General features: G+C 39.5%; 1 long non-coding RNA gene across 1 annotated transcript; it reads right to left on the minus strand.

Annotated features, from left to right (window-relative positions):
* Positions 1-28,240: 28,240 nt before the first annotated feature.
* On the minus strand, positions 28,241-55,348 carry LOC105492499 (uncharacterized). Its single transcript, XR_011609514.1, has 4 exons — positions 55,260-55,348; positions 40,266-40,432; positions 30,296-30,382; positions 28,241-28,351 (listed from the first exon to the last, which is right to left on the minus strand). It is a non-coding gene; the product is annotated as an uncharacterized lncRNA (long non-coding RNA).
* Between the last annotated feature and the right edge of the window lie 16,741 nt (positions 55,349-72,089).

Genomic DNA, 72,089 nt, shown 5'->3' on the forward strand with positions numbered 1-72,089 from the left:
GCAGGGGTGGTTATTTTGTTATTCCCCATCCTCAGTTGGAGGCAGGGCTTGGTTCCTTGAGACTTGCTTTTTTATCATTCCTTGAAATAGGATCTTAAAAAAGTGAAATGATTCAAGTAAAAATCCACACAGAGACTGAGCATGGTGGCTCATGCCTGTAATCGCAGCATTTTGGGAGGCCGAGGCAGGAGAATCACTTGAGCTCAGGAGTTCAAGACCAGCCAGGGCAATATAGCGAGACTCCTTGTCTACAAAAAAATTTTAAAAATTAGCCTAGCATGGGGGTGCATGCCTGTGGTCCCAACTACTTGGGAGGCTGAGGTGGGAGGATCACTTGAGCCCTAAAGATTAAGGCTGCAGTGAGTTACGATGGTCCACTGTACTCCAGCCTAGGAGGCAGAGTGAGACCCCAACTCAAAATAAATACATAAATAAAATTTTTTAAAAATCAACACATAAAAATTCACACCCTCATTGCATTATTTTGAAAAAAACAAGGTCACTTCTGCCTTTTGCCAAAACATTCTCAGGTCCACACTTCTGAGTGAAGAAGGAGAGGTAGGGCATATACAGTGACCACTCAGTGTACAGCATCTCAATTCCCAGCACAACTAAATGAAGTTATCCCATGTTAAAGATGAAAACACTGAGGCTCAGAGGTGGGGAGAAAGTTATATCAGGCCACTCACTTCAGCAGCAAAGCTGGACTGCCTAAACTTAAAGCCCATGTCATTTCCATCAGAAAAGAATAACCCCAAAAAGTAACACATATCGAATTCCCAAACCATAAATACTTGTAACATTTACCAGAGAGTTAACATTTGGGGTAAGAAATGTCATAACCCAAAAAGCAAATATCTACTTCCTTGCAGCGAGGAATACTCGGAAAGATATATATTTTTTCAATCCTGGGAAACTTGAGACCTTCCGGTCCAGCACTCACAAACTTATTGTTCATCATATTTCCCACTCCTGTTTCTTCATATTAGTTCCTTAATTAACTATATTTAAGGTCCAGGGACCATTATGTTTAAATAAAGGGTAAGATGTGACTGGGGCTAGAAGGGGGAGGAGGTTACTTGTGCCAAGGTTCAGGGCTGGAGCTGTCATCACTCACCAGCATGTTTTCTTCTGAAGTCAATACGTTGTTCCATTTCAAACATGCTTAAAGAAAACACAAATTGATTTCTTTGCAATTCTGAACTACTTATCAAATGGTAACGATCACTGTGTGGTAAATCTCAGACTGAAAATATGCTATGCAATGCTTAGTCATTCTGTTGATGGAACTAATAATTCTCCCCTATTCTCTCATTTTACTCTCTCTCTCTCTATCTGTCCCTCTCTGTCTCTTTTTATGTCTTTCTATAATTCTGCCTGATAAGAATTAGGAACCCTGAAGGGCTCAGTGTTAGTGTGGTCAGTTCTGAAGACTCCAAAGAAAGCACACATCTACCCAGCACCTCCCTTTCATTCATTAACCCACCAGGGGCCAAGACTAATTAGATCAGCCTGCTCATTTTGAGCTGATAATTGATTTAAATAGATTGCTCATTTAAAAGAGAAGAAAACCCTGCTAAACATTTGGTGCTTGACTTTTTTTTCTTCTTTCCCCGCAACTTTCAATTGCTTGTGCAATGTAGCATAAAATGTAGAGGTCTCCCTTTTCTTTTCTCTCTCTTTTTTAAAGGGGCCATAAAATTAATTACAATAAGTAGGCAATGGGCAGGGGCAGGGGGTTAACTGATGGCTCTAATGAGCAGCCCAGCTTTGGGAAAGCTGAGCCACTCATGCTGTTTGTTGGCTGCAAGGGGGCTGTGACTTCCAAGAGGAGCACAGCCTGAAACCCTGAAACAGTCCATCGTACTGATTCTGTCTTCATAGCAACCGAAGTAGCTTTGCTAAGCTTCAAACAAAAGGAGGCTTCCTTTCCTAATGTGGGGACATTTTGGAATTGTCACCTTCCCATTAAACAAGACAAGAGGCCATTCCTCGGTGCTCGCCTCACCCCATAGTCCCTGTTTTTCATACAGTTTGGGAGGGAGAAAGTTAGGGAAAGACTTGGATCCGTTCTGTATTCTAAAGACCTTTCCCTTCTCAAAGGGTCTTTCACGATCCATCCTGCACCATATTGATTTATTTCAAGTGTGGATCAAAAAAGTTTAGACTAGGCTCCTCTTTGGAAACTAAATCGTCCTGCTAGTTTATACTGTTCGCCTGACCGTATCCCTTTGACACAATGAAAAGAGCTTTTGTCTGCAGCCTGGAGGGCAAGAAGTGGAAGCAACACTTGTAATTTGCTCCGGAAAATTTTCTTGCAGTGTTTCCTGTTGCTGAGAGAAGAGATTGCAGGACCTGGTAAAGGAAGCTGAGGAATGTTGCAAAATCTTTGAAGGTAAATACAATTATTGGAAACAGAAAGTTACCCACCAAAACTGCATATGCTGTTTTAGAAGTTCATAGTTTCCAACCCTACAAAATAGCATGATCCCCATGGGAAAAACATGGGCTCTGGAGTTAGGCAAACCTTAACACCCTGATTCAGTCACTTCCTACTTCTGTGTAAGTCATTTGCTTTCTCTATAACTCAATTTCTTTGCCTGTATTATGGAGACACTAATGTCTATTTGGAGGCATAAGGGAGGCATAGGGGTTAGAGACAATGTAATAGCCTAGCCTTGGCTCTAATAAGTGCTCAAGAAATAGCACCTATAATGCAAAATTTGGTTCCCTAATAGCCAAGAGAGGTCATTCATCCCTGTTTTGTCACCTGTTTGAGGCTGGGCAGTTAGGGAGAAGGTAACAGTGTATTGCATTCAGGGCCAGCTTCAACCTAACCTGTGCAGTAGCACAGAGCTCCACATTCAGACAGAAAGGCCCTGCTGTTGCTGTCTTGAAATACTTAATTTTTGAACAGGGGGTACTGAGAGGTGCTCTACATTTCCACATTTTGATTTTGCACTGGCCCTGCACATTCCGTAGCCCCTCCTGATTACATATTCCCTTCTGCCTGGGCTATTCCTGGCATCTTGAAGAGCCACTTATGTGGGGTCATGTCTGAGTTGGTGGCACAATACTTTCACACTTACAAATCACATTCTTTCTGCCTCTTCAACAAATTAGAACCAGAAGTCTAGCCTCTCAGTTCCTGTGGGCCCAGGGCCCGATTGCCATGAAAAGCTATTCAAGAGCACATGCTAGTGGCCAAAGGTCAGAATCGCACCTCTGCAGTTCCATCCACGGGCCCACTAAGAAAATCCATGCCTTTTGAGTAGATGATGGGCCCCTACCCAAGAGATGACAAACAAGCACGAAGCATCCCTCTGTTAATTCAGCGTTCATGTGGCAGATTGTTTGCACCATTAATGACATATGAATTTAGTCGCAGGTAATTTTTTTTCAAAGCAACCAGTTGTGAAATATATTGAGAAAACACTGCCAATTTCCAATCCTAATGACAGACACACTGAAGGTAAATAAGATGAATATTTATGGGATACCTGATTGCCTAAATGAGTTCCCTAAAGTATGAATAATTGAATGTGCATATGCTAATTAATTGGGAAAAGCCAGTAGGTAACTCCTTTTTATTTACATTAGCCTCATTTTATTTCATTTCTTACAACTATTACCGTTCCCAGTTATTTTCTATGCTTCAGTTAAATTGAGTGTCATTGAGAGAATTTTTAACAGATCTCATGATTCTTCATTTCAATGGATGCATAAGCCAAGGTAGAATATGTAGTGGTTTCTCAGAGCAGAGTTACTCGGTTTTGCCTAACGATAAAAGTGATTGTTCATTCATGCCTACTGATCACCAATCTTTTTACATACATTTACTCTATTTAATAATCGTCACACCAAAACTTTTGAAGTTTGATCTTGCAGAAATTATGCCCATTTTACAGATGACAAAACTGAGACTCACAACAGTTGTGTGAGCTGCTCATGCTCATGTAACTATAAGGATTAGGGCCCAGATTCAAATTTAGCCTACCCAAAAGTCATCTTTCCAGAAACGGAATGCAATCTTTTACCTCGACTAAAGTGTTTTAAAACACTGTCCTTTGCTAGTCATGTCCCAAACAGGGTCCACTAGAATTTCAACAAAGTGTCTAATCATTCTCACATAGACACCCAAGTCAAAACCTAGTCAGAACAACCACCTATACTTTTTTGCGTCTATTTTTTAAATCAGTTTTGTCAGAGCAGTTTTAAGTTTACAGAAAAATTACACAGAAAGTAGAGTTTTCATATGCTCCCTCTTCCTCCACACTCAATCTCCCCTATTATTAACATCTTGCATTAGTGCGATACATTGTTTTCTAATTGATGAACCAATATTGATACATTATTATTAACTAAAATCCATAGTTTACATTAGAGTTCACTCTTTGCATTACGTAGTTCCCTGGGTTTTGACAAATGTATAATATGTATCCATTATTATCATATCATACAGAATGGTTTCACTGCTCAGAAAATGCCCTGTGCCAAACCTTTTTATCACTCCATCCACCTGCCTTTACTATCCAAAACCCTGACAACCACTGATCTTTTTTACTACCTTTTCCAGAATGTTATATAGTTAGAATCATACAGTATACAGCCTTTTTAGGTTGGCTTCTTTCACTTAGCAGTATGCATTTAAATTTCCTCCTTTTTTTTTTTTTTTTTTGTGTGTGACTCCTGTCTTTTTATTGCTGAATAATATTCCATTAGATGGATGTACCAGAGTTTGTTTATCCATTCATCTACTGAAGGGCATCTTGGCTGCTTCCAAGCTTTGCCAATTATGAATAAAGTTACTATAAATATCCATGTTCTGAATTTTTGTGTGAACACAAGTTTTCACTTTGCTTAAATACTAAAAAACATGATTGCTAGATGAAATGGTAAGAATATGTTTAGCTTTGTGAGAAACTACCAGATCTGTCTTTCAAAGTGGCTGTATCTATTTTGTATTCCATCAGCAACGAATGAGAGTTCCTTGCTCTACCTTTTCACCAGCATTTGGTGGTGCTGGTATTTTAGATTTTCACCATTCTAATAGCTCTACAGTAGTATCTTATTGTTGTTTTAATTGACTGTGTTTCATGTACAACTGAGAGTGAGCAGTGGTCTCCAAAGTAAGACAGGTAAATCCCACAGTGTGGACAAGGCAGCCCACTGAAATACACAAAGAAAAACTAGCAACCACTACTTTTATTTATTCATTACATTATAATTTTAATTTTATTCTTTATGTATATTCTTTTGTTTTGGATGCTTTCTGGGTTTTACCACATATTTCAATGTTAAAAGTTAAATTATTTTTTGCATGCAAGTAGTGTGAATCATTTTTCCCACATGGGAACACTGATTAGAAAAAGATGACATCCCACATGGACTAAGTGTCTTTTTTAATTGAAAAGCTAACCAATTGTCCAGTTACGTTTATCCCAAAAAACCACAAACTGGGTAGTAACTGAGTCTCTAGGCAATATATTTAAAGCTAAGAGGATTAAAAATGAAATTAACAAAAAAGAAAACAAGTCCTCAGGTGTGATGAAGGGAGCCCTACTACATACAGGCTAATCAATACAGTGGTACTCCTTGACTGCAGGAGGCTGGAGGATATCCAAGTAACCCCATTCAGAACATTTACTTCAAGAATACTTTTTTCCAGTTTCCAATTCATGAATAAAGATCATATTTCGTTAATTCTATTCCAGAAAACTTTTTTGCAAGTTGTTTTATTTACAATGCCAACTTTTAAAAAGTCACTAAAGTTAACTGGACAATAAGCTAGGCAGACATTGTTTTACAAAAACAATATACTTATCGTAGGAATTCCTATTCTTAGTGTATATTCTTAATGTACATATTATTATCATAGAAAGGGTGTATATTTTATAAATAAAAATATTTTGTGGAGATTCATACACCCTGCCATTTTTTTGATTAAAGGAAGCATTCAATCAAAAGAAGACTGACTACCATAGAGAACCCTATGTCTGTCAAGACACCAAAACCAGAGACCCATTTCCTCCGAAAATTAAAGCTTGATTTTCATTCAATACTGAGTTTAAGTTTCAAAATGTCTGAATTATGCTTAAGCTGATGTCTAAGTACACTATTTTGAACTGAATATATCTACTAGTGTGATGAAGTCACTATTCCTGAGAGCAACAGTTATCTGAATTCATCTACATACATGTGGTGTGTTTAGAATATTGTTGGAGTAGTCTTACTTTTCAAAACACCTTCACTTGCACCATTTAACTTCACACAATAACACAATGACTACTGCTGTTTTAGATTCAATTTCAAAGCCAATTTTTGGCGATGGCAGTCAGGCCCAATGTCCATCTGACACCCCTATGAAGTTGTCTATTTGTATCTTCGATTTACAGATAAGAAAACTGAAGCTTAGAAATTTCGGATAATTTACCCAATGGTCTTTCAGTTAATAATTGGCAGAACCATGATTCACACAGGTTCAGATGCCAGAGCCTGAGTCTTACCCCTTAGAGTATCCTGCATAAGTACCCTTGTGCTTTACGAGGAGGCCTACGTGGCTTACAGAAAAAAACTGGCCAGGTTAGCAAAAGGAAAACCAAACTGTGGGGAGCAGCATTAATGTACACCTAAGCTTTAAAATGCAAATGTATTTATTTTTTCCAAAGCAATTGATCTACATGACAGACACTGGCAAAAATTCCAATTGGCACATATTCTCTACATTTGATGGGAGATGCTAAATAGTCTCTTATACACAGAGAAGACCCTAACCAAAAAGATCATGTCTATAAAAATACCACTTTTCATGTCATGGAGGCAGTGTGAAAGCCTGTTTAAAAAAAAAAAAATCAGATAACAAGTTGATACAACTGGTAGGAGAAGAAATGTCATTTTGGAGACTATTAATGGGCCTGATTCTTTAAAATGAAATCTTGGAAAATACTGCCTTCAGTGTGACAACTGGCACTCCAGAACACTTTAACAACAAGATTAAACACCTTGGGATTTTTCCCTCCCCTTTTTCTTACTTTCCACCCACTTTTTCTCTTTCTCTCTACTTCCCTTTTTTTTTTCTAAAATAAGAGAGGTTGTTAAGGGTTGTATCAATAAGATAGCCAATTCTAGAAACATTGACCAAGAATAACAGCTCTGAAGAAAGTCAAGGAGAAAGGTACTTTAACGAATTATAAGAGAACCTTTTTCCTGAGATATGTAGTTAATACCTGAGCTGGTCAGAATTTTAGATTTGAACCTACTCTAGAAAATTTGGTGAAGTATGATGATGTATCCGTCAGCTTTCCAGATGACCTCCAGTGGTCCTCATCTTCTAGTATGTTCTCTATTGTGAAGTCATCTTGAAGGCCTGCCAAGTGTCCAATAGAATATAGGGGAAGTGATGGAGGAAGCTTGATTGCCCAGGCTAGATCACAACAAGTATTGCAGTTTCTTCCTTGATCTCTTAGATCTTTTGCTCTGAGAGAAGCCAATTACCACACTGTCAAGAGACTCAGTAAACTTTATGGAAAGACTCACATGGAGGGCATCTGAGATCTTCCACCAACAATTAGCACTAAATGGTCAGTCATGTGAGTGAGCCATCTTGGAAATGGATTCTGCAGCCTGGTCAAACCTTCAGATGACTGCAGCCCCAGCTGACATCTCACTGTAACCTCATGAGAGATCCCAAGTCAGAACAGCCTAGCCATGCTGTTCCAAATTTCTAGCCCACAGAAACTATGACAGATAATAAATGACTATTGTTGTTTCAAATTACTAAGTATTAGGGTGATTTATTTTGCAGCATTAGATAATTAAGTAAGCTTGGAAGTTTGGTTGAAAAATACAAAGGATCTAAAGCCAACACTGAGCTCACAGTGTCCAGGTTACTTAGCAAAGGGCTATTTGGTGGGGGATTTAAGATATGTGGAACTCTGACCTTACAGCAAATAAATGAAGTTAAAGTAGTTCCGAATACTGTAAATGAAACCTTCTATGTTAAAATCACATTGCCAGGCATAGTGGTTCACGCCTATAATCTCAGCATTTTGGGTCAAGGTGGGTGGATCACTTGAGGCCAGGAGTTTGAGACCAACCTGGCCAACATGGTGAAACCCATCTGTACTAAAATACAAAAATTAGCCAGGCATGGTGGCACATGCCCGTAGTCCCAGCTACCTGGGTGGCTGAGGCCTGAGAATCACTTGAAACCAGGAGGCGGAGGTTGCAGTGAGATGAAATTGCACCACTGCACTCCAGTCTGGGTGATAGAGTGAGACCCTGTCAAAAAAAAAAAAAAGTACGTCACCACAAACTGACCACTTGAAATATGTACTAAGAAACAACTAAATTAATATAAAGCAAACTGGAAAATAGGTTGTTTTTTAGATACTCCTTGGAACATGGCAAGTTATCAGGTTAGTGAAAAGAGAAAAAAAAAGGAAGAAAGGTAAGAAACATGGAACATCTCTAGGAGCATTTTAGTTCTAACAATCAAGTATTTCTTCAAGTCTACGTTGTTCAGACAATAATAATAAAGCCATTCTATTGCTCCAAAGAGCAAAATTTTCTGAGATAGTGGGGAGTCGTGGTTCACCGATGGGGTCAGAATGAAATAAATACATCTATTGAGTGTAGGATACAGACTTGTGATGTTACTACTTCCTCTGTGGGAGAGAGATGGGTCCCAAAGATAGTTTACCAGCATGAAGGCACCAGGACCTAAAACAAGGCCTGATGGCTCCTGGGTGTGACCAGAGGGATGCTAGATGAAGTCAATTGACCAAATAATAACAGCAGCAACAACAATAACAATAATAATTATACTCATTTAATTATTATTATGTAGATATGCACTGCTCCAATTCCTTTACAAGTTTAAACTCATGTTATCATTGAATTAATTAACTAAACACCTATCAGATTGCCATTTTAGCCTCCTTTCTTTGAGCTCTGAGAAAATATCAATATCTAAGAGACTTCTCTTAGAAGGGGATTCCTCTAATTACCACCATTTGCATGCCTACTCTGTGCTAGGAATTGTGCTTCATGTTTTCCATATGGACCAAATATCACACTGTAATATCCTTCATCTTCCCCAAAATCTATGTCAGAATTATTATCTTCATTTCACAGAACAGCAAACCTTGGCTCAGAAAGGTGAAGTCACTTACCTGGGCCTCTAGCTTATAAAAAACAGATAATTTAATACCCAGACTTGTGTATACCCAAATGTATGCTATTTCCTCCCTAGCGTGTAGAAGTTAATGAAAGAAAGACATGGTATCTAAGGAGTCTCGTTTTAAACAGGGGCTAATTTGTCAGTTACACAGAAGAAAATTGCTTGTAACCTAAATTACTGATTAAAATCAATTAAATACTTGTCTCAGATAAGTAGCGTGGCTATGCTATATAACTGCTTCCTCCCCCTCCCCCACAAAAAAACATCATAATGACTTAAAACAACAACAGCAACAATAATTTTGTTTGCTTATGATTCCACAATTTGGTCAGGGCACAGCAGAAGGCTACTATCTGGTGTTAGCTGGGCTCAGCTGGGTGGCTCTTTGCTCACCCAGGATAGTGAGTGTTATGCATGTGACTGCATTTAGCTGAGGCTCAGCTGGGGTGTCTTGGTGCTCCTGTATACAGTGTGTGTCTCCAGGCAGTCTATCACAATCCAGTGACTTACCCTAAGATTTTTTTCATGATGACTGAATTAGAAGCTAAAAGTGGAAGTTGTAAGACCTTCTAAGACCTTTGCGTAGTAGTCCAAGATAATCATTTGAACAGCACTCTATTTGTCCAAGTAAATTATAAGGCCATCTTGGATCAATGGAAGGGGAAATACACTCTGTCTCTCAATGGAAGAAGGGGTACGCATGCACAAGAGAGAGAATTTCTTGTTGGTCATCTTTGAAAATAGTCTACCATAAGATATCCCCTGGCAGCAACATTTCATATCTCTCCCACTTGCAAAATACATGCACTCCTCAAGTCTCATTTCATTGTGGCAACAGCTCAAAATTCAAATCTCATCATCTGTATCAAGTTTGAAAGTATATGAGACTCCTTGATGCAACATTTTTAATGTAGATATCTGTAAACTAAAAAGACAAGTTTTTTTCCCCTAAAACACCACATACAGTGGTGTGACATGGATTGGATAACTTCATTAGATGCTCTCATTTAAAAAGCGGTAAAATGTAGTGATGGCAGCAAAATGGTATATAGAAAAGTTCTGAGTCTCTGTTCCCCCATGGAAACTTCAGAAAACAACTAGAAACTAGCTGAACTAATCTTATAGGAGGTCTGGAATAAAGGAAAAGTCTAAAGCAACCAAGCAAATACTCAATACAAAAAAAAAAAGCCACATTCAAATTTGTAGGACATTTCATGGCATTTTTATTCACTTCTGCCCCAGCCCCTCTCTGGTATGGTATGGTCTTGGTCATGAGGAGACTATAGCCCAATTGCACCAGAGAGCAGAGCAGACCATCCTTTCCAAGCTCTAACCTTTCTGGGGACTGCCTGAAGAACCAGTCTGTGTCTGGCCTAACTTAGATCTCAGGTGGGAAAAAGCAGCAGCCACTGCTTGTGAAAGCCACAGGATGACTATTAACCCACAGATACCTGAGGCAAGAGATTATGGGTGGAGACAAACAATAGACCGTCTAAGGCCCCAAGGAGAATGAAAGGTGAAACTCTTTGGGAAATTAAGATATTCAAAAGCAGCCGTGTTTATAGGGGAATTGAGAAAGCCAGACATAAACCCAGGCAAAACACATTCTCAGAAAAGACCTGAGAAGACTCCAAGGTCTCACCTTAGGCTGATCCCTAGGCTCAGAGCATAATGACTTCTTCTGTCTGCAGATATTACAAGGAGTGGCTGTTTTTTCAAATGCCTAATTTCCATCAAAAATATCACAAGGTATATACAAAAAATAAATAAATAACTAAAATATGGCATATGTAAAGGAACAAAACTCTCAGAAAGAGAAGGTAGAAAGGGGCAGAGAGATTATTTGAAGAAGTAATGGCCAAAAATTCCTAAATTTGATTAACTGTGTTAATCTATGAATCCAAGAAATTCAACAAGCTGCAAGTAAGATAAATTCAAATTGGCAGAAACAATTTCATTTCAAGCACAACACTGAACTTTAAACCAGTTCAATGTCTTAAATATGCTCAAAGAGCTGATGGAAAATACAGACAAATAACTAAATAAAATTAGTAAAAGAATATGAGAAATAAGAACATCAACAAGAGATACAGATTATTAAAAGAAAAATATCTGGAGCTGAAAAAAGCAATAACTAAATTGTAGTAACCACTACAGGAATTCAGCAGATTTAGCAGGCAGAAAAATCGGTGAACATATAGACAGGAAAATTGAAATAATCTAATCTGAGAGGCTAAAAGGAAAAAGAATAGGGAAAAGTGAACAGACCTTAAGAGATATGTGAGGCACTATCAAGCAGATCAATATACACATTATAGGAGTCTCGGAAGGATAAGACAGAAAGAAGCAGAGAGATTATTTGAAGACACAATCGTGAAAAACTTTCTAAATTTGCAAATGTATTCATCTACAAGTACAAGAAGCTCAACAAGCTACAAGCAGGGTAAATTCAAAATAACCTATACTGAGACACCTTATAATAAAACTGCTGGAAAACAAAGAGAGACAAAGAAAGAATCTTAAAAGCAGCAAGAGAGAATTGGTTTGTCAGATACAAGGGATCCTCTAATACTATCAGCCAATTTGTCAACAGAAACCTTGCTGGCCAGAAGGCAGTGGGATGATGTATTTAAAGTGCTGAAAGAAAAAAATTGTTAATCAAAAATTTTACATCTAACAAAACTGTTCCTCAAAAATGATGAAGAAATTAAGACATTTCTAGATACACAAAAGCTGAATGTGTTCATTACCACTCAATCTGTCCTATAAGAAATGCTAAAGGAAGTCCATTTTGAAATAAAAAGATACTAGGCAGTAATTCAAAGTCACATGAAGATATGAGGAAGATCTTTACTTGAGGTAAATACATGGGCAAATATAAAAACCAATATTATTGTAATTTTAGTTCTAACATCACTTTTTATATTCTACAGAATTTAAAAGACAAATTCCAAAAAAAAAAGGTAAGTCTCTGTTAGTGGATACACAATATATGAAGTATGTTAGCTGGTTTGCGTTCCCATAAAGGAATATCTAGGCTGGATAATTTATAAAGAAAAGAACTTGGCTAACAGTTCTGCAGGTTGTGCAAGCACGGCACAACATCTGCTCAGCTTTTGGTGAGGCCTCAGGAAGCTTTTACTCATGGTAGAATGTGGAGGGGGAGCAGACATGTCACATGGCAAGAGAGGGGGCGAGAGAGATGCCAGGCTCTTTTAAACAACCAGCTCTTGTATGAACTAATGGAGCAAGAACTCACTTATTACCATGGGGAGGGCACCAAGCCATTCGTGAGGGATCCATCTCCATGACCCAAACACTTTCCACTAGGCCCTACCTCCAGCATTGGGATCAAATTTCAACATGAGATTTGAAGGGGACAAAAATCCAAACTGTATTATAGAGTTACAATTTGTGATATCAATTATATAATGGAGAGAGGAGCTTCACAGAAGTAGAGGTTTCATATGCAACTGAAGTTAAGTTGGTATCAATTTAAATTAGGTTGTTATAATTTTAGAACGTTATATGTGATCACTGTCATAACTACAAAGATAATATCTATAGGATATATACAAGTGAAAATGAGAAGATAATCAAAATGTGAAACTACAAAAATGAACTAAACACAAAAGAATGCAGTATTGGAGGGAATGGGAGATGAAAAAGCTATAAAACGCCAAAACAAATAATAAAAGGACAAAAGTAAATACTTCATTCTCAGTAATTACTCCAAACACAAATGGATTAAACTCTCAAATTAAAATAATATATTGGCAGAATGAATTTTAAAAACATGATCCAACTAGATAACCTCTATAAGAGATTCACTTTAATTCTAAAGACATAAATAGATTGAAAGTGAAAGGATGGAAAAAGATATTCTATGCATACAGTAACAAAAAGAGAACTGGGGTGGCTATACTAATATTAGATAATTAAACTTCAAGTCAAAAAATGTTAAATAGACAAAAATCATGTTATATATTGAGAAAAAGGTCAACACACCACAAAATAACAATTATAAACATATATGCAGCAAGCATCAGAGCTTCAAAATATATGAAGCAGACATTGGCAGAAATGAAAGGAGAAAAAGATGGTTCTATGATAATAGTTGGAGTCTTCAATATTACACTTTCTATAATGGATAGAATAACCGAAGATCAATAAGAAAATGGAGGATGCAATAACACTATCAGTCAATTGGATCTATCAGATATGTATGGAACACTCCACTCAACAACAGCAGAATATACATTTTCTCAAGTGTACATTGAATGTTTTCCAGGATAGACAGTATATTATACCACAAAGCAAGTCTTACTAAAGTTTAAAAGGTTTTAACAATACAAAGTACTTATGATCACATTAGAATAAAACTAGAAATGAATGAGAGGGGAAAATTTACAAATATGTGGACATTAAGCAACACACTCTTTTTTTTTTTTTTTTTTTTTTTTTGAGATGGAGTCTCATTTTATCGCCCAGGATGGAGTGCAGTGGCACAATCTCAGCTCACTGCAACCTCCGCCTACAGGGTTCAATCAATTCTGCCGCAACCGCCTGAGTACCTGGCGTTACAGGCGCGTGCCACCATGTCCAGCTACTTTTTGTATTTTTAGTAGAGATGGGGTTTCACCATGTTGGTCAGGCTAGTCTCAAAATCCTGACCTCGTGATCTGCCCACCTCGGCCTCCCAAAGTGCTAGGATTACAGGCGTGAGCCACTGTGCCTGGCCAAGCAACACACTCTTAAACGGCCAGTGGATACAAGAAGAAATAGCAAGAAAAATTAGAAAATATCTAAGATAAATGAAAACAAAACCCAAACATAAGAGAACTTACGGAATGCAGCAAAAGCCATGCTAAAGGGAAAATTTATAGCTCTAAATACATTAAAATGAAGAAAGATCTGAAATCAACGACTCAAATTTACACATTAAGGGAAGAGAAAATGAAGAGTGAGCAAAACGGAAAACTAGCAGATGAAGGAAATAATAAAGATTAGAGCAAAGATTAAAAAAACAAAGAATAGAAGAAGAATAAAGAACATCAGCAAACCAACTATAGTTTCTTTGAAAAGATCACCAAAATTGACAAAATCTTAGCTAGGTTGACCAAAAAAAAAAGGAGAGGCCGGGCGCGGTGGCTCAAGCCTGTAATCCCAGCACTTTGAGAGGCCGAGGCAGGTGGATCACCTGAGGTCAGGAGATCGAGACCAGCCCAACCAATATGGTGGAACCCTGTCTCTACTAAAAATACCAAAAATTAGCGGGGTGTGGTGGTGTGCACCTGTAGTCCCAGCTACTCAGGAGGCTGAGATAGGAGAATTACTTAAACCCAGGAGGTGGAGGTTGCAACGAGCTGAGATCATGCCACTGCACTCCAGCCTGTGTGACAGAGCAAGACTCCATTTCAAAAAAAAAAAAAAAAAATGAAAAGGAGAGAACACTTTCTAACTTATTTTATGAGGCCAGCCTTACCCTGATACCCAAAGTCAAACAAAGAATTGAGTTCAGCAGCATAGTAAAAGTGTTATATACCGTGACTAAGTGGGATTTATTCCTTGATTGTAAGCATGGTTCAACATATAAAAACCAATGAATATAATACACCACATTAGCAGAATAAAGAAAAAAAATACGTGATCTTTTCAATTGATGCAAAAAAAGTATTTGACAAGATTCAACACCCTCTCAGAATAAAAACACTGCACAAACTAGGAGAAAACTACCTTAACCTAACAAAGGCTGTATATGAAAAGTACATAGCAAATATATGCAATGGTGAAAGGCTGAAAGCTTTTCCCAGAAGATTAGGAACACAATAAGGATGCCCACACTCACCACTTTTATTCAATATCATATTGGAAATTATAGTCAGAGCAAGAAGGCAAGAGAAATAAATAAAAGACACCCAAATTAGAAAGGAAAAATTAAAATTATCTCTTTTTGCAGATGACATGATCTTATATGTAGGAAACTCAAACAGTCCACACAAAATTTCTCAGAATGAATAAATTCATCAAAGTTGCAGGATATAAAATTAATACACAAAATCAATTGTGTACACTAATATAAAACAATGCAAAAGAGGAAATTTGGAAACCAATTACATTTACAGTAGCATCAAAAAGAATAAAATACTTAGGTATGAACTTAACTAAGGAGATGAAATACCTGTACACTGAATACTGAAAAAAGAATGTCTGAAAGAAATAAAAGAAGACCTAACTAAATGGAAAAGTATCCTATGTTTTACAGTGCAATCTTGAAAAAGAACAAAGTTGGCTCCAACTCACACTTCCTCATTTCAAAACTTAATACAAAGTTACAATAATCAAAACAATGTGGTACTGGCAGAAAGACAGACATATAAACTAATAAGATAGAAAAGAAAGACAAGATATAAATTCTTCCATATATACTCAAATGATTTTTGACAAGGGTGCCATTACCATCCAATGGGGAAAGACAGGTTTTTTGTGGGTTTTTTTGGTTATTTTTTCAAGAAATTATGTTGAGAAAACTGAATATCCACATGAATAACAATAAAGTTGTAGCCTTACTTTATACCACATATAAAAATTAACTCAAAATGGATCAAAGATGGAAATGTAAGAGTCAAAACTATAAAACACTTAGAAGAAAATGTAGGGGAAAAAATTCTTAGCTTTGCATTTGACAATAACTTTTTGGACATGATACCAAAAGCATAGGTAATAAAAGAAAAAAGACATAAATTTGACACATAAAAATACACTATCCACAGAGTGAAAGAGAACCCACAGAGCCAGAAAAACACATTTTTAAATTATATATCTAATAAAAGATTAATATTCAAACTATATAAAGAACTATTACAATTCAACAACAACAAAAACAACAACCCAGCCAATTAAAAATGGGCAAAGGACTTCAATAAACAGTTTTCCAAAGAAGATCTACAAATAACCATTAAGCATATAAGAAGATCTTCAGCATCACTCATCATTAGGGAAACGCCAACCAAAAGCACAATGAGATACTACTTCATTAGGATGGCTATTATTAAAACAAAAACAGACATAGAAAACAAGTGTTGGTGAGAAAGTAGAGAAATTGAAATCTTTGTGCGTTGCTGGTGGGAATGTAAAATTTTGCAGCTGCTGTGGAAAATAGTACGGCAGTTTCTCAACAAACTTAACTTGAAATTAACATATGATTCACCAATTCCACTTCTAGATATATAACCAAAATAATTGTAAAACAAGAACTCAAACAAATATGTATACACCAATGTTTATAAAATCATTATTCAACATCCAGAAGTGGAAATAACCAAAATGCCCAATAATAGACCAAAGAATAAACAAAACACAATATGTACATACAATGGAATAATATCCAACATTAAAAAGGAATAAATTCTGTTACATGTAGCAAGACGAATGGACCTTCACAACATCACACTAAGACACAAAAGGACAAATATAGTATGATTCCAGTTATATGAGGTACCTAGAACAGTCAAGTTCATAGAGACAGAAAGTAGAATCATGGTTATGAGGGGTTGGGGGAAAGGGTACAGGGAGAGTTATCATTAAGTGGGTGCAGAGTTTCAACTTTGGGGTAAGAAAGCTCTGGAGATGAATAGTGATGATGGTTGCACAACAATGTGAACATACTTAATGCCACTGAACTGTACAGTTAAAAATTGCTAAATGGTAAATTTTATATGTATTTTACCACAATTATATACATGAAGGGCACATAGCAGTTTCTGCCTACTAATTTTGAAATTCACTGGGAATATGTCAGTTCCCCAACTCAAAGCAGGGTATATCCTTTGATTAGTACCAGTTCTGTTCCCTGTGATCAGTTCCCTAATTACTCTGGGCTTAGCTGGCTCCTTATAAGAAATGGCCCAGGCCGGGCGCTGTGGCTGAAGCCTGTAATCCCAGCACTTTGGGAGGCTGAGATGGGCGGATCACGAGGACAGGAGATCGAGACCATCCTGGCTAACACGGTGAAACCCCGTCTCTACTAAAAAATACAAAAAACTAGCCGGGCGAGGTGGCGGGCGCCTGTAGTCCCAGCTACTCCGGAGGCTGAGGCAGGAGAATGGCGTGAACCCAGGAGGCGGAGCTTGCAGTGAGCTGAGATCCGGCCACTGCGCTCCAGCCTGGGCGACAGAGCGAGACTCCATCTCAAAAAAAAAAAAGAAAAGAAAAAAAAAAGAAATGGCCCATATTTAATAGCTCTTTTAGCCTGCTTCTTTTTATTATAAATTTCTCTGTCCCCTTGAGCCTATGCTGGTGATATTTTTACTAATACGATCCTCTTAAAGACTCTGTGGATTCTCTATGAATCTGATTGAGTTTATCCCATGCCTCAAAGCCACTTCCAAATTCATTATGACACTTATGTTTCTGCTGAGAGAATTTACCTTAAGATTCTTAAAAGCGGCCGGGCGCGGTGGCTCAAGCCTGTAATCCCAGCACTTTGGGAGGCCGAGACCGGCGGATCACGAGGTCAGGAGATCGAGACCATCCTGGCTAACCCAGTGAAACCCCGTCTCTACTAAAAAATACAAAAAACTAGCCGGGCGAGGTGGCGGGCGCCTGTAGTCCCAGCTACTCGGGAGGCTGAGGCAGGAGAATGGCGTGAACCCGGGAGGCGGAGCTTGCAGTGAGCTGAGATCCGGCCACTGCACTCCAGCCTGGGCGACAGACCGAGACTCCGTCTCAAAAAAAAAAAAAAAAAAAAAAAAAAAGATTCTTAAAAGCTTTTTTTGTTTAGATGAACGGTCCACCAAGTATCACTTTAAATCTTTCTGAGGTCTAAACAATGAGTCTTTCAGCCACACTCATTTCATTTTAACCCTGAGGCTACTTTTACTGACATTACTGTAGATGTTATTTTCCATGAGATTATTTATTCTTAGGATTTTTTTTTTTCTGCCATCTGGAAAAACTGGGCTGAATTCTCTATATTTCTTCTAAATTCTGCTTAAAAACTAAACGGTTCATTTTAAGCTCAATTTTCTCTTGCAACACTTCATTATATGCTTCTAAAAGAAGCTTGATAATATTTTTAGCAGTTTGCTTGGAAGTATTCTTAGCCAGATCCACAAGTTTACTGGGTAATTTTTCTTTTTCCCAGTTACCCCAGATGGCAGTCTTGCTAATTATTCTGACACTACATAACACTGTCCACTCTTTTTTCCAGTGCTCAATAGCAGTCCCCGCACTAAATGTTCACCATTTTTTCTAGCATTTATAAACTGCTTTTTTTTTGCTCTTTTTCCACCATCTCCTTGCTGCCTTCGTAGCCCCCTCCTGACATTCAGTCCCAAAGCCAATACCACAGGTTTGAGATTTTTGTGATGACAACACATCCTTTTAGGACAAATCCCTGTTTTAATTATGTATTGTTGCACAAAGTACCTTTAAAATTTAGTTTCTTGAAACAATAATGTTTTAGCATTGCTCATAATTCTGTGGGTTGGCTAGGCTCACCTGGGTGGTTCTGCTCTACCTGGTGTGAGCTGAGGTTACCCTTACAGCTGCATTCAACTTGGCTCAACAACAAATTAGGCCTCTCTCTCATGTCTGGCATTTGATGCTGGCAATCACCTGGGTGCCTCATTCCTCTCCTATGTGGCCTCTCTTTTCCAGTAGTCTAAATTAGCATTTTTATAACATGGTATCTGCATTCCAAAAGAGAAAAAGTAAGAAGCTTCCAGATTTGTTTTTGTTTTTTTTTTTTGTTTGTTTCTTTTTATTTTGAGATGGAGTCTCGCTCTGTGGCCCAGTCTGGAGTGCAATGGGGTGATCTCGGCTCACTGCAACCTCCACCTCCCAGGTTCAAGTGATTCTCCTGTCTCAGCCTCCTGAGGAGCTGGGATTACAGGCATGTGCCACCATGCCTGGCTAATTTTTTGTATTTTTAGTAGAGGTGTGGTTTCACCATGTTTGTCAGGCTGGTCTTGAACTCCTGACCTTGTGATCTGCCCACCTCAGCCTCCCAAAGTGCTGGGATTACAGGTGTGAGCCACCGTGCCTGGCTGCTTCTAGGTCTTTAAGAACTAGAACTGAAATCAGCATTTCTTCCACATTCTATCTGTCAAAGCTAGTCCCAAAGCCAGTCAAGTTTCAGTGAAAGGATAAACCACAACCTAATAAAAAAATCATGTCTATTATATCAAATATAGGATATAACTTTATTTATATACAATGATGACACAATTTTTATCACTTATTGTTGTTTATTTTATAAGCTTATTGGAAGAGATCTTTTAGACATAACTAGCCAGATTTGTTATCAACTATCACTATTTTACAAACAGAAAAAAGTGTAATAAATTATTCAAGGCATTTTCAAAGTTTCTTCATAGTCACAGTCTGATTTCAGAGTCAACATTTATGTTTATCTCACAATATCATCCTCTGTACCATCAAGTGCATTGATGAGGCAGCATTTTTTTTTTTAGACGGAGTTTTGCTCCTGTTGCCCAGGCTGGAGTGTAATGGCGTGATCTTGGCTCACTGCAACCTCTGCCTCCCAGGTTCAAGAGATTCTCCTGCTTCAGCCTCCCAAGTAGCTGGTATTACAGGCACCCAACACCACACCCGGCTAATTTTTGTATTTTCAGTAGAGACCGGTTTCACCACATTGGCCAGGTTGGTCTTGAACTCCTGACCTCAGATGATCCACCTGCCTTGGCCTCCCAAAGTGCTGGGATTACAGACATGAGCCACCACACCCGGCAGCATTTCTTAAAAGAGAATTCCACTATTCTATCTGGAATTTTTCTTCATGCTGCTAACACGCGTTCTTCAAGTTTTCATGCTGATATTTTCTTGGTTGAATGAGAGGCAGCTTGAACCAGTCGCATCATTCCTTTGTTGCATTAAATTCCCTTTGGAGAGACGTGGCAATCCCTCTTACCTTGGGTTGCACTGCTTGGCCTATTTTTGACAATCTTTTTGCAAATATCTCAGAGGCAGAATTTTCCACAATTTCATGTTTGGGGATCCCTTCCTTTCTGAGGACCGAGTAGTTGGTCTTTATTTCGCAAGAAAGTGTGGAATTATGGCAATTTCACAGTTATGAATATTTGCTCTACAGATAACAATTTTGTGCCACTACTTTGTTTCTGTGCCTTCTGCCTTTACTGTAACTTTTTGCATCAATGTCAAGTCAGAGTGTAATTTTTAAAAATATATTCAAAATGACAATTAAACTCAACGAATATATGAGTAGTAATAACGAAGTTCATGCCTGCGCAGTCAATGGCAACTATGCCTTGAATGTTGCCTGGCTCTCAGTGTTAAATACCATAGATTGTAATTTGAATCTCAATTTTAGAGATGTTAAAATGTAAAAATATATATGTAATATTCACTGAGTTTCTTCTGGGTATCCAGTGGTGAGCTAGGGGCTGTCTGATGGATATATTTTAAAGATCTAAAGTAGTGCTTGTTCTCAGGGGATGTAACAAGAAAAGTTCCCCAAATGAAATAGACAACCATGATAAATGGCACAGAATACATTTTAAAGTAAATGACACAATTAGTAACACCTTAGAAATGACAGGCAATGTCAGAACTGAAAGGGATGTGAATGGCAGAGTCCATTCATAATGACTTTATATTGTGTTGACTCTTTATATCTTTTCCTGATTTTCTGTTTTTTGCACTTTTCTTATTCATATATAAAAACTTTCATATATTCAAGATACTGATACTTTGTGGGTTATAAGTCCTTGAAATACCTTGTTCTTGTTGGTAGCATGTTTTAAAAATTTGTTTAGAAGTCTTTGACCATATAGCAGTTTGAATCCACATGGTAATAAAAATGTATCCATGTTTCCCTCTATGATGTATAGTTTTTATTTTTGAAATACTTTACTGCTGGATATTTTTTCATATCTTCTAATTTTTAAATTGTGGCTTTTCATATTTATCTTTTTGATATACCTGGGATTTATTTTTGTGTATGGTGTGAGATAGGAATTTAATTTTTTCTTATGAAATGATCTCAGGATAGTTTACCAAAAAGTCTACCCTTCCTCACAACATCCCTGATTTGTAGGTGCCTTCGGTTAGAGTACTTAAAACTCTGACTTCTTGGAAAATAGAATTCTCCCTTGAGAACATAAAATAGTAATCAAATTATATTATGCAAGGGCTGAAATAGAAGAGAGATATACTTTGATATGTACTTTCTTTACCTTTTGATGTTAGAGATAAATTCTGATTAAAGCTATGGGCCTCTCTCTAAAAGGGAAAAAAAAAAGCACAAATACATTAAAAATGTCGCATGGCATTTCAAGCTTTCCCAGATCACTTGAAGCCTATACATAAACCCCTCCTCAATTTAGAGTGGGGAAAGTGGGAGGATGGTGGCATATTACCCCAAAACTCAGATACTGTATGACAGAGCCTGAAGGAAAATCCAGGAATCCTATGTCTCTTCCCTGTATCATTCCACATGTATATGTACAGTAGATCATTAATGCAGAATGGAGAAATATCACAAATTTGTGATCATGCACTGAAAAGAATCAAATAATTGATGCCAAAATATCCAAAATAGCAGCATGAGTTTCATTTTGGATCTGAATCTAACGATTAATTGTAGATAAAAGATGGAATTCTGTAGTTGTAAAGAAAAGGTTGAATTTGAGAGAAGGAATTTAATTTGTTAAGTTCTGTTCCCCACTTAGCCAGAAGGCCTCTTACAGCAGATTATTTCTCAGTTGATTTATGGCTTTGGCACCCTATAAATAATCATTGGAAGACCTAATTTGTTTGTTATATGCAAATTACCTAGGTGAGCTTATTAAAGATAACGTAGGACTGGTATCAAATGTAATTCAAGACAAGAAGGATTAAGGTGTTTTGTGATTGATTGAGCAGGAAGTTGAAAGTCAGCAACAAGATAGATTGATGTGTTCAGCAGGACATTTTGAATCAAGAGTTATAACACATAATATAGAAAACTCAGTTAATAAACTAACCAAGAAAAGAATGATTTCACTTTGGAGGGACAAAATAATAGGAACTTGGTCAAGGAAATTAGAGAAATTTGGGATTAACGGTAATTTTCCTTTCAAAATAGTAAAAGTTAAAGGCTAAGGAAATGAACCCAGTTAGTCAGTGATTAAAGTTCAATGATTATGACAAACTTGCTGGTGGTTTTGGTGATAGTGATGCAGATATTTCTTTAGCCTTATCACTCTGGGGAAAAAACTCAAAACTCTCAGTTCTTGACTGAGCCCAAGTTGTCAAACCTGTGAAGCTCTAGCTCCCATCCAAGCTGGTTTGCTGTGAGACTGTATTCTAAGAAAGCTCTTGGCCTCCATGACCCCGAAGCAGTTCCTAATTGCTCCAGTGAACCTGAGTAACTGAAAACAATGATGCTACATCTCCAGGGAGGTAGTTTTGTGGAGCTGACAACCTGGCTTCTCTGAACTAGTCATGAGGCTTGCTCTTGGGCAAGCAGCCTCTGCATATTTTATAAAACTGGTAGGCTTACATGACTTTTCCTCTCATGGAAATAAACTACATTACACCATCTTTGTGGTTTGTTGTCCTGTTTAATTTGTTTGTTATTCCTAGCATTCTACGCAACCAGGAAGTGAATTTCAGTCCCACTTTCTTCTCCTCCCTCTATCTTCTTTCCCCTCCAACTGTACGCCTTTCACTTTTCTCCTGCCTTTTCAGAAATTCTTTCCTCTACCTACTTTTCCCACCATCACTTTAGAGTCTTCTTGCTCCACAGACTCACTGAAAAATTCTGCTCCATTGTTTTACCTTGAGGCCTTCATTACACATTGGTGGTCATAGCAATGCTACTAATGGCAGTAGTAAAAGTGGCCATGGTGATGTAGTAATAATAGCCGTAGTAGTTGTTATTTTTGTAGAGGCGCAGCAGAAATAACATCATGCTCTTATGTCAAGTTTTTAGCAAACCTTCCCATTGCTATCTCTTCCATCCTCCCAAAAATTAGTCTCACAAATCTTTGGAATTTTGGCCATCAATTAACAAAGTACCATTTATTGAGAACTAAGTCACAGAAATGTAAACTATGGCTGCTAACCTTAAAGATCTTGCAGAGCTAATTGAAAAGTCACTTGACTATAAGCCAAATAAGTGAACAGACTTTAGTGCTGTAAAATTTTAGAGAAAATAGAGACATTGCCCTGGGGTGGTCAGGGGAGGCTTCTAGAAGGTGACAGAGCTTGGCTAGGCATTGGAAATGGGAGTGGGCATTCCTGATAAGAGGGACGCAGAGAAAGGGCATGAATGTGGGGAAAGGGGCCAGAGAAAATGAAGCAGAAAAATAAAATGAAGATCCAGTCCCATCATCAGAGGAAATGATAAAAGGTATGATATGAAAGTGAATTCTTTTATAATGAAGCCAGTATCTTACACAAAGAAAAAACTATATATGTATACACATATGTCACTTTAGTCAACAACTCACTTGTGCAGGAAATGCTATTTGAGACTCAGAATAATTTTTCAACTCAGGGACTCAAGTGTTTCTATATTTCTGGAAAAATTACACAACTCACTGCAATCACTTTGTTTTATCTTCCTAGAATTCCGATTGTATCTTTTAACTTCTCTTTTCTACTTTGCATCATTTTAGTTCTTTGTGCTGTTCCTTAAGTAATTTGTTGGATCTGGCTTCAAATTCACACAGAGAGAGAGAGAGAAAGAGAGTGTGTGTGTGTAAAAATATATATGTATACATACATATAGAGTCTATTCTTCATCCATTGAGACTTTTTAAATTTAAATTATTTTTTATTTCTAGAATTTCTATCTAGTTTTTTGTTCAACTATGCCTGTTTTTTTTTCATGAAATCCCACTATGAATGCTACTAATTTAATCCTTTCTTTACTTTTTCAATATTTTAAACATATTAATTTCAAAGGCCCTTTCTTCTTTCTCTATTGCCTATTAGTTTGGGTTATGTTCTTTTTTTTTTTTTTTTTCTCATTCACCAAATGTACAAGAAGTCATACACTGGCTTTCCCTGTGGGCATTGTAATTCTCACCCATCAGTTCATCTTCAACAGGAATTATCTTCTAGGAGAACCCAGGCTCATGCTGACAGATTACAGGATTATTTCAATTTTGGTTTTCTCAGATAACTAAAGATTTACCACTTGGCCAGTTTTTATGTTTGTTTCTCAGTTCAGGGGCTTTTGAAACATTCAGTTAAGCTGAAAATTAGATCCCCATATTCCTATGAATGTATGCATGAGACTTGAAGTTTTTAAGAGTTACTGTGGCTAAACAGACCCCAGAATTGGGGAATAAATTTCAGGCAATGTTCACAAGGCCAATGGGTAGAATTATTCTAACGAGATTGCCTTTTCCATCTTTCCTTCTTCATTCTATCCCTGCATGGTTCTTATTTTCAGTCATCATATTGGTGTGCCTTAAAACGACCACCACTATGAATCACCTTTCATGAATCTGTGGGTTGACTGGGCTTAGCTGGGTGGTTTTTCTGTTCTAACTAGTATCAGTTAGGGCTGCAGTCATCTGGAGACTTGATGGGTTAGTACTTCTGTAAGGACTCACTCATCTGATGCTTTGGGTGGTATCATCTGGAAGTCTGGGCTCAGCTATGTGATTCTTTGGTTTGATGTGGTATTGGCAAGGGCTGCAGTTATCTGGAGGATTGACTGGGTTGGAACATTCTAGAAGGTTCACTTATTTGGCTGAAAGTCAGTGCTGTCTATCAGCTGAGAGTATAGTTGAATCTGTGGATCGGAGTGTCTCAGTTTTTCTCTGTGTGATCTCACCCTGTGGTTTGGACTTCTCACAACATGGCAGTTGGGTTCCAAGAAGAGGTGCTATCAGTGGCAAAGGTGGAAACTGCAGACCCCTTAAAGCCCAGATCCAGAAGATGCACTGTAGAACTGTTATCACATTCTTTTGGTCCAAACAGGCCAGAAGACTAGCCCAGATTTAAAGATAAGGGAAACAAATTCTACCTCTCTATGGCAAAAGTGGAAAAGAATTTGTAGTCATCTTTAAGATACCTCAGTCAACATAATAAAGACTCTCAAAATAGTTTCTTAAAGAAGATAGGTTTGTTTTTCACTCTTAAATGATAAGTCCAAGGATGTGTTATCCAGATCTTGATTGCAGCTTTATAATGTAATTAGCAACTCAGACACCTTTTTAATGTCATTAGCAACCCAGCCACAGGGTGGCTGCAAAAACTCCAGCCATTACAACCAAGTTTCAGGCAGAAACACATGGATAGAACAGACAAGCAAAAGGGATCTACCAACTAAGTCAGTCCTTGGAAGAACTTTTCTTGAAGCTTCCCATGGCTACTGTTTACATCTCATTGGCCTCTCCTTCTACAAGAGAACCAACGATAGTAACACCAAAAAGAAAGCATACCATCACGTCGGAGATGTTTTTAAATGTTTCCTTGTTTAACAGGTGGTGGATATGAGCTCAATGAATCACTCAATGAGCAGTGAATCCCAAACAAATCTATTTCATTCCCTTTCCTTTCCATCCCCACCATCTTGTTTGCACTTGGCAAGGACTCTCACTGTGGCACTGTGAGAGTGTTTTTGTGGTAGACTAATTTCGGTATTCTATTGAGACAGATGCATACAGCATCATGAGAATAAGGGACATGCTTTAGCCTGCAGGCTGCTGACACAATGGTTGCAGGGTACTATTTAGAGAAGAATTTTAGTGCTCCTTATTAATAAAGGTCCATTTGTAAGCCTAATTACACCCTTGCCAAATAATAGAGTTGACTTTTGCGGCACTTCCTCTTCTGTTTAAACTGGAGATATTCTTTATCAGCAGGTTTCAGTTGTCAGCCAAGTTTGTGCTCAGGGCCCCTGCTGCACACTTTTATAGAGTCCCTTCTTTTTAGGTCTGTTCTCCTGTCTCACCTCCTTGTCCTAGGTTCAGTGACTACAGAGAATTAAGAATCCCTCTGAATAGAGAAACTCTTTCCCATATAGGTAGTGCTCACTAATAACAGCTTTATCTTCCAGCCCTCTTGTAGGAATGTGCTCTTTAGAAGAGGACTGGTCAAAGCCATGCTTCACATCCCTGAAGGTCATTCTTCCCTGGTAATATTGGAGGCACAACACCTAGCCTGTGATGCAGAGGGCATCTTAGGGGTCCTTCTCACAGTCTATATGTTCACAAAGTCCCCTCTACCTATATGCAAGGCCAGCCCCAGGCCCGTAGGACACAGTGACTGTGTGGCATATTTAAAGAGGGGACTCCACACCTGCTCACTCTGCATTTTCTCTGTAGCAGGAGTCAGCAAACTACAGCCTAGGGGCCACCCTGTTTTTGTAAATGAAGTTTTAACAGAATGTGGTAGTGCTCACTTGTTTATATATTGTCTATGACTTCTTTCATGCTTTACAGTGGCAGAGTTGTATTGTTTCAATGGGGACCAAGTAGCCCACAAAGTCTATTTGCTATTGACTATGTAAAAAATTTGCTGTTTACGGATTGCTGCTCTATGGTGTCCAAGACAGAATTGATTCTCTCTGAGGCTGTGGTTCTTAGCAGAGGGTAGGGCAATGACTGGAGACATATGGCAATGACTGGAACATTTTCGGTTGCCATGATTGTGGGGAGGAGGGTTCTGCTACTGGCATCTAGTGGGTAGCGGTCAGGGATGCTGTTAAATATCCTATAATGCATAAGCCAGATGCTAACAACAAAAAATTACCCAGTCCAAAATGCCAAAGTTGAGAAACCTTGCTACATGGAAATGGATGTCCTATAAGACTATTATTGTTTTTCATTCATTTATTCTACAAAAACATATTGAATGTGTATTATGTACCAGTCATAGTTATGAGATGGGCAGATTGTACGCAGATAGATAGATGATAGATAGATAGGTAGGTAGGTAGGTAGGTAGGTAGATAGATAGATAGATAGATAGATAGATAGATAGATAGATAACAGATAGATATATAGAGTCATTTAACACACACAACAGATTACAAACTTAGTACTATTATTATTTCTATTTTACAGGTGAAAAATCTGAAGCTTAAGGAGGTTAATTCACCTAAAATCATCGAATCAGTAGTAAAATGGGATTTTTACCTACTGCTTGCCAAGTACTCTTTACTTTAAAAAACAAGGGTTTTAATGGAGGAAAAAGTTGCATTCTGAAGCTAGACAGATCTGCATTCAAATGCCAGTTTTCCACTTACATGCATGTGAAATGGAGACAGTAAAACCTACTCTGAAGGAGGCAAGCTTGAATGAGACAGTGTGCTGAAAGCACTCTGTGACAGAGCTTGTAATAGTGGGTGCAACAAAAATGCTAGTTTCTATTATTTTATTTTCGGTCCTTAATACAAATGTCCTCAGACATCTGGAAACCAACTCATCCAGCCACATTCTAGAATTATGAGTGCCAAAATAGTACAGAAAACATATGCCATTTTCTCTACCAAAACATGAACTGATTTTCTCCGTTATTTCAGCCTCACAGAGAAGGTGGCAGCTTCCACAAATGGCAGGACCCGTTCTTTAATACAGGCTCTGGAGAGAGAGCGTTTCCCATTCTGTCCAGCTCAGTTTCTCCCTGCAGAGCTGCTGGAGCTGGGATGACCCCCGGGAGTGACAGTCTGTCAGCTAGCAACGCAGGGCCTAATCGCCACGCCTGCACAGCCCTGCTGCAAACACTCCTGTGGAGCACTTGCAACTGTCAGGAAGGTTTCTCCTGACGGGAGAACACAATTTCCCGTTTTCAGAGTTAAGGAATAAACACATAAGGCAGCTGGAGATGGGGAGCCAACTGCACTCAGAGTGGACTTCACAGCCCATCAACAAACGGGACCCTCTCTGTCTTTAACCAGCGGGCTTTGTCTTTTTTATTTCTCCTTTTGCCCAAAGGCTTGACACTTTACAAAGTTAAGTCTATTGCATTGGCCATGTCATTTCTAGACAAATAAAATAGTTTTAGCTCTGAGGTAATTAGAGAATTATAGTATCACAACCTGGGCCTCAAGGAAGAACTCACCAGGTTCTTCTCCATTCAGCTCAGCATTGCACCCAAGTCTTCTCTCTCCTCCTCCGGTCCCTTCTTTCCTCAGCCACTCCATAATTGCCCAGTCTTCTTGTACCCTCCCTCCTGGTACACTTCCTGAAATTCAGTTTGGCATCAGCATCATTGGCAGACAGAAATAAAGATGAAAATGTTAGTCTCTAACCTTGGGAGATCCAGGTCCAAAGGGAGAGTCCAGGCTGTGGAGAGACCATACAGTACTCTTTCTCTGTGCACACAGATGTTAAAAGATAACTAATCATATTGCCTCCAGTTCTGTTGTTTTCTGACTACAGCTGAGAGCAAAGGTATAAAGCTCCCCACCTTGTAAAGAGAGAAGCCACACTACCTGTGAAGAACTTGCTGAAGGGCGGTCCCCCAAAATGTCCATCAAGTCCTGCCTCACAATTCATCCCTAGGGAAGGTACAGCATTGATGAGGGAAAACTGGACAGAAGGATTTCTTAGTGAAATCAGAGTGATTCCCACACATTCTATACACAACTATGCCTAAAGCATAGTTTTTTATCCACATCCCAATGGGCAGAGACACTGGCATCAGTAGAATTTACTCCCTACATAAACTGAAGCGCCTTCTAGACATGGAAACATACCTGAGCCAAGCCAGAACCTCAAGGGTGGATGTTGGCATTGCAAATAAGGCTATCTTATTTTGGCATTTCAAAAGGGGCAAGATCTGCTCCCATCCCAAGAGCCCCAATGTAAAGCCTGCTATGGACCAGCCACCCATATACCAAAGCTTCCAAGTAGCCATCTCATTTGGAAGTGAACAAAGCATCTCAGAGAAACAGACCTGCATGACAGCAGAGGAAATGCATACCAACCATTCATACAACATGCCTTGTGCTTAATTCACAAATCCAAAAGACAACGAAGGATAAGGAGATGTGTAAGGAAATCAGCAGTTCAGAAGAAAATGTCTGTTTTGTGTTGCTCTGAAGGAACACCTGAGGCTGATTAATTTATAAAGGAAAAGAGTTCACAATTTTGATGGCTGGAAAGTTCAAGATTGGGCATCTGCATCTGATGAGGGCCTCAGGCTGCTTCCACTCATGGTGGAAAGCAAAGGGAAGCCAGCTGTGGAAAGACCACATGGCAAGAGAGGAAGGCAAAAAGAGAGCAGGGGAGTTTCCAGGCTATTTTTAATAACTAACTCTCCTGGGATCTAATAGAGTGAGTACTCACTCAGCCCTGAGGAAGGCCATCAATCCATTCAAGAGGGATCTGCTTCCATGACACAAATACCTTCCATTAGGTCCCACCTCCCACACTGGAGTTCAAATTTCAACATGAGGTTTGGAGGAAGCAATCATCCAAGCTATAACAGAGAAGAGCCAGACAATACTTGACTTCAGAGGAAAGGGAGATTTTAAGATCAATAATGAAAATACGCTCAGAGAAATTTAGGACAATATATATAAAAAACAAGAATAAGTTACCACCAAAACAAGAATAATAAGTTGATTTTAAAAATAAGTATTAGGGCCAGGTGTGGTGGCTCATGCATATAATCCCAGCACCTTGGAAGGCCAAGGTGGAGGATCACTTGAAGCCAGGTTAGAGATCTGCCTGGGCAACATAGCAAGACTCTATCCCTATTTTTAAAAAGGTATGCATTAGAAATTAAAAATATAATAGTCTAAATTAAAACAAATCCAATGTGTTAAAAAGAACTTATTAGGGAAATCTTCTAAAATGTTCAGCAAAATAACAAAGAATTAGAAATACGAGATTTTTTTTAAAAGGAAGTAAGAAATATAGAGGATAAACCAGCAGATCAATAACTAGCTAATAGAAGTTCCAGGTAAAAAGGAAAAGCAAACATGAAGAGGAGAAAATAGTCAATGAAAAATGGAAGAAATTTTTCCAGAGCTTGGCAGATTGACAGGGCTTAACCACAACCTAGCAGGATATTTAAAACTTTTTTAAAGGCCTTAATTGAATGCTCGTGAATTTAAGAACACCAATGATAAAAATAATATCCTAGAAGCTGTCAGAGAAAAACAAAAAGCAGGTCACCTACCAAAGAAAATTTCAGATCCAATTGGCAGCAGTCTTCTCAGCAACAACACTGGATGCTGGAAGGCAATGGTGCAATGCCTTCGATGTTCTGAAGGAAAATGATACAGAAACTTGAATTTTATACTTAGAAAAGCTACAGAGAGTGAAAATAAATATTCTCATTATATACAAACAAGGCCATAATATATATATGCAAGGTCATAAAGTTTACCTAACACACTATGAAAAAAATTATTAAAGGATGTAGTACTTCTGTAAATAAAAATGGAATCTAGAAATAAGAAGTCGACCAGGCATGGTGGCTCACACCTATAATCCTAGTACTTTGGGAAGCTGAGGCAGGAGGATCACCTGAGGTCAGGAGTTCGAGACCAGTCAGGCCAACATGGCAAAACCTTGTTTCTACTAAAAAAAAAAAAAAAAAAAAAAATTTAGCCAGGCATGGTGGCACATGCTCATAATCCCAGCTATTTGGGAGACTGAGGCAGGAGAATCCCTTGAACCAAGGAGGCAGAGGTTGCAGGGAGACGAGATTGTGCCACTGCCCTCCAGTCTTGGTGACAGAGGGAGACTCTGTCTCAAAAAAAAAAAAGAAAGAAAGAAAGAAAGAAAGAAAGAAAGAAAGAAAGAAAGAAAGAAAGAAAGAAAGAAAGAAAGAAAGAAAGAAAGAAAGAAAATAAGAAGTCATGGACTCTTAAGAAACAAGGAGACTACTACAGAATGCAATAAAGAAAAATACCAACTTGACATAAATTAGAACCAGCAGCTGCAGTGTTCCGAAGAAAGTTTCTTCAAAGCAAATACATCTTACTCAACAACTACTATGATCTAAGGAAAAGTTGAAAGATCTAAGTACTTTGCTAAAAATGGTACAACTTCTTTTCTCAAAAAGAAAACTAAGAAATGGAATTATAAGTCCCCTTAACAAGAAAGTCGTGAATCAAAAGCAAAGCACACTAAAATATGCAGTAATTTAAGTAATTTATGGCATATTAAAAAAACAAAATCCCATTGGCATTGGCACTTGGCACATTCTCTTACAAGCAGCACAAGTTTAATAACATAAAATTATATGTATTTTCTCCATAGGCTTAATCACACTATTTAGTTCTGTTGTAAATAATATTTATATATTGTAATGATATAACTTGTATTTATTAATTTCTAGTATTTTGAATAAGCCTATGGACAACACACTTATATAATTACATTACTTAATATCAGTGTCAAAACTTGGATAATATAAAAATAATTATAAAGCTGATGCCCAATTTACGAATCAGAGAAGTGAGAGAAAAAAATGTCAAGTAATATAGAGGTTTAAATTTATTTCTAAATAATGATGAATTAAGAGATGATCTCTAAAACAGATGGAACCAAAAGTAGAGGTTTCGGCATATTATTTAAAGTTATAAAAATCATCCATAAATCCCAAAATAATAATTTAGCCAGTAAGTTCAAGGGAGACATAGATAGAAAGGTAAAATTAGTATGCGTGGGTGAGTTAAATGGAAATTTCCCAAACAAGGGTGTCTATAAGAGCTATTATTTAGAATTAGGTGGTAACCAAAGGAAAACTAAAAAACTTGTAAGAAATGAGAGTGGGGATAAGAGGACTTTTTTTGTTGTTTTTTGTTTTTGTTTTTTGAGATGGAGTCTTGCTCTATTGCCCATGCTGGAGTGCAGTGGTGTGATCTCGGTTCACTGCAACCTCCTCCTTTCACGTTCAAGCGATTCTCCTACCTCAGCCTCCCAAGTAGCTGGGACTTCAGGCACCTACCACCACGCCCAGCTTATTTTTGTATTTTTAGTAGAGATGGGGTTTCACCATATTGGCCAGGCTGATCCCGAACCCCTGACCACAGGTGATCTGCCCGCCTCGGCCTCCCAAAGTGCTGAGATTACAGGCATGAGCCACTGTGCCTGACCCAAGAGGACTGTTATTTTTTAAACCATTGTACCCTGTAGTATTTCAATTACTCTTTTTCCTAGATGTATTATTTTTATAATTTATAAAATAGGGAGTGACAACAAAACAGGTATACTTCCTAAGAAACAAATTTGGAGACATTATGGATTAGTGCAAGAGTCAGGTTGCCTAGCATAGCTTTTACCCACATATTTAACATTCAATACATATTTAACTGAAATTGTATTAATTTGGTAACAAAATAAAATTAAAATTCTGCTGAGCCAAGACTAGGATCTCAAATAGGTACAATGGCATAGCAAGAAACACCACCATAATTTGCAAAGTTATATAAAGGCTTTGTTCTCATTCTATAAGTAGGTTATAAAACATTGGCAGATAAGAAATTATGAACTCCAGTGTTAGATTCAGATGACATAACTTAAGTACACAGTGTGCATCAGACTAAACATTATTCTTTGTTGCTGTCAGTAGCAAGCACCTTAGTCCCACTAACCTTTAATTGTTCTCTTTCACTGATCAGCTAACATCCAGATTTATAATAGACATTTCATGTCTTCTACCATCTGACAGTACTCAACCCCTCTAAACTCATCCCCTATTACTCACATTTCCAGCTAAAGGTAAAACTAAACCAAAACAGCTGCCTCCAGAAACTTGGGCAATAAAAAGACATAAATGGGACTTTTTTTTTTTTTTGTATTCTCTAGTGCCCAAATTGTGGTTTTTAAATACCACGTCCCATTAAGAGGAACCAGAGCTGCTTGGAGAAATGGTCAATTTCAGGTTTAGGGTCAATTATGTAATATGGAGGCAAGCACATCTTATCATACACATTTCTTTTCTCTTCTATGTAAAATCTTGCTTCCTGATAATATTGGCATAATTTATTTGCTTTACCTCATATGAAAATTAAATAGTTTTCAAAATTACAATACCAGTGTTGCTTCTAATATAAAAATACTAAAGAGTCAATTCTACTTGTTCTTAGAATATGCAAGGTCAGTTAGAGAATTGTGTTCAATGGTCACTTGAAGTTAATTCTTCTCTTTAATTTTATAAACAATTTGATTAATTCGTTCCAATTTATTTTTGGCTTTAAAGTTTGCCTTTCTTTCAGTACAATAAGACATTTACAAAGTTCAAATGTCAAAACTATATGTAGGAGTGACATCAGCAAAGTGGAATAGGAGATTCCAGACCTTTCTCCACACCCTCCCCTCAACAGAGACATCAACCAGCAACAATCTACGGACAAAAACATGTTAGTGAAAATGCCAAAATGTGGAAATAAGTCTGAGTCACCTGTGTGTTCCATGGAACTAAATACTTATGAAAGAGTATTAAGAAACAGTCTTGCTTGGACTGTATTGCCTTTCCTGGTCCCACAAATCAGCACAGTACCACATGGAGAGGATTCTCCAATCCCTCAGTCTCTACAGTTGGAAAAGAGAATCAGGAAGGTGAACATCCAGTTTTCCCAACATTCCAAGATGCTTCCCAGAAAGCCCACTTCACCTCTTAAGGAATGTAAGTGAAACTACATGACTAGACCAAGTGGGATCTGGTGAAAACAAAGCAAGGAGGTGAAATCTGCAGAGATCAGCACTCAGGTTTTGGTGAAAGCTCAGTGTACCTGTCAGTAATGGCACTCAATTAGAGATACCAGCTAAGAGCAAAGCTAACCCTCAAAGCCAAGCTGGTTGCTCCCAGAAGAAGTGGGAAGTGCTGCCTGGCTTGAACCCCTAAACAGGTAACCTCCAGGCCCAGCAATAGACCCTAACCCTGGGCCCCACCCAGGGAGTGAGATGACCACCATAGCAAATTTCAACAAGAAGGAGGCACTAGTTCTGCCACATGCTGAGAGTTTAATCAGCACTTCTCTCAGCCTCAAAGTCCACTCCCAGACCCTGCCCAGAAAGGGAGGCAATTCTCATCTGTGCGCTTCTGCTGAGCATAGCAGTTGGTCCATTCAGCCTGATTCATTTAAGCGCGCAGTCCCTTCTGAAACTCTGTCCAATTGCTGGATTCAAATAGCAATAGCTTCTGACCAGGGAATACACCCTGTGGCCCAGCCAGATTAGAGGAGATTATAGTGCCCACACAGCAGCTGAGCCTGATAGTAAAACTCAGCCAGAGGTCTTTTTGGATAGCAGAGCCTAAACAGCTGCTCCACCCAAATTCAGAGCAAAGGCCACAGCCCTGCCATCTGAACAACCTGAAAGTAAGCTCTGCCTGCCCAGGGTCATTGCCAGCTGGCCCATCTAGAATCACAGGCTAGATTAACTGGTGAAGGCCTATCTCTGCCAAAGAATTCCTGCAGAAGTTGGAAAACATGGTTGTCTCCACAAATATGTAAGCACCAACACAAGGACACAGGGATTGCAAAGACTCAAGAAATCATGACACTTCCCAAAGAAACTAACAAATCTTCAATAACAAACCCTAAAGAAAGAGAGATCTGCGAAAGTCCAGGAAAAAAATTCAGAATAATTATCTTAAAAGTTCAGTAGACTTCAAAAATATATGAATTTTAAAAGCAAATAAAAGTTGGAAAACAATACACAAACAATGCAAGAAGTTTGATAAAGAAATGGGAAGAATTTTTTTAAAAACCAAACAAATCTGAGAGATAAAGAATACAATGACTAAACTGAAAAATGCAATAGAAGGCACAAAGAGTTGGCCTAATCAAGCTGAAGAAAGAATCAGTGAACTCAAAGACAAAACATTTGAAATTACCCAATCAGAGAAGCAAAAGGAAAAAAAAATTTAAAAATGAAGAGAGCCCATGGGAATTATGGAACACCATCAAGAGATATAACCTAGGCATAATGGCCATTCCAGAAAAAGAAGATAAAAAGAGGCAGAAAGCATATTTAGAGAAATAATGGATGAAAACTTTTTTAATCTGAGTAAAAAATCAAGGTCTATGTACAAGAAGTTCAGAGATTGCCAATTAAATTCAATGCAAAGAAGGACATTATATAATAATTACAAAGGTCAACTAATCAAGAGGATATAACAATTATAAATATATATTTACCCCATATTGGAGCACATAAATATATAAAGCAAACATTAAAAGATCTAAAGGGAAAGATAAATTATAATGTAGGGGCATTTAATACACCACTTTCAATACCAGACATATTCTCCAGAAGGAAAACTAATAAGGAAACATTGGACTTGAACAACACTTTAGACCAAATGGGCCTAACAGACATATACACAGCATTCCATCTAACAACAGAATGCCCATTCTTCTGAAGTGTACATGAAACATTTTCTAAGATACATCATATGTTAGGTCACAAGACAAATCTGAGCAAATTTAAGAAGATATGGAAATCATATCATGTATGTTTTTTCTGACCACATAGTATAAAACTAGAAGTGAATAACAAGAAGAATTTCAGAAAATTAACAAATACATGGAAGTTAAGCAACATGTTCCTGAATAATCAATAGGTCAGTGAAGAAATTAAAGAGAAATTTAAAAATATCTTAAGACAAATGCAAATGAAAACAGCATATTAAAATTTATGGGATACAGCAAATGCAGTTATAAGAGGAACATTTATAGCAATAAATGTCTACATCAAAAAAGAAAAAAAGTGCAAATAAACAACTTAACATTATACCTCATGAAAAAAAAAATACAAAAAGGGGAACAAACTAAGCCCAATATTAACAGAAAGAAAGCATAAAGATCAGACTAGAAATAAGTGAAATACAGACTAGTGAAACAATACAAAAGATCAAAGATATTAGGAGTCAGTTTTTTGAAAAGGTAAGCAAAATCAAAACTTTAGCTAGACTAAGAAAAAAGAGAAAAAGCTCAAATAAATAAAATCAGAAATGAAAGTGAAGACATTACACTTCACACCACAAAAATACAAAGAATCATAAGACTATTACGAACAATTGTATGCCCCAACATTGGATAACCTAGAAGAGATGGATAAATTCCTAGTCACATATGACCTACCAAGGCTAAATCATACAAATATGGAAAATCTAAACAGACTAACAATGAGTGATGAGTTTGAAAAAGTCTCCCATGAAAAAAGAAAAGCCCAGGACAACATGACTTTTTGGCTGAATTTTACTAAACATTTAAAAAACTAATACTAGTTGTCTACAAACTTTTCCAAAACTTAAAAAGGAAGAATACTTCCAAACTCTTTCTACAAGGCCAACATTACCCTGATACAAAACCAGACAAGGACATCACAAGGAAAAACAAAATATAATCCAATATTCTTGAATATAGATGCAAAAATCCTCAACAAAATATTAGCAAAATAATTCAACAACACATTAAAAGGATCACTTACCATGATCAAGTGGGATTTATTCCTGGGATGCAAGAATGGTTCTACATTCACACAGCCAAAAATGTGATATACCACATTAATAGAATCAAGGAAAAAATCATATGATCATCTCATTAGATTTAGAAAAATCATTTGGCAAAATTCAGTATCTTTTCATGATTTAAAAAAACTCAACAAATTAGATATAGAAGGAATGTATTTCAACACAATAAAGGCCATATATAAAAACCCTCAGCTAACATTATACTGAGTGATGAAATATTGAAACCTTTTCCTCTAAGATCCAGCACAAGACAAAGATGTCCGTTCTCATCATTTCTATTCAACATAGTATTAGAAGTTCTTGCCAGAGCAATACGGAAGGAGAAAGAAATAAAAGACATCCAGATAGGAAAGAAAGAAGTGAAACTGTCACTATTTGTGGATGACATGATCTTGTATATAACAGACCTTAAAGAATACACCAAAACAACCTATTAGAACAGATAAATATATTCAGTAAAGTTGTAGTATACAAAATCAACATGGAAAAATCAATAGCATCTCTTCACTAACAACAAACTTTCCAAAATAGAAATCTAGAGGGCGATCCCATTTACAATAGCTACAAAAAAATGAAATAATAATGAATAAGTTTAACCCAGGAGGCAAAAGACCTGCACACCCTAAATTATGAAACATTCATGAAAGAAATTGAAGAAGATACAAATAGATGGAAAAATAGCTGATGTTCATGAATTGGAAGAATTAATATTGCTAGAGTCCATACTACCCAAAATGATCCTCAGATTCAGTGCAATCCCTATGAAAATCCTAATGTTATTTTTTTAGATATAGGAAAAATAATCCTAAAATTCATATGGAACTACAAAAATCCCCAAATAATCAAGGCAATCCTGAGCAAAAAGAATGAAGCTGAGGGCATCATACTACATGATTTCAAGCTATACTACAAAGCACTAGTAGTTAAAGCAGTACAGTGCTGGCATAAAAACAGACACATCAACTAGTGCCATGTACTAGGAAGCACAGAAATGAACCCATGCATCTATGGGTTCAATTGATTTTCCACAAAGGTACCAAAAATATACAATGGGAAAACAGTCTCTTCAATAAATGGAGTTGGGAAAACTAAATATTCATATGCCAAAAAATGAAATCGACCTTTGTTTCATACCATATACAAAACTAAACTCAAAATAAAGACTTAAACACAAAACCCGAAGCTGTATTTCTACTATAAGAAAACATGTATGAGAAAACCATATAACACTGGTCTGAACAATTACTTTTTTTTAGGTTTGACCCCTAAAGCACAGGAAACAAAAGCAAAACTAGAAAAATGATATTACATCAAAATAAAAAGCTTCTGCGCAACAAAGAAAACAATTAATAAAGAGACTAACTACAGATTGGGAGAAAATATCTGCAAGCCTTACATCTGATAAGTGATTAATATCCAAAGTACTTAACTCAAACAACTCTATAGAAGGAAAACAAATAATCTGATTAAAAGCAAGACTTGAGCAGACATTTCTCAAAAGAAGACATACAAATGGCTAACAGACACATTAAAAAATGCTCAGCATCACTAATCATTAGAGAAATGCAAATAAAAACCACAATGAGATGCCACCTCATACCTGTTAGAATGGCTATTATCAAAAAAAAAAAAAAAAGATAAGAATTTTTGAGGATGCAAAGGAAAGGGAAGACTTTTGTTGGTGGGAAAGTAAATTAGTGTAGCCATTATGGGAAACTGCATGGAAGTTCCTCAAAAACCTAAAAATAGAACTGCCATATGATCGAGCAATCCAAATTCTGGGTATTTGGGTTGAAAATATTTGAAGAAGTATTTAAAATTGGTATGCTAAAGAGACATCTAGGCCAAGTATTGTGGCTCACATCTATAATCCCCGCACTTTGGGAGGCTGAGCTGGGTGGATCACCTGAGGTCAAAAGTTTGAGACCAGCCTGGCCAACATGGTGAAATTCCATCTCTACTAAAAATACAAATATTAGCCGGGCATGGTGCCAGGTGCCTGTAATCCCAGCTACTCAGGAGGCTGAGGCAGGAGAATCACTCGCACCCAGAGGTGGAGGTTGCAGTGAGCTGAGATCACACCATTGCATTCCAGCCTGGGTGACAACAGTAAAACTCTATCTCAAAAAAAAAAAAAAAACAGAGAGAGAGAGAGACATCTGCACACCCAAGTTCATGCAGCACTGTTCATGAGAGCCAATTTATGGAATCAACTTATGTGTCCAACAATGAATGAATGGATAAAGAAAATGTGGTATGTATGCACAGTGGAATACTATTCACTCTTTAAAAAGGAAGAAATTGTGACATTTGCAATAACATGAATGGAACTGGAGAACATTATGCAAAGTAAAATAAGCCAAAAGCAGAAAGATAAATGTCACATGTTCTCATTTGTATATGGAATCTAATACAACTGAACTTATAGAAGCAGAGAAAAGAATGGTAGCTACAGAGGCTGAGAGATAGGGTAGTGGGGAGATGATAATCAGAGGGCACAAAGCTTCAGTTAGATAGGAGTAATAACTTTGAAATGTTTTTGAGATCTATTGCACAGCATTGTGAATATAGCTAATAATTGAGTACTGTATATTTCAATATCACTAAGGGAATACATCTCGAATGTTCTCATCACAAAAAGTCAAATACTTGAAGTAATGACTAATTACCTTAATTTAAAAATTTCATGTCATATGAAAAAAACCGTAACATCACTTTGTATACCATAGACATACACAACTATAATTTGTCAATATAAAATATTTTAAAAGATACAATAATGCTTATCTCTCTCCTCACCACTCCTCTTCTCTATCTTGCCCCAAAGATCATCGTTTTTTCTTAGGAGGGGCTACATCCCAGTTTATCTTTTCAATGTTTCTTATTCAATAGCTGATATACTACTATTCTGCACATTGCTTTACCCACTTAAGAATATACCATGGAAATCAATTCATATTAATTCATAGAGATCTTGAGATATTATCTTTCAGAGTCTTTCATTTAACATTACTTTTATTAAAAAGAATGCTAGTATAAAGGTACATAACAAAATTGGCCTTTTTTAGTTATATCTTGAGGGTACATGAGGTTTTGCCTTGGAGCCCTTTTTTACAAGCCACAGATGAGAACCTTCCCTCTGGCCCAGCTACTCTATTCATTATAGGCCAAGTATATTCCATCTCCTCTACCCATATTCACACTCTTCCACATACTTGAAACATGGTTCCATTCTTCTTCATTTGAGGCAAGGCATTTGAAGTAGTCATTTCACATGCTACCTCCTCATAAAGATTCCTTGCTCCAAGAGAACTGTGTCTTTGCATCCCCAGTGCCTAACATGACAACCAGCACATATAAAATGTTTGATAAATGTTGAGAATGACTAGAGGGTAACATAGAAAGACGATGGGTTTAGGGTCACATAAGTTTTCAGTTCAAATTCTAGCTTACCCATATTCTAACTGCATTAGTTACCCATTATTGTGTAACAAATTACCCCAAAACATAGCAGATTAAAATGGCACACATTTATTATCTCAGTTTCGTATACGTCTCAGGAAACTGCCATGACTTAGCTGGATGCGTCTGTCCCAGGGTCTCTTACAGGCTTCCATCAAAATGTTGACTGGGGCTGTGATCTCAGTTGAAGGCTCACCTGGGGAACCCACTTGCAAGTTTATTTCTGTGGTTGTTGGATGGATTCAGTTCATTGCAGGGTGTTGGACAGAGGCCTTCATCTCTCATGAGCTGTTAGCTGGTGGTCTCCTTTGGTTCCTTGACACATAGGCTACTCTATAGGGCATCTCACAACATGGCAGCTGGCTTCACCAGAGTGAGAAAATCAGAAGGCAAGAGGAAGTACCAGAAAGAGAGAGAATGAGGAGAGAAATCAATCTTTTATAACCTAATTGTGAAAATGATATCCCATTGCTTATACCATGTTATATTCCTTGGAAGCAAGCCACTAGTCCAGCCCATACGGGAGCAGATGGTCTGAACACCCGGAGAGGAGATCATTGAGAGGCATGTCAGAAGCTCCCTACCATGGTAACTTTATAACTTTAGGCAAATTGCTCTAACTCTTTTTCATTGTCTGCAATATGGAAATAATAATGGTAACATTGCAGTATTATTGCAAAAAATAAAAATAATAATAATGTATGTAAATCACTTGGCATTACAGATGCCAAATATTGTACAATAGTTTCAACTTACAGTGGGTTATCAAATGTAACCATGTCATAGGTTGAGAAGCATGCTGAATGTGATTCATTTTTGCACCATCATAAAGTTAAAAAATTGTAAGTTGAACTCTCATAGGTTGGAGACGAGTTAGAGTTCAATATGGGGTAATCATTACAACAATATTGACAATGCTGTCTAACCAGGAACAACTCTTTTTCCCCCTTGCCGCAGTCTTTACTCTTTCTGCTTATGCTCTTTTGAACCTAAATCTCTTTACTTCTTTCCCTCTCCAATATTTTATTAGCAACATGCCTCAAGTGACCAATTTATTAGGTCAGTTACTAAGATAAAATGGATAAGATGTGTTTATGCAGCTTGGATTCACCTGTTCAGTGGTATAATATAATTTAATTCTTCTCATGACTTCCCATTTGAGTTCATTATCTTTGGAGAAAGACAAACCAAATTCATCAACATCCTCAGAAACACTGATTTACAAAGTAGAACAGTCCTCATTTTTCTTGTAAACATAGAGGGAAAGTTAATCTATTATCAACCTGCTAAAGAGCTCATGGTTTTGCAAAAATATACTGTATATTTCAAGATTTTGAAATATTCCAAGAGACTTTTGCAAGTGTATTTTTTCCTTTCTTTTTATTTCTATAGCAATAAATTTTCCTGCCAAGTTTTAATATTTTACCTTTGTTAAAGTAAGGAGAAACACAAGAAACACTTTTTTTTTTATTTTTTATTTTTTAGACGGAGCCTTGCTCTGTCGCCCAGGCTAGAGTGCAGTGGCGTAATCTCAGCTCACTGCAAACTCTACCTCCTGAGTTTGCGCCATTCTCCTGCCTCAGCCTCCCTAGTAGCTGGGACTACAGGTACCCACCACCACACCCGTCTAATTTTTTTTTTTTTTGTATTTTTAGTAGAGACGGGGTTTCACCATGTTAGTCAGGATGGTCTCGATCTCCTGACCTCATGATCTGCCTGCCTCGACTTCCCAAAGTGCTGGGATTACAGGTGTGAGTTACCACACCCGGCCCAAGAAACACACTTTTAATGGAAGAAATTCTTCCAACCAAAGTTATAGGAAACTATTCTCTCCTGCCTAAATTCTTTACAATGTGTTCTGAAACATTTCGGTTATGAAAAATGTACAATACTATCACCATTCCAACTATTTTTCCTGCTCTCCCATGAATCAGAGTGATGACTCAAGGAGTTAGATGGACAGGTATTGTCCTCATTCTACCATGGATGTGTGTGGCCTTGGCTCACTCACAAGACCTTTCTAAGCCCCGGTTTCTCATCCAGATAATGGGTCTCATCATTCTGTCCTCATGACCTATCACCTGATCCCCCTAGCAGGACAAGCGGAGCCTGGGAAATGCTCCAGACTCACGTGGCAGGGGCCCCTAGAAACCTAGGAGGAAAAAGAAGGTACCCTGTCTCATTTAACTACGGTCAGGGAGACTGATTTTGAAAAAAATCAACTTAAAAGACAAAGTATCAAGTTAGAGACTAGCAGACAATCAGATTTAAATTTCTAATCCTTGGGGATATTGGGAAAGAGCAGAAGCCCAGATGTGAAACCCACATGAAATATAATGAGGAACAAAACAAAGAAAAAAGTAAAGATAAGTTAGTTTTAGGACATTAGAGTGGCTGGGAGCTGAAGGGCTGGGCAACTTCAGTGATTCTCTCTGGTTTCTTTATCTCCATGGGAGCCTGCTGGAAATACTTACAGAGAAATCCTTGGAACAGACACCTACCACCTGTGGCTATTGGAAAGATATATATCATTTAGATACCACTGGGCGGAAAAAAAAAATGCCTTGGAAGGAAACATCTTGACTAACAGCAAGGTGCAAAATTATTTCATTTTGTTGCATTTTTGGAAACAATTGACTTCAAGCTTCTAAAACTTTGTGCTTTAAAGTCTCCATCACAGCTGTTGGAAAAATTCTTCATGTTCTCTACTATGACACTGGGATTTTTGCAGCCATGAATGGACACAAAAAGATGTCAATCATACCAGTAATGAAAAGTTCATTTCTCACTCCCTATTGTGAAGGCAATGCCTTTGTGATGGCCATTGTGTGAGACAGTGTTCAAGCTCATTTACCTTCACGTACAGAATATCTCTTTTATATTAAAAGTTTAGACTATAGTCACCCCAGATCACACCTAATGCTTTAGAATTGTATTACCATTATCATCTATTAAATCTGTGACAACATTATAATATCTATGTCAGAAATAATGAAGAGACGAATGTGGAGTAAGAGATCTCAGTGTCACTTCCTTCTGCATTCAACATCGAATACTGATGGCATAAAAACCAGTCTCTGTCAGCCAGCAAGAAGGGGGCTTTTGACAATGGAGAATCCATCGAGAGATGTGAAGGGAATTTTCCCAGTCATGTAGACAGCTGCTGAAGTAATAAATGAATAAAAGCTAAAGTCCTTCCTTTTTCTCTCCTTCTAGAAAAATCTGTATTTATTTCCTTCACTTCACAGAACATACTCTCCTCAGGGGGGATAGTATATGCTGAGAAGGGCTTATTTGAAGTGGTTCTTCCACAGCTGGATGAATGGATGGATGCAATAAAGACACTTAAGGAGAAGAAAGTCAGCACTAAGCATACTGGTCCCAGATTGTGAGACAGCATCCCCTCAAATTCAAGGGGCTAGAATGTGTCTCCCCTACTGCTCTGCTTCCCTTTCCCATCTGGGGGGATTAAACAGGGAAACAGAGTGACAGAAGCAACCCATTCATCAACAGATGTGTCATGAACAGCAGATCATCTTTCCTTACTTCATTAAACACTCCATATTTTACATATTTGATGACATTTCATCTTTGTTACAAAATAGGAAGGGCAAGTATTGTCATTCGCATTGTAGAGATGAAAAAAGAATTCTCAGAATAACTTGTGTATATTAATAAAGCTAATAAAGAGTAGCCCAGAGACAGGAACTCATGCTTTGAAGTTTGAGCTTCAGCCCATAGTCAGTCAGGGCCAGTGATGGATTTAAAGTAGGAGTATAGGATTGGAGTGGCATTTCAGTCACTCAGTCTGGCTTTGGAGTGCAGAGCAGGTCTCAGTGAGAAAAGGTGGGAGGCACAATGGCTAGTTCGGAGGCTGCCGTAGTAATCCAGGCAAAGACAGTGGCTAACACAAGAGAAGCAACTGAGAATAGATTGAGGAAGTTCTTAGTGACGAGTTGGAAGTTGCAAATGAGAGGGTGAGGAAGAGGGAGATCTCAAGGATGTCTTGGATCTGTTGTTTAAACATCTAGATGTATGACAGTGTCATTTTCTGAGGTAAGAAACATGGGAGGAAGAGTACTGTGTGTAGTTTGAGGAAGCAGGTGGAAATCGGTCAGAAGTTGGGAGCTCAGAGGAGGCATCATGCTTAAGTTGAGATTTGAAGACATCAGAATATTTTAGGAGCAGAAGTCCTGGGTGCCCAAGATAGGAGAACTTCCAGAGAGTGACAGAGGTGGAAATCAGATTTCAGGAAGTGAGAAGAAAATGTGATGAGGTTACCCAATGTAGACCACATTTTTAAAAAACTGTGACTATGGCCAGGCGTGGTGGCTCACACCTGTAATCTCAGCACTTTGGGAGGCCAAGGCAGGCAGATCACGAGGTCAGGAGATCGAGACCATTCTGGCTAACACAGTGAAACCCTGTCTCAACTAAAAGTACAAAAACTTACCTGGGCATGGTGGTGCACGCTGGTAGTCCCAGCTACTCGGGAGGCTGAGACAGGAGAATAGCTTGAACCCGGGAGGCAGAGGTTGCAGTGAGCCAAGATCGCGCCACTACACTCCAGCCTGGGTGACAGAGCGAGACTCCATCTCAAAAAAAAAAAAACAAAAACAAAAACTATGACTATGAAGAACTAGTAAAGGGCTGCAGCTGGAGGGAGAATGGAATATAAGGAGGATTGCTTTATTTTTTTAAATGAAAGAGTGTGTTTCAGTGCTAATGGTAAAGAACAGAATGATAAGGGAAGATGAAAGACAGAGGAAATTCACTTAGTGAGCAAAGAGCTATTGAAAAGCTGCTGTGCACTGGAGATCCAACAGTAACCAGACATGACAAGGTTCTCACTTCATGAAAATTGCATTCTAATACAGAGACCAAAAATAAAAAATGATAGCTTCTATTAAGTATAAATGCAGTATTAAGCTATGGTACTTAAAACACAATAGCACTGGCACAAGAACTGACAAATGGAGGCATAGAACAAAATAGTCTAGAATTTATAAATGTAGGAAATTTTCAATGTGATAAAGTAACATTTTAAACCAGTAGAAAAGGAATAAATACATTTAATAAATGGTGCTAAGACAAGTAGATAATTTTAGGGGAAAAAAATGAAAAATGGTCATTGGGGGCAGGGGAAAATTATCCTTAAAAAGGAAGACAGACACTTCTTGCATTTTGATTGCAGAAGAGGAGAGCGAGTAGGAGAAGAGTATGGATGCAAGAACATTTGTGCAGTGTGAAAGCAGGAAAATGGAAATATTTCACCCACTGGCTTCCCTTTTTTCCTTATGAAATAAAAGGCATATGCTATGCCAAAAGTAAAGGGGCATTTGGAAAGTTAGAAATCTGGAGGAGATGGGGGAAAAATAAAAGAGAATATAATAAATGAAGTTCAAGGCCCAGCCAGGAACTGGTTATTTGGGGTAATTGAACTAGAGTATGAAAGTGGGACCTAGCTGAAGAGTTTGCGGGACAGATGGTAGGTAGAGTTCAAGAGGTCAAAATTACTCCACAGCTCTGCAGACTACACACCAAATAGGACCATAGCACTCATATTTAAAGGCCAAGCAAGAAGAAGTATATTCCCTGGCCAGGCGCAGTGGATCACGCCTGTAATCCCAGCACTTTGGGAGGCCGAGGCGGGCGGATCACAAGGTCAGGAGATCGAGACCACGGTGAAACCCCGTCTCTACTAAAAATACAAAAAATTAGCCGGGCGCGGTTGTGGGCGCCTGTAGTCCCAGCTACTCGGGAGGCTGAGGCAGGAGAATGGCGTGAACCCGGGAGGCGGAGCTTGCAGTGAGCCGAGATCGCGCCACTGCACTCCAGCCTGGGCGACAGAGCGAGACTCCGTCTCAAAAAAAAAAAAAAAAAAAAGAAGAAGTATATTCCCTAGAGCTCTGGGCAGCAGGAAATTTATCTAGGGAGGAACAGATATGCCACAGTAGAACATGATCAGAGCAACTGGGTGGATACACAATAGGAAGCTGGGCTGGAGCTAGGAGGAAGAGAGGGACACCATTCCTGGACACCATTCTCAAACACACCATTCTCAAACACACCTGGATGGCCTATTTCTGGCCAAAGGCCACATCCAATATGGAGTCCCACTCTGGCACCACTGTATCAGTACAATATAATTGAGAACCAGGACAGGTTCCCTCACCAAATCTTGCCATCAATGTCTTCCTTGTTATTTATCAGTTTGATTCTATAGTCCAGAATCTGGACTCTACTGAACATAATCTCTCCACTTCCCTCACTTTCAATGGTAGACCCCACAAACAAAAGTGGGTATTATTGGTGGGTGTCAGAGAATCAAGGAAGGGAAGCAGGAGCTGAACGAGGGAAGCTATAGAATTGAGTCAGGGATGAGATTGGACCTAGAGCTGGTGGTCACTACAACCTAAGGATTTGGGATCAAGAGCCAATTTTCTCAATGTAAATAAGAAATTTATAGGAAAAAAAAAAAAAGGACCTGAAGAATTCGGCAAACAAAATTCCAGGTTGTCTAGTAAGAAGAAGTAGAAAAATTAATAAAGCCGATTTGTTGTAAACATGACAAAGAATCTAGAAAAGAGCCGGGAGAACCTGTGGCGGAATGAAGATAGACACTGGGTCATTGATTGTCAGAGCCAGCAGTTGCAAACTTATTGTCTTCTCTGCCCAGAGCAGGAATGGTGGGCACCAGCCACAGTTGGGCCAAGCAAAGAGTAGCTTCTGGCATTGACTTTGACTAAGGAAAACTATGACAATTGCAGACATACCAGCAAGACGATTAATTACAAAGCATGTGGAGAACAGCTAGATGCATCCTTCACAAACATGATAGGATTGCTAGAAAACTGAGACTTGCTAAAGATGAAGGGAAATCACCTTTGTGATCTAGAGTGGGAAAGATTTCTAGGCAACAGCAATCTTTCAAAAACATCAGTATAGCCATCTAGAAGCTAATCATCATAATGTATTAATCCTAACAAACAAATATGTTGTGTGGGAAGTAGGGGACAGGGTGACTGCATTTGAGAGTATCAATAATCTGGTCACTTCTCACCTTTTCAACTTGCAGGTAAGCATTATTCCCTATTCCCATGCTTTCTTAATATGCATCTTTGTCCAAACTGATCCGCATCTTCTAGAGTTTCATCCCGTAAGTAATGAGGACAATCATGTCTCATAAAGTCCTTGCCTCTCCACTCTTGTGCTTTACAATGCTTGTCTGAGTTCCAACACCTGAAGCCTCTCACTTCGTCTCACCAAGTCTGGTGTTCCTCTGGTAGCCTGTGCTTGTTTTCACATTTGTGTTGGGCTTCTCCACTCCTCTGAGATCTGCCATGCACACACCATGCTTGTTTTTCCCCCAGCTACCAGATCACTCCATGCTCAGCAGACCGTGGCATGCTATACCTCTATACGTCCCCACTTAGCCAGGACAAGAACTCAGAAAACATTCAGCTCCCTTCCCAATGCCTTTACTTCCTTTCTGTGCTCTATCTGAATTGCTCCCAATCAAATGAGTCACTTTCTCATAGACTTGATTCCATAAGGGCCATTTGATGTAACAGCAGAACATGGGGCCTCGCCTCCCCTAACTCACCCTCCTTATAGACACACTGGCCAGCTGGCCAGCCTGCTTTCCCTCTGACAGAGAGAGGGAAAAAGAGAAACCAGGCAGAAACGAAAAAGAGAAGTGCCTCACATTTAGAAGTTAATCTGGTGTTCACAACTAAACTGTGTGATTGTCCTAGACATAAACAATTTACAGAATGCTGCCCTCAGACAAGGGCACTCAGAGACCAAGATAAAATGAGACAAAGTAAGACACACCTCATAATTGTGTCTAAGAACTAATAAGATACCCAATTTTAAAATTATCCCCATTTTCTGACAGCATCAAACCATTTCCTTAGACTCTCCTTCAAATCACTTAACTAAAGTCCAAGCCCTATAACAAGATTTTGAATACCCTGTTACTGAGAAGCCCCGCAGTTTCCCAGTGTAGGGGTTCTCTCCAGCACCATAAATAATGCCTCCAACTTGCTTAACTACAGGTTTGTTCCTGGGGGCCTTTGGCTGAAGGTTATTGTCAATAACCAGCATGAAATGGTCCTTCCTATACGCCTGACACTGTGCTAGGCCATGTGGATACAGGAGCAAATAATGACGTGACCTCATTAAATCCTGACAGCAACTCTGTGAGACGGATTTTATAATATTCACTATACAGAGGAGGAAACCAGGCCCAACACTGTACAAGCAAGAAGTAGTAGAGTCAAGATTAATTGGCCTATCTCTAGGCCCCCAAAGGTCCTATCTAAGATGGAGCAGCATCACTGAATTATTTTCTATCACTTGGAAACGATGCTATAACAGAAGCAGATCTCACCTGCTGAATCCAGGAGCAGCAAAGAGTAAAACCAAACCAGGCTGGCCAGTAAAACAAAAACCACAAGAACAATAGACTGGGTATGGTCTGATAGCAGAGCCAGGGAAAGTCACTGAAGGCCAAGACACACAGTTCTTAAGCCAAATGGTCTAGAAGACAATAAGGACTTGAGAGTGAAACTCTACTACTTTCAGGCAACTTTCAGGTTTTATATCTCAGTTAATAAAAACAAAAAACAAAAGAAGTAAATGGATTGACTCAAGATCAGCCAAACTGAAAAAGCAAGGATAGAATCATGGCTATGGAGTATTTAGAGCAGTGAGCAGAGCTGAGGAATCAATGCTCTTAGGGTAAGGAGAGCAGATGACATGATGAGAAATAGAGTAAATAAAAATAAATAGCAAGGAAAAAAACACTATCATGATCATCAAGTTATTGAACCAGTGCTCACTCCAGACCATGGGCACAATTTCAGCCTGATGGAATGTTGTTGGGAGTCACCTCACACTGGCAGAGGATCATCTGTGAGTACCTCACTGCTGGTTCTGCCTCTGGGGTCGAGGATACTGCAGTCTGAATTCATTTTCTCTCGGAAAAACAAATTTGTCCGCTCCTAGGAGCAGAGACAGAGCTTGAGAGACGGCCTAGAAAGCTTATTGCATGTCACGTTGCTCTTAAAAATCACATTTTTATGAGCATAAATGAATCAGAAACATATGGGTGAAATTTCTTGGCCTGATGTGAGCAGCCTCATACCCCAAGCGGTGCCCTCGGAGAGGATGCTTGGAATGTAAGTGTTGGTGCCAGAATCCCTGGTGGGAAGGTCAGAGGAGCAGACCTCTCCCGCCCGCGTACCCAACCCCTGCAGCACAGCCTGTGCACAGACCTCACCAGACAGGCAAGATTTTCCTGTGCCAGACTACTTTCCACTTCATCTCTGTGCTCGTTCTTTTTCAATAACAAAGGCTGAGTGTATGTGTGTGGATGCATGCGTGTGCACACACATGCACATATGCACATGCACAGGCAAATTTTTACTCTTCCAATGAATATTGTGAACTAAGAGGCCAGGGTAAAATAGCACCAACGGCTATAAAATAGCAATGGATTTCTGCTTTAAATGATACAATCTTTCTATAAGGAAACTGACTTCTTAAATATCAAGATAAATACGAGCACTAGATACCTGGACAACTGCAGAAAAATTCAACCATGGAGTTGGTTGTGGCATCACATTCATGGATATAAACAGCATTGATTGAACTCCTGTTTAAAACCCTGAGAAAAGGTACCAATTCTTCCAAATTTTTGAATCTAGCCTTGTGTTTGGCACCTACATTTTTAGGCCAGAGTAAGGAAAAATAACGAGGACTATGTTGTATTTCTCACATATGGGTTAGGAAATCAAAAGTCAGGATATTTGGGATAAAAATGCACACAGATGCCTCTTGTCAACACAATGTCTGAAAACTCATAGGGATGCAATGTGGGTGAGTGGAGTGTGGGCTTCAATGTCAGCTACACAAGGAATGAGTCCTAGTCTGGCCGTTTGCTAGCTATTTGACATTGGGCAAGTTGCTCAACTTCTCTGAGCAGTTTTCTTATGGATAAAATAATGAACATGAAAGCCAATATACATAATGTACCCTGCACACAAGAGTCCAATCAATGACAGCTATCATAGAATGAAAAGCTTCTCACACACATTTTAAAACTAGACCTTCAGAATAGATTTTAGGCCTCATTATTAACTTATTTATTGAGTTCCTATGTAGGTGTAGTCCATCCTAGACACTAGCTCATTGTCCCTCAACCCATTCTCTGTCCCTCAACCCACATACCCTACTTAGCAACCTAACTAGGCAATTCAAAGTAGTGAAGTCCAACAGTCCTGGACACATTCAGAATTCTCCCTTTGTTTCACTCTTTGCATTAGTCCACATTAGGCCAACTCCTCATAGCAGCTTGCTTGCTATCTGCATTTTGCTCTTAACAGCCTGTGAACATACCAGTGCAAGCATGCCCTCCCCACTGGGTTCAAGGGCCATATCTCTGCCATCATTTCCCAAGGAGTAACAAGTTGAAATATTTTCCCAGTTTCTTGACACTTCATGTTTGGGCAACAGATTGCACCACACTCAGGTTAACCTTGCCCAAGTTCCCCTGGTCTGATATTTGTTTCCTTACCAAATAAAATCTACCTTATTTGTTCTGCCATGGCTTCGTCTCCACTTCCCTCAGTCTCCTCCTAAGATTCTTTCAACCCTAGCCAGATAACTTTACTCATCTTTCTCCACCACACCCAGTTCATACCTACCTCAGCGCCTTTCCTTGGGCTGTATCCTCCACCTCTACCCTCTTGTGAATGTTTTCCTAAGTTCCAGTCCACCTTCAAAGCCTCAAACCCCTCCCAGTCTCATCTTGTCTCCTTCTAATACAAGGAGGATTCCCAGCCTCCTCCAACACACAATGGTCCTCCCTTCCTCTGACACCTCTAGCCCATCCACTATCGATGCTGGTGTGTAATAGGATATCCAGTGCCTGGTGTAGCCAGGGACCTTTCCTATGTATTGTCTAGCTCCCCACTCTGAGTGTAAGCTCCTTGAAGACAGGAACCGTGTCTTCTTATACTGGCTCCACAACGGGCAACCAATCTTTGATTATTGTGAAGATAGACTCAAGCACGCCTGTAATCCCAGCACTTTGGGAGGCCAAAGCAGGTGGATCACCTGAGGTCAGGAGTTTGAGACCAGCCTGGCCAACAGGTTGCAACCCTGTCTCTACTAAAAATACAAAAATTAGCCAGGCATGGTGGCAGGCACCTGTAATCTCAGCTACTCGGGAGACTGAGGTAGGGAGAATCGCTTAAACCCAGGAGGCAGAAGTTGTAGTGAGCCGAGATCACTCCACTGCACTCCAGCCTGGGTGACAGAGAGAGACTCTGTCTCAAAAAAAAAAAAAAAAAAAAAAAAGACTGAAGCAGTAGGAGGTTGACATGAAATAGAACTTTTTTGATTTAAACAAAAACCATTTACTTACTGCTGTAATGTTTAGTCTGTTCCTTCATTCTTTGTCTTTTATTCTCTATAAACTACTTGGTCCTTGAAATCCCTGCTGGGGAAGGAAAACCTGTAACTCCTGCAGCTCTGATTGAAGCAGAACACTTGAACGGACACAACGTGCCCATCAGAAAATGCTGCTTCTCTTCATCAACTTCCCCTGCCATGCCATGATCCCAGGTCAGGCTGTAAAACCATGGAGGCTGAGGAGGTCACTGGAGGGCTGAGGGATTAGGATGGGTCAGGGAAGCCTCCTGGAGGAGATTGTGGAGTCTTGAAATGGAGACTGGGGAGTGCTCCTGCACACAGCCTGAAGGAAAACCTGCTGTGACGTACCTGTGTGTAAACCACGTCATGGTTACGAGGCTGGCCCATCATCTGCTTGGAATGGACAAAAAGCAACTTAAACTGAAAAACAAATACAAAATGATTCTATTTGGAAAATCATTTCTAAAATGTGACCTAAAATGCCTTTTAACCTCTCTATGGCTCAGTTTACCTGCGGAGATTATAATTATACCTACCTCATAGGATAGTTGTAAAGTTTACCTAAAATAAACAAAATGTGCTGTATCCATACAGTGAAATATTATTCAGTCATAAAGAGAAATGAGGTGCTGATACATGCTATAATGTGGATAAGCCTTGAAAACATTATGCTAAGTGGAAGAAGTCAGACACCAAAGGACACATATTGTATTATTCTCTATACATGAAATGTCCCGAATAAACACATCCTAGAGACAGAAACCATATTAGGGGTTATCAGGGACTGGGGAGAGAGAATAATGGAAAGCGACTGGTAGGTATGTGGTTTTGTGGGGGGCGATGAAAAATGTTCTGGAATGAACTAGTGGTGATGGTTGCACAACATTGTGAATATATGAAAAATACATTGAATTATTGTACACTTATAAAGGGTAAATGTTATGGTATGTGAATTAACCTTAATTTTTTTAAGTGTAAGCAAATAATATAGACAATTGGCTTGGCACAAAGCCTGGCAGATATAAACGCTCAGCAAATACTGTTAAGATTACTGGAAAGGGCAAGATAACAGAAAACATTTAGATGTGGTCTTAAACCCTGGCGATTCCACTCTCTAGCTGTGCTGAGTGACTTTGAGCGAGTTATTTGAACTCTTAGATGCGGCTTCTGCAAAGGTTAATTGGGAGTGATAATCCATTCTTGTTGTAAGTATTAGGTAATATGTAAAGCTCCTTTGCACAGTGCATGGCATGGGGTAGATGCTCAGTAAACCATATTCCTCTTCCTCTTTATTTCTTATTAAATCTCATTCCTGTAGAAATCCTTAGAACACAGTTCTAGCTGGCCAGAAGTTGGGGTTCCATACCTGGAACTAATGAGAACCCACCAAGGATACTTATTGGAATCATGCAAAGTGTTTTCCCAAAGAGCCCCAGGGCAGAATAACCAGAAGAGCAAGTGAGGACTGCGGTTGGGAGGGAAAGCCAGAGGTCACAGCAGGGAACACAAATCCACACTCTAGGCCTTGGCTAGGCTGCGGAATAAGTCAAGGGGTCAGGACCAAACAAAGCAAACAAGATCTGGGAGCTGAGACAAACCATTCAGAATAAAAGCCAGGAAAAAGGCAATGGTATTAGGGTCCAAGGCAAAACCAGGCCTGTTTATTTAAAAGACATTAAACTAGATTGAACCTAAGACCTGATATCTGTTATTCTCAACTAGTCAGTAAATCATTCTCCCTGTCTTAAAGCCTACGAAAAGAAGAAGGAGTCAGAAGAGAGAGGGGGAAGGGCAGAGTGGGTCCTAGGGAACTGGGCATGATTAATCATCACCACCTCTCCCTGGACAGTGCAGCTCAGTGTGCAGCAGTTGGGGGTGGGAAACCCTTTCTTGAAAATTCTTCGTCTTCTTATCCCACAGTCCAACAATCCTGCCAAAACGTAGCCACAGGATAAATTTAAGGACAAAACGCAGTGATTTGTTAGATGCAAAATCTCTAAGATGGGAGGCTTTTGCTCAAGAGTTGAAATTGTTGCATTGATAAATGTTGATGCTGTCTGCTACTGCTGGTTTTCTCAGGAGTTTGGGGAAAGAGGGAGATTTTGATCCCATGAAGAAATTTCTCCTAGTTGTCTCTTAAGCTGTTCTGTAATCAACATTAACACTGCCAAAATACTTAAACCCTTTTTCCTTGTTGTCACCCATCTGTGTATGAATTCATTGCAAAGGCCAGATACAGGACAATAAAGTGTCTGCAGATAAAACAACGGAAGATTATTTTTATTATAATCCATAAAGAAGGTACTTAGTCAGCAAAATAAATGACACCAAACACCTTCACTGCAAATGGTGGAGCTGATTCAGTTTTTTCTTCCTTCATTATTCAACAGAGATCCATTTCCTTAAAGACCATCATATTCTGAGGCAGAGGCATGCACATGTGTTTTTGCTTAGGGCCTGTGTCTGCAGTGATGTCCAGACTGTTTCTTGGGGACCTGGCCAGCACAACTTAGTAGATATTCTGTGTTTCAATAATTTCTGCTTTCAGAAGAGCATACTGTACCTCCAGGCAGAGTCTGAGGTTTGGAGTCCGCCGGGAATGCGACTATAACAAGGAGTCCTGAAAGCGTTTGGCTGCTAGGACCATGCAAGTTCTTTCTGGCAGCACTGCACTTACTGATTTGCACATTCACCCACTCCCTGACACACACACCCACTTACTTCTACAAATTAAATGCACATATGTGCAAATTGATGTGCATCTCACACACCCACATACACACATACATACCCTTATGCACACAGTTGAAAATATACCACATGCCCACATATACGTTGCTCATGTATATGGGAACAAGCATAAAAACTCACGGATGTACACATGCATGTACGCACACACACATTCCTTATGCACATGAACACGTTGGTCCTCATACCCATGGCAGGAATTCTGTGACGACTTTGTGGTGTCCAAATGATAGTACTATTTATAGTCTTCCAGACAATTGTGCCCTGCTATAAAAGTGACTTTTTTAGGAGACACAAAGAAAACAATAACAGCAATTGTCTCACCAATTGTAAGGCACAGTCTATAAATCACTGTGCCTTACTCCCCAACAAAAGAAAGAAGCAAAGCATTGTTCAGGACAGAACTGAAATGTGACCAGGTATTAAGATTGGAAAGACCTTCGAGCGGAAAAAATCAAGGCACCAATATTAATACAAGCCAGTAAATAAATAAAGTCTGATTTGGCCACCAGCAATTTCTTAAACTTCTGGTTTAAGGTGGATGAGGATCTGAGAGTGACGTTCTGGTTTGTCAACCCACACACATCTTTGTGGCTCTCAAATAGAGACAGCCATCCTGAGTTCCTTCCAGCTTGGGGATACTATTTTTGCTAATGGCATTTTTAAGGGTCCAAACAGGCCATTTGCTTACATAAGAAATGCAATGGAAAGAGGCAACATCTTTTTTGTTGTCATTTTCCAGTTTGGCAAAAACCACATCTTGGAAGTAAAGCAGAAATTTTGGAGGCAGTTTACCTAAGACCTCAAACCAAATTTACGGACAGCTGGATAAATTCTTTAATGGGTTATATTTGTTCCTAAATAATTGGCATCAGGAAGTATAATTTTCTTAAATTCATCCCTAACAAGGATTGACTCTTCCATCTTCTCTCTATCCTATGCGGGACCTCCCGCTTCTCCCTGCCCATCTCAAACCCTAATAAACAAATCCCTCTCTTACGCCATCAGCCTCAGAGAAAGGTGAAGGAGTTTTTCTTGAGTTCACAGCTGCTCTCTCAGGGCCACAGTAGTGTGCTGGGAGATCTGGAAACCTGGTGGACAGAGAAACCAAAGTGGGAGGAGATTAGGGTTGGGTTGGAATGTGGGGGTGGGGGGAATTTGAGCAAGAACTTTGAGTCTGAGAATTCAGAGCCCAGGGTGCTGCCTGGCATTCCAAAATGGGGAAAGAGATCTCAGTTGCTTTCATATGGAAATTGACCTGGAAGCAGACTTTGTCCCCACTTGGAACCGAAGCCAAGACCAAGTTCAGTGAACCTAACACACCGTTCAATCAACCATTGAAACCCAGGAGAAGAGAAGGCAGGAAAGGGAGGGCAGAGGGTCAAAGAGGCTCGCCTTTCATTTGGACTTGGTTCCGGAGGTGACAGTAAGGAGGAATTAAACACTGGAAACAACTTGAAGGCAAAATCCCTTCTATCAGGAAGGTGCATTCTGCCTGGCTTTAAATGAAAGAAAAAAAGGGGAGAGAAGAAGGAAAATGAAAAAGAAAACAAGAAAGCAAGCAAGTAAGAAAAAAGAGAGAAAGAAAGATGTAGACAATGACAATCACTCAAAGCAATGATTCTGCAACTGACAAAATAAATGCAAATACATACACTGGGTGTAACTTAAAGAAGGAAAGAACCGACCTATAGTTGGCAAACATTCCCCCCTCCCCATCCTCTTAGATAAAGGCTTTCAGAGACCTGAAGATTCTTAAAGCAGATACTAACTGGACTTCTGAAAGTTTACTTTTGGACTCACTTTAACTTTGTTTTGTTTTTATTGCACCTTGAAAAGAAAGTTGAAGAAGTACCTACTCTTTGCAAAAAGAAGCTACTATAGTTTCTGCCTAGATATTTTTTTGGGGACTAGTTTCCCGTCTTTTGTCCTTGATTTATTATTGCCTTTATTTGTTCTCCCCATTTGGTTCATTTTATTCTTACTTTAAAAGAACAGCTCCAAAGACCCTTCTATTTTCATGGAAATTGCTCAGTACTAACAATTTCAGATAGCTTCCAAAAGACTAATCATCACACTGGCCGTTTTACCCAAGAAGCTTTGCAGCATTTCACATAACAATTTACTAATTAATGACAAATTAAATGGAATTTGGTAAGAAGAATCAGAGGTTAGAGTGCTGGTGTATATTGTCTGTAAAAAGGTATGCAAATATCTTCAGCCCATTTGTGGTTCATCAGTGGGAAATAATTGCTATTCTACTGGACAATTTCACATGCGGGAGGGCTGCCGCATAGAAGCAGAATTTGGAAATTATACATCATTTTAACTTTTTAACAGTTTTTCAGATTAGATACTGTTCCTTCATTTTAAAGGCACAATGAACTTAATCTTTTTTGTTTTAGTAGATGTAAAATCATGGAAATTTGACTATACTTTGCTGCTTATATTAATTACATATTTGCAAGCAAGAAGCAGTCTTTGGAAATTAGTGACTAAAGTTTCCATCTCTCACAGGCGAAAAAAAGGCACCGACTCCAATCTCCTGAAGCAAGCACTGGAAAACTATAGCCCACAGGCCAAATCCGGCCCTCTACCTGTTTTTGTAAATAAAGTTTTATTGGAGCACAGCCACATTCCTCTTTCTGCGTAATGTCTATGGCTACTTTTAAACTGCTATAGCAGAGTTGCAAGAAAAGTCTTGTGGCCCACAAAGCCTCAAATATTTACAATCTGTTCCTTTACAAAAAGTTTGCCAACCTCTGTCCTAGAGGGTAAAGCTAGGGAGAGAACATTTATCATAAAGACGAAATAAAAGGTTTTAACCTATAAAATATCAAAATTAATTTAATGTGTCCTGTCACTACTTAAAGCCCACAAATGGTCACCATCACTCCACCTGTCACAGAAATTTGCCAAATGTTCTTTTCTTGCTCAGTGCACATGTAAAGGAAGTGCATTCTCTCTCTGTGGCCCAGTTCTTCTGCAGCCCAATGAATGGGCCGGTCACCTCAGGGAAACACTGGTCATCCCTAATAAGAAAAGGCCTTGCAAAGAGTGAAATGTCTCTGCCACCTGTGGAAGTTCCAGGACAACACAGAAGGGTTCCCACATCAAATAGGTGATTGCTTTGGACACATGTCAATTAATTTATTTTTACCGCTTTTAACTTTGAGAGTGAGACAAAATATCTTACCTGTCTTTATTACTCATCTTTAATTTATCTTCTTTTCAAAACATTAACACTCAAAAGGTATTTGGGGTCACAAAAATGTCTTATTATATTTAGAACATTCTCCCCTTGGATACAGGATTCTACACCCACACATTCATTCAACTTCTGAATATTCTATTTGTGTTGAGGGCGCAGGGACACAGCCTAATGCAAAATATTTCTTGCATGACAACAACTTGGTATTACCAACAGCACCTGTCAGATCACAGCCAAACATCAGCTTAAAGTGACAAAATTGATAGTCACCTTGATGGAACATCATTACTTCTCCCGGTCAGTAGGTTGATAAGTATCTGAATTGGCTAGCTGCTCCAGCAAAATCTCAGTCTCTCAGCACAATGTCTGCCTCTTTCTCCTGCGGCTTCTAGTCTCTAAAATACGTCTGTGTGAGCTGGGTGTGGCGGCTCACACCTGTAATCCCAGCACTTTGGGAGGTTGAAGCTGGTGGATGACTTGAGGCCAGGAGTTCAAGACCAGCCGAGCCAGCATGACAAAACCTCGTCTCTACTAAAAATATGAAAATTAGCAGGGTATGGTGGTGATGGCACATGCCTGAAATTCCAGCTACCCGGCAGGCTGAGGCATGAGAATCGCTTGAACCCAGGAGGTGGAGGTTGCAGTGAGCCAAAATCATGCCACTGCACTCCAGCCTGGGCAACAAAGTAAGACTCAGTCTCAAAAACAGACCAAAACAAAACAAAATCTGTGTGCATTGTAGAACTGATGTTTCAGAAAAAGCACAGAACTGGGAGTTTGTAGCTTGACAGACTATGTGTTCCAGACATGTGACCTAACCATTCCAAGTTAGAAGAGGAAATTGATCTAGCTCAGGATGGCCAAACTCAGTATCCATGCCATCTCTCAATCAGCCATTCAACAATAGCATTAAGCACTTCTTCTACTTCAGCACTATACCAGGTACTAGGTAAATAGCTGAGAAGAAATAGACAGGGTCCTGCCCTCAGGAAGCTTGCTGTTAAATGACTGTGTTGTGAGAAAAGGGTGAGAAAACAAATACACACATACATATAATGGCAAATTATGAGGCATGCAACCAAGAGACATTAATAGAAGTGGTTTGCATCAGGCAGGGAAGGCCTCTACAAAGAAGTGACATTAAAATGGAAACTTAATGGATGGGATGGGCACAGTGGATCATGCCTGTAATCTCAGCACTTTGGGAGGCTGAGGCAGGAGGATCACTTGGGGCCAGGAGCTTGAGATCAGTATGGGCAACATAGCGAGATCTTGACTCTACAGAAAAAATTAGCCCAGTGTAGTGGTGTGTGCCTGTAGTCCCGCCTACTCAGAAGGTTGAGGTGGGAAGATCACTTGAATGGAGGAGTTCGAGTTTACAGTGAATTATGATCTCACCACTACACACCAGCCTGGTCAACAGAGAGAGATCTTGTCTTGGAACCAGTTAGAGAAACAGTGGTGGAGTGGGGAAACTATTCCAAATAGAGTGTGCAGCATGGGAAAAGGTGCTGAGACTGGAAAGAGCTTTGCCCATTTGAATAATTGAAGTAAGATTTGCACCCAGGGCAGACATCACTAATTGATCACAGCCCTCTTTTCTGTTGAAAATGGACAAAGCCTCAGTATTCTTAACATAGCGCTCCGGGCAGCCACAACTAATCCACTGGAGTGGGTAAACACTGAAACCTATTTGTCATCCCTGAAACACCTGGTTACAGAAGGCTCTCCCAGGCCTGGAGTTTCTAATTCTATGATTCTCATTTTATTCACTATTTGAATATTAACTCTTGGTTTGAACATTCTTCATGTGCCTGTTTTCTTCAAATATTATTGACTTCCTGGAGATGATGAGCCTTCTCTCTCATCCCATTCCATTCAATTTCCACAGGCAAAGCCCCTTTCCATACATATATTTCAAAGGCTCTTCAAATTCCCTTTCCCTAGTGGAATCTCACCCATGTGTATCAGTTATCTATTACTGTGTAACAAACCATACCAAAAGCTAGTGGCTTTAACAACAGGTTACCTGTTCCAAAGATTCTGTGGTTGGCTGGTCAGTTTTCACTCAACAGATTTCAGGTGGGGCTGAGTTCAGCCAGGGCAATAGGGAGAACAGAAATGGCTGGGCCTCTCTCTACTTGGTCTTCATCCCAGCTTCTTCCTAGCATGGCAGTATCAGAGTAGAGTTATAAGAGGGTAAAGAGGAGGCTGCAAGGCTCTTTAAGGCATAGTCTCAGAACTTTGATGATATGGCTCCTTCCCATTCAATTGGGCAAAGCAAGTTCATGTCAGGCCAATTCACATCAGATCCCCTCCTTTTTCTGAGGAAAGGCAGCAAAGCTATATTGTAAGGGGTACGCATCCAAGAAAGGGAGGACTTTGTGGACATATTTTTTTATATAGCCCAATAAGAATCTGTTTCAAAATTGCAGAAGTAGACCAAACAGCCCAGCTGCCTCACTCCTAGCCCATTCTTCTCTATCATTAAACCATTAAACACCCCATGACCTTAAGGCACTATTTGCAAGTTGGTGATTAGGAGGCCAAACAAAATTGTGAAAACTCCTCAGAGCACAGCTGACTAGAGTGTGATGCAGCCAACAGACAAACAAGTTTTCAAACTGAAATAGGTCTGTTTACTTCTCTGGTAACACCAAGTCACTGACGTTCATGTTCCTGATAAGTTCAACTCCCCCAAAATGAGACCTCTGAACCATCCAGTGCTTTTCCTTCATGACTTAACTACTTATCACTTTCTACCTTATAGAGGTTGTGTTGGATTCAAGGCAGATGGACAGATTTGAATCCCAAATGCATCTCATACTACTAGCTGGACAACCCAGAGAAAATTCCTTTGCCTTGGTTTTCTCATCTGTTCAATGAGCAAATAGGAAACTTGCAAGGTGGTTGTGAGAAGTAACGGAAAATAGATGCAAAGTCACTAGTAAAATTGCTGGCATACGTTAGATACTCAATAAATATCAGCTATTGCTTGTTATTAATGGTGTTTGGTCAGGAAAACCTTCATGTAAGAGACAAGCTTGGACTGAGTTTTGAAGAATAAATAGAATTTGGGTGCTGGGGAGCAATCAGATGGAGAAAGTAGCAGACAAAGAAATGCACACCATCGGTAATTTAGGTGTAAATAAGTGGACTAACATGGTTGAAGTGGTCTTGTCTTTACATTCAGCCTTCAGCCTTCAGTCTTCCTTCACTGGTTTAGGAAATGAAGTCGGGAAGGAGACTAAGGCCAGATATGCAAGAATTGTGAATGTATGGATAAAAATCTGGGCTTTTTCTAGCACAATTGAGGGCCATGGAAGGAGAGAGGGACAAAACGAAAAACAAGCCATCAGGGCATGATCAGAAAAATTAGTTCTGTCATCATGGCAGGGTGGGTAGACTGGAGATAGACCAAAGGGATAAAAAACTATTGGTAAGTGAGATGGCATGTGAAGGTCAAGTGTGTTTGATCATGTTTTCAAAACTAATGCTTCTCATCTCTTCAACTGAGGATTTGGGCAGTTTGAAATTATGTCCACAAACTCTTTGACACTGCTTCTATGGGAAAACAGTCTATTCCCTCCGCTTGAATGTGGGTTCACCTCAGTGACCTCTAATGAACAGAATGTGGCAAAGGTGGCATCGTGGACTTCAAAGTCTAGATCACAAAAAGCAATACAGCTTCTGCCTGGTTCTCTTACTCTTAGGATGCTTGCCCTTGGAACCCAGCGTCTAGGCCATAAGGAAGCCAGCCAGGTAGCCCCCTGGTGGAAGGGCCACATATTCCAGCCCCAGCTCCAGCTGAGGTCCTAGCTGACAGCCAGTATCAGCCTCCGGACATGTAAATGAGAGAGCCTCCAGATGACCTCACCTTCAGTCTTTGATCCCCACAAGCTGATGCTAAGTGGAGCAGAGATGAGCTGTCCCCGCGGTGCCCTGCCCAAATTGCTGATTTGCAAGCAAAGTAAATGTTGTTATTTTAAGTCACTAAGTTTTGGGGTGTTTTGTTACACAGCAATAGTTAACTGGAGCCAGCTGTTCTGGGTACTGACTGGGTGTCACACATACACTTGTTATTCTCATGCTTGTTCACAAGGTCAATTGCCCAGAAATCGTAATTTTTAGGTGGAACATTCCTTATCACGTCACCCTTTCCATTTTCTTCATAGCATTTCTTACAATTTGCAATTATAGTCTGTATTTGCTTGTTAGCTTGTTTTCTTTGCCTCTTTCTCTAGAATAGAAGCTCCCTAGGTATCCTCATCTTGTCTGTCTTACTCACTGCTATATCCAATTACGTATTCTGTACCTGGCACATGGTGAGCACACCATAAATATTTGTGGAATAATGAATGAGTAGATAAACACTATGAAACGCGGATATATTCAATTCCATTACACAGCAACCACTTACAGAAGGCATGTGCCAAAGTTTTAAGAAAAGAAAAATGTAAGTAGTTTAGGATTTTTTTTTTTTTTGAGACAGAGTCTTGCTATGTTGCCTAGGCAGGTCTCAAACTCCTAGACCTTGGAATCCAACCATCTTTCCACCTCAGCCTCCCAAAGTGCTGGGATTACAGGCATGAACCACTGAGCCTGGCCCATTTTGGATTTTAATGGAGAAAATGATTTGCATTCGCTTTTTTGTTTTTTTATGAATTGGTACCGAGCAGCCATTGAGCCCTTGTTACTACACCATCTCAGCTGGGCTCACAGAAAAGGAGTGTTTTTTGGATGCTTCCTCTGAGAACCATTACACACATCATCTCATCAAACCCTCAATAGCTCCATGTGGCAGGTATCCTGTTTCCAATTAAGGGACGAGGACACTGAGGCTTAGAATGATTCAGTATCTCTCTCAAGAAACACAGCTTTGAAGTGAAGAAACCAGGGTACAAACTCAGGTGTGACTCCATGCTGGCATCACATGGGGCTAACAAAATTCAGGTGGACCAAGCAAAACCTGAATGAGTCTTTGTGACCGTATCCCATGGATGCGCACCAGCTGTTCACAGGCAATTCTTCAGCTTCTGCAGGGATGAGGGGGTAAAAATAAGATACCATTCCTTCCTGTCTTCGTCTGTGTAGGGTGCTGCACCAGAGCACTTTAAAACTGGGTAGCTTATAAATGACAGAATTGATTTCTCACAATTCTGGTGGCTGGGAAGTCCAAGATCCAAGTACTGGTGGATTTCATATCTGGAGAATGGTGGCTTTCTGGTGCTTCTAACTGTGTCTTCACATGGCAGATGGGATCAGGGAAGCTCTGTAGGGTCTCTTTTGTAAAAAACACCCATTCATGAGGGCTCCATTCACATGACCTCAACACCTCCCAAAGGCCCCATCTCCAAACACCATCACCTTGGGGATTAGGTTTCAACATAAGAATTTTAGGGGGGACACAAATATTCAGACATAACACAGCCTTCATTCTTTTTATTTATTTATTTATTTATTTATTTATTTTTTGAGATGGAGTCTCACTCTGTTGCCAGGCTGGAGTGCAGTGGCCCGATCTCGGGTCACTGCAACCTCTGCCTCCAGGGTTCAAGTGATTCTCCTGCCTCAGCCTCCCGAGGAGCTGGGACTACAGGCGCCCACCACCACACCCAGCTAATTTTTGTACTTTTAGTAGAGACGGGGTTTCACCATGTTGTCCAGGATGGCCCCGATCTCTTGACCTCGTGATCCACCCGCCTCAGCCTCCCAAAGTGCTGGGATTCCAGGCGTGAGCCACCGCGCCCAGCCAGCTTTTATTCTTTCAGTCATTCAACAAACCCTCACTGAACACATACTATGTATCTCTATCGCAGAGGCCAGAGCTTATCCTAGGCACTGCCTGTCTGAAAATCAGATGCAGTTCCCTCCAGTCCAGAAAGGGAGGGAAATAAAAACAGGCAGGAGGAGTTAGGAGGCGACGTAGCAAATGCAGACCAGCCAGACATATACAGAGGACTGACAAATTCACAGAAGATGGTCTGTGGCTCTGTCCCAGGGCTCCGTGATAATTTCGTCCTTAATCCTAGCTTCACCTGCATAGACTCCCCCTTTCTCCTGTAAGGGGTGCACATCCAAGAAAGAGAGAACTTTGTGGACATATTTTTTAATATGTCCAGGGAAGAGTCAATAGGAGTGAGAACAACCCTCCCACGCGGGCAAGAGCCAGTTTCTGCAGCCCTCCCCAGGTGCCCCCACAGTCCTCCCAAGCTGCATCCTCCTCCTTCCCAGGCCTCCTGGGCGGGGCCAGTCCATCCCGGGAGCACAATGACTCCTCCCAGAAGTGGGAAACACAGAGGGCCGCGGAAGCCCACCAGTAAGACGGTCAAAAGCAATTTTAAATGAGTCCCGTGACAGGGTAAAATATTTGTGTTGTAATAATTGTCTCAATAAAAGGTATTGTAATATTTAAAATGTAGTATTGATCCCTCCATGAGGACCATAAATCCTTGCAGGATTTGAGAGCCTGACGGCAGAGTCTGGGCTCGCCGGGTGAGGGTGGGGGAAATGCTGTGCCCTCAAGAGCACAAAGTCACCCACAAGAGCCGGGCGAGCTCGGCGGCCCGGGTGTCCCTCCAACATCAAAGGAGGGATGCTGGGGTTCCAGGGCCGACACAGGAGAACCTGAGAGAAACTGTTTAAACAAAGGAATCAAAACATGAAACTAAATCACCTGCTAGTGTTTTATTAGGCCTTGTTCTGAATCAATACAAGCCCCAGGGCCTATGATTCCTCATGCTGAAAGGGAATACTTTTTCATCCTAAAACGAAATCAAGCTGCTTAAGTAAAACAGATGTTACCGTTGAGTGCCAGCACCCCGGCCCCTCCTCCCTCGCCCCTTCTTCCTGCGCTGGAAAGAAGGGAGCCCGAGCTGCCCCGAAACCCACATCGGCTGGGGAAAGCCGGAGCCTTGGAATGTCTCCCTCCTTCGCCCACAAAAGTTTTCTTTTCTGTTTGTCGGGGAGGGAGCCCGGGAGGAGGCCTGTGGGGGGGAGCCCAGTCTGCTCGCAGAGGATTTGAAGGCGCAGCGGCGACGTGAAAGGCGGAGAAGATTTTCATTTCCTGTGTTACGGGGTGCAAATAATATCAGTATGAAAAACCTGGCGGGGAGATCGGAGATAGCAGTTTTTACATTGATAAGTATTTGTTCATTTCCTGACAACAAAAAAATATAAATCTCTTCAGAAATTAAGCGGCGCGGCTTGTCGGGCACGTTCGTGGCGCGCGGGCCGCCCCCGCCGGCGTAATCGCGGCATCAGCCATCAGCGCCATCGCGGGCGGCGGCCGCGCGGCGCCCACTTTTTGTGTCACTTATTTTCTCGGCGGGCCCGATTTGCATTTTAATGGAAGTAGTTTATAGACTTCTCCGCTGCCTTCGGAGTGCCACAAGTGGCATCATTAAGTGAGCTAAGCCGGATTAATGCTGATAGTAAAGTCAGATAATACAATAACAGAGGCCTCCATTCCATTTGCATTAGGTGAGGAGCGCGGGGCTGCCTGGTGGCTGGCGATAATTTGTAAGCGCGATATGTTGTACTTGAGAGGATAAGATTAAATTTAGTGGGTTTAACTGTCATCCCAGTAAGTCAATTACTTCATCTTTTCAGCCTTTGAATTTCTTTTATAAATAAAATAAATGGAATATTGAGCTGCTCCGCGGCCATTTCGAGCTCCCATGAAGAAGAATTACACAGGCCGAGCCAAAAAAATAAAAGGCTTCGGATTCAGCTCCATAAACAAAATATAAACTCCATTCAGGTGCCAGCATGGCAGCAGCCCCGAAATATTGTCCATCTCTCATATCACAAGCATGACAGATTCCATTGTGACTTTAGTTTCTCCATAATAGGAAATATTTATATTGTGCCTGGGTGTTTTCTATTCATTTCCCTCTTACTATGGGAGGCAAACAGGCCAACGCAGGGCCATGTGCTTCCCCCTCTCCCTCCCTCCCTCGCTTGCCTCTCCTTGCCCTGCACTAAATATTTAGTGTTGGGGGCGGATATTAAGGCAGCCTCGTGACCCCGGGAGATGCCGCAGATTTCAAGAGGGTCGGAGATCAACAGAAGGGGGGCAACTTCTTTCAGGCCCTCCCCCTCGCCCCCACCCTGGCCTGTTGCCCCTGTAGATGGCTTCTCTGCATGAAAAGTTTAGCTATCTAGCATCAGCAAGTGGAATCTCGATAGAAGAACCTCAACATCTTCATTTATTCAAAGAGGGATGGGGCGGGGCAGGTGGGGAGGGGGTGGTGCGGGACAAGGAAGAAAAAGAAACTCAAGCAGTTGAACCCCTATAGGTGGCACCAGCCAGTGCAAGTCCTGTTTTAGGAGACTCCAACTCTGCTGTGTTCTCTACACATTAATAAACATGTACTCAAAAAATATAGGTGTCTTTCCTAATCATGGAAGGATGGATGGATGGATGGATGGATGGATGGATGGATGGATGGATGCATGCATGCATGCATGCATGCATGAGTGAGAGAAAGACACAGACAAGGCATAATCTATGTCAAAACCCTATAAACTGGTGGCTCAAGAGCTCAGCACAAAGTGCAGTTGAACCAAATGGTAAGGGTCAGGAGTCACACACAGTGTGACTGTGTGCCTGCTCCATGCCCTGCCCTGTCTGGGTCCTGTAGAGCAAAGGGAAGGCATAAAGGAATGTCCTTGAGAGGATTAGCCACCTATACTTTGGAGAGACCCAGGAAAATATTCAACAAGCAGCCTTTAATAAAGTGATCCACGGTGATGTATGGATAAGAATGAGGGCATGAAAGGCTCTCAGGTTCCTGCCCATCTTTCCTCCCTCTTCTCCTACTTCTCTTCCATGAAAACACTCTCTTCAGATTGTACCCGAAATGCATGTATGCCATGCCATGTATGCAAATACATGCCATGTATTTGCATGGATTATTCCATCTTTTTGGAATGCTTTTCTCTTCTTCACCTGCTAAATTCTAGCCTTTTCAAGACCCATGACATCCATTCCTCTGTGAACCTTTCCTAGCCCACACAAACAGATGAAGGCTCTATGTGCAATCTCTGATACAGTAGCCCATGTACTGTTCCTCAAGCATTTATTGATACCCTGCTTCTCCCCTGCAGCTCCGAGCTCCTTGAGAAAATGACTGTGTTTACTCACTCATTCATCTCCATCAAGTACTGAGTTCACAGCTCAGTGCTGTACTGAGTGCTAGGGACACAAAGATGAACAAGATGTAGTTCTTACCAACAAACAGCTGATTCTAGGAGATGAAACAGGCCTATAAACAATCATAATACCATCTTAGAGTATCTGTTTTCCTGGTGTTTGGCACAGAACTTGACCTGTAAAACATGCTAAGCAAATGTTGGTGAAATGAATGAAGTTTCAATGAGACATGGAGATTTCACCTAGGAGATTCTGAAAACCCATAACACAAAAGTTGTGAGGCTGCTATCACATCTTTCTCTGTACCTTCTTTGTCTCCAACCCTCTCCACCTTCACTATCAAGGTCAAGTGTTTCAACAAAAGAACTAGAGTAATGTCTCCAGAAGGGTCAAAGGGTCTTAAGAAGGTAACAGCCTAAAACAATCTCAGATGACATGGAGCTGCTCGGTGACTTTTGGGAGCTCTCAGACCTGGTGGAGACCTCTATCCCAAGTCAAAATGCAACACTCACTCCAAACAGAAATCTCCCTAAAAGACATTAATTCACACTTTCGACGCGTTATGACCTCCCACTATGTGCCAAGCACTCTTAAAGACTTTAGAGGAATATAAAAATGGATCATATTTCATCTTCAATCTGCTCAGAATTCTCTTTGGGTGGGCAGTGTGGAGCAGCAGAAAAGTATGTTATTTGTTACAAGGGAGGCATGGATGGAAACAGCCTGCCTCCTGTATTCTGATTTTTTTCCTTTAGAGTCACCTGTCAAGAGTCTGAAAGGGAACTATTTTTAATAACAGTAATGACAATTTTTATATGTCATATATTTTTAAAAATCTTAAGTGCTTTGTATATTCTGTATCTCCTTTGTTAAGTGCCAAGTGCTACCTTCCCCCACCTCCTGCCCCTAGGAAGTCTCCAGAGGCCTCAATAGAGATCCCAATTGGGAAGCCTTTGCCAGGACAGTAATGACAGGTGTGCGTGTTTGTGTGTGCCTTTCTCTGACTTCATTCCAAAGCCAAATATATAAATGACTTTTAGATTGTCCCTTGTTTTGTATTATCCATGCCTCTGCCCTTCACTAGTGCGGATAATGGAGAGTTCACTGTACTGTGATTAATTATGCAGCCAGGGCTGAGAGCCAACAGTCACAAAGTGTTAGGAGTTTCAGACACTTCAAGAGGGACGAGGATTTTGTTTCTTTGCTGGTTTAATTGGTTAACTTTTATCTGGTATTGATTGATTGACCACTCTGTTCCAGATACTCTACCAAGCACTTTTATATACGTCATCTTGTTCAGGGCTCACAGCAACCCTATGTGGTGGGCACTATTGTCATCTCCATTTGATTTTTTGTGTGTGTGTAACTATACGTTTTAATAAGAAAATTAAAATTTGAAACTTTCAGTGAAAACATTATGGAAACAAAATTTAGAGGTCATATTTTTATAGTAAGGGAAAATTATAAGTTTCTCATCATTCACAATGCACCTAAACTATATACAGACACTTCAACCTTTTCAGTTTATCTTTAAAAATGCTAAAATAGAATTTATTTTAGGGTTGAATTTGAAATTATGCAGACTATTACATGCCCCCATTTCTGTAATTCATTAACTCTATAAAGAATTCATAAGTTATCCCCATTTTATAGCTGAGAAAACAGGGTCAGAAAAGGTATGTGACTCTCCCAAACTAATAATGGCTGGCAAATATTTTATAAAATATGATTAATGACTTGATTAGTAACTGATGTATTATCTAAGCATCACAAATATTAAATGCATATTCTCTTTTAGCCTAATTGCCCTAGTAATTTCTCTTTAATATCTTCAACATGGGATCCAAAACACTGCAGGATTCCCTGTGACGTTTTCCTGAGTCCATGGACAATTTAGTAAAACAACGAGTTCTGACCTTTCAGATCCATGCTCAATGCATAAATCTTAGAGGTTAGACCTGAGGCTGTGGCCCGGCACTTGGGTGGTGACAACATATCACATTGTAAGTTTCCATCTTTACATATTTTCCCCCTAAAGTAAAGGAGAAGAGGTACTAGCAAGCATGTAATATGTGCCAAGAGACTATACATGCATGGCCTCATTAATCATGGCAATCTAGAAAGGTTAACGCTATTATTCTCTTTTACACAGAGGGACCAGGGCCACAGAAAATAAAGTGTACACAAAGTCGCAGAGGTCAAAACTAGTTCTGTGGAGCTCCAAAGTTCATATTCCTTCCAGCTTTCTTGGAATTAAGCTTATGAACTATAAAACTACAGTATTAATAATACATTGTCAGGGACCTTGATAAGATGTTAGTCTGAAACTATGAGATGAGCTGTTTTCTCAGCTCTAAAATGGGGATAACTTATGAATTCTTTATAGAGTTAATGATAACTTATGAATTCTTTATAGAGTTAATGAATTACAGAAATGGGGGCTTGTAATAGTCTGCATGATTTCAAATTTAACCCTAAAATAAATTCTATTTTAGTTTTTTTTAATAAACTAAAAATGTTGAAGTGTCTGTATATTAGTTTAGGTGGCATTGTTAATGATGAGAAACTAATAACACATTTTTGGTCAAAGTATTTCCAGGCTATTATCCCTAAGACTAATGATGAATTTCAGTTCTTCTCTTGTGACTTATTCTCTGTTAGTTAAAACAAACAAATAACCCTTTGTAATGTTCACTCTGAGCCTAAACATTATTCACTTCTTATCTCCAACTCTATCTTTTTTTTTTTTTCTTTGTTTCTTAACTCTATTCTTGTTTCTACTATTTCCAGGTGTGGTCTTAAAACCATTCCATTGTTCCTATTTTCAAGCATAACATTTCCAGTTCCTCTGTAGAAGTTTTTCTCCAAATGATGTTTGAGTACCAATTTCGGTGTTTCACTTTCTGCCCACAAGATTATTTATATATATATGGCTGGGATCTTCCTATTACAGTTTCTTTTCCTTTTTAAAAAATGTCTTTCCCTACAACAAATTAGAAATACTTGGTCAGCATATACCATATTCTATAGCCCTTCATGGATTTGAGAAGCTCACCTCGCTAATTTATTTTTACATTTTAGCCAAAAAAGAATGTTCCAAAAGAAAACAGACTTCAAATAGAATTTATCATTTCAAAGCACAGTTCCATAACCAATTTGACTTCAGTTGTTTTATTATTCCAATTAATCTCTTTAAACCTCTCTAAAGAGTTGGCATTTACATTTTTCATTTCCATCATTACGAACATTCTTCTAATAATAATATTTCCTAATGCCTACACCATTTCTGGGTTTGATTCTGTGATACGTGGAAACGTTAATCAGCAACCTAAGCCTGAGTGTTCTTACAGATATCAGTGTCCCATTTTCTCTAAAATTAGCAATGTCACGCAAGCTTTCAGATGCTGTAATTACAACAGCAACAGAGCAGAAAAGCTCCCGACAGCCACCCAGGCTCCGGCAGCCTCAGAATCAGCCCACCCCATCTGGAAACATAAGCATTCCTTCCTCTCTTTCACCTCTGGCTTCTTGCTCCCTTCCGCTGGAGTCCTCTGCTCTAAAACCCCCAATGCAATCCAAGTTTTGTTTTCAAACTTGCCACTAGCTTCTGCCTAAATGTCCATGCATCTTAGTTTCCAGACCAACCTTGGCTCTTTGTCCAAGACCCCAGGTCACAAGACTCTCAGTCCTTAGGTGCATTGGCCAGGAAAAGGCCGTGCTAAATCTCATAGGAGGCAGAGAGGACAGCCGTCTGTACAGATGACGTGAGGAAGGCTGAAAAACATCCTTATCCTTAGACACTTGGCCCATTTCTCCTACATAGGACACCCATGTTGCTAACTCCTTGGTTCAAAGGCTGAGGTGTTGGGGATCTTGTCCTTCTGCCTTCTAGAGCTTCCCAGCGGGTGCTTGCAAAAATGTATGGCCTTTTCCCTGACCGAATATTGTCCTCCCATCTCTACCTCCTTTCCTTGGCAGGGAGCAATGCTGAATACCCAAGAAGAAACCATTTCCCTCCCTCCCTCCACTTGTTAGTTCTTTGATGAGAGCAATGTAGGGTGGCATACCCCTGTGTAACCTTCGACATGTATCTTGACTTCCCTTCAGGTACCTTCCACAAGAATGGAAACTTGGGTAAATGAAAGTGAGATGAGGTCAGATACCATGTCTTATTCAACAGTACACCCTGGCACCCAGCATAGAGCCTAAAGTAGCGTATGCACTTGATAAGTATTTGTTGAATGAATAAATAAACTGAACTGCATGCCTTTTATGATCTCCTTCTGAAATAGCATATGCATTTAGTAAATATTTGTTGAATGTAATGAATAAGTATATATGAAGACAATACTTATCTCAGTGAGTTTTGAAGGGATAGCGATAAAGATTAAATAAGATAATCTGCTTAATATAAATTGATTTCCCACTTTACATGGTGACTTCTAAGCAAAAAAACACATAGATAAGGTGAGTAAGAGAAAAATAAAAGGTTGAAACAAAACAAAAGATGTCAAAATGCTAAGGAATTTTTTTAAAAGCCCATGCAGCTGTTTTAAATGTCCACAAATTCCTTCATATTTCTTCCTTCAAAAGTGGAACCTAATTCCCTTCTTCCTGAGCAATCTGAACTTTGTGACTCATTCCTAAGGAATAAATACAGTTGGCTTTTGAACAACAGGAGTTTGAACTGTGAGGGTCCACTCATATGCAAATTTTCTTCCATCTCTGCCACACCTAAGACAGCAAGATTCACCCCCTTCTCTCTTGAAGACAATGAAGATAAAGACCTTTGTGATGATCTACTTTCACTTAATGAATAGTAAATACATTTTCTTTTTATTAGGATTTTCTTAATAACATTTGCTTTTCTCTACCTTATCATATTATAAGAATACAATTTATAACATATATGAAATATGTGTTAGTTGATTGTTTATGTTATCAATGAGGCTCTGGCCAAGAGTAGGCTATGGGTAGTTTGAGTTACATTTAGATTTTTGACTGCATGGCATAGGAGTTGACGTCCCTCACTCCTGTGTTGTTGAAGGGTCAACTGTAAAGTGGTGGTGACAGTGTTCAACTTTGGAGACGGCCATAAAAGCCTTCCTACTTGTCCTTATGGATCACTTGGACCTGGAAAGCTGCTGTCATGTCATGGAGAAAGGCTTACCTGATGAGGAACTGAGGCCTCCAACCAACAGTCAAAGAGGGACAAATTCCCTAGACTAACAGTCACACAAGTGAGCTCAAAAGTGAACCTCCAGCCCCGGGAAAGCATCCAGATGACTCCATCCTTGGCTGACAGCTGGTCTGCAAGATTATAAGGGACCGCAATCCAGGGCCACTCAACTAAACTGCTTTCAAATTCCTGACCCACAGACTCTGTGAGATAATGATCGTTTGTAGTTTTAAGACAATAAATTTTGGGATAATTCATCACACTGAAATAGACAACTTACAAT

The sequence above is a fragment of the Macaca nemestrina genome, chromosome 11, assembly GCF_043159975.1.
Source record: "Macaca nemestrina isolate mMacNem1 chromosome 11, mMacNem.hap1, whole genome shotgun sequence".
NCBI classification, from domain to species: domain Eukaryota; kingdom Metazoa; phylum Chordata; class Mammalia; order Primates; family Cercopithecidae; genus Macaca; species Macaca nemestrina.